General features: G+C 46.6%; 1 protein-coding gene across 3 annotated transcripts; it reads left to right on the forward strand.

Moving 5' to 3' along the window:
- The first annotated feature begins 16,652 nt into the window (after positions 1-16,652).
- On the forward strand, positions 16,653-55,310 carry LOC114589157 (gamma-aminobutyric acid receptor subunit gamma-4). 3 transcript variants are annotated; one of them, XM_028715297.2, is made up of 10 exons: positions 16,654-17,381; positions 30,532-30,683; positions 32,641-32,708; positions 34,351-34,422; positions 41,357-41,577; positions 42,012-42,094; positions 48,296-48,433; positions 50,006-50,158; positions 53,078-53,280; positions 54,063-55,310. In XM_028715297.2, the coding sequence occupies exons 1-10, from the start codon at positions 17,167-17,169 to the stop codon at positions 54,369-54,371; spliced, it is 1,614 nt and encodes a 537-aa protein (XP_028571130.2). In that variant the 5' UTR covers positions 16,654-17,166; the 3' UTR covers positions 54,372-55,310. The 3 variants fall into 3 exon arrangements, with proteins under 3 accessions (XP_028571132.2, XP_028571130.2, XP_028571131.2); XM_028715299.2 differs by lacking the exon at positions 50,006-50,158 and having other exon boundaries at positions 16,653-17,381; XM_028715298.2 differs by lacking the exon at positions 34,351-34,422 and having other exon boundaries at positions 16,657-17,381.
- The last annotated feature ends 16,136 nt before the right edge of the window (positions 55,311-71,446 follow it).

The following is a 71,446-nucleotide window of genomic DNA, read 5'->3' on the forward strand; positions in this document are numbered from 1 at the left end:
TGGTTTTTTCTCCAGCCACTGTGGCACTAAGAAGTGGAAACAGCATTTTTAAACGAGCATAGCTTACCTCTCCGGCTGCTTGGGGGAAGGGTGGTGGCCCATTTGCTTGGCAAGGATAAAGGGCCAGGCTCAATCCCCAATGGCAACTCTGGGTGGGGGGGTGGGGGAGGATGGGAACACCCCCTGCTCCTTATTGAGAACAGCTCAGTGGTGTCTCCTTCTGCATGAATGTGTTGATGTTCAGGTCTCTACTTGCATTCCTGCTTCTTATCTGCCCACAACATTCCTCGGTTGTTTGGCTTGAGGAATGAGCTCCATCAAGGCCAACCAGCGCCAGGGACAAGTCCCCTGTGAATCTCAGTCTCAAGGTGGAACAGAGGAAGCTGCCTCAGTCAGACCACAGGTCCATCTAGCTCAGTACTGTCTACACCAGTGTTTCCCAAACTTGGGTCTCCAGCTGTTTTTGGACTGTAACTCCCATTATCCCTAGCTAGCAGGACCAGTGGTCAGGGATGATGGGAACTGTAGTCCAAAAACACACACCTGGAGACCCAAATTTGGTAAACACTGGCCTACAATTTCCAGCTGTGGCTCTCCAGGGTTGCAGGCAGGGTTTCTCTCACCCCTGCCAGGAGATTCTAGGGGTTGACTTTCTGCATGTAAAGCAGGTGCGCTGCCACCTGAGCCATGGCACCATTCCTTTCCATGAAGATTACTGCAGACAAATTGAATTAGTCTCTGCTAGCTGCTGGAGGTGTCAGGTCACAGCTAAGATTCTGGGGCGCAGAAGTCATATCTGATCCCCATTTTTGAGAACATTAAGTGCAGCTTTTCCTAGAACAGTCTCCAATCTTAAGGGAAAAACACAGAGGTACCTCATTAGAAATCAGATCAGAAATAAAAAGAAATATATGGTTTAAGGGAGATATTTCCCCACCTTCAACTTCTTGCTTATAGATGCCATTGAAACTTTTAAAGAGATCTTATAATTAGGAAAGTTCCATAGCTCAGCAGTAGATCATATGACTTTGCAAGTAATGGGTCTTGGGTTCAGTCCCTGGCATCTCCAGGTGATAGCTGTCAACTTTTACCTTTTCTTGCGAGGAATCCTATTCAGAATAAGGGAACTTCCCTTAAAAAAAAGAAAAACATTGACAGCTATGTTCCAGGTAGAATTGAGGGAGATTCTTGTCCCTGGAGAGATGGTGCTGTTCAGTGTAAAATAGACAATACTTGATGAATCAATGGTCTGGCTGAATACAAGTCAGCTTCCTATATTTCCTAAGCAGTTAAACAAATATGTGGGGTTTGGGGGAATAGCACTTTGGAGAAGTGCTTGCTCCTTCTTTTGTATCCAGTTTAATAAAATTGGGAGTATGTACTACATACAGAAGGACAATTCTCTTATAAACCACACACACACACACACACACACACACACACACACACACACACACACTATTCTGTCTATGATAGCAGATCTGCATGGAGGATAAAGCCATCTGTGGCCACTAGTCATGATGGCTATGCTCTACTTCCGCAATTGGCAGTAGTCATGCTTCTGAATACCAGTTGCTGGAAACCAAAGGAGGAAAGAGTGTTGCTCTTGTGTTCAGGTCCTGGTTGCTGGTTTCCCATTGGGACATCTGGTTGGCCACTGTGAATACAGGGTGCTGGACTAGATGGGCACCCTTTGACCTGACCCAGGAAGCTCTTTTTATGGAGAATGGGCAGTATCTCTGTTTATTTAACCTGCAATTAGCCACCTGAACATGACTTTTGACACAACTAAATTGGCACATCAGCAAGTGGTTCAAACGGGTGGATCCATGCAGAAGATAGTGTTGTATCACCTTTTTACTCAGTGGGATTTCAATAGCTTTTATAGCAAGGTAGGAGCTATGGGCTGAATTGCTGAACAGATGGGAGGGAAATCATGGGTCTTCTTTACCAAATTACAAACCCAAGCTGCCTCCCCCCAGTCCTGATGTTGCTACTGTTGCTGCTGGTCTCCTGCTCTTGCGAACTGCCCCTTGGGTGATGGGCTCAATGCTGTCCCATTTATCCTGGCAGCTGGTTGGGTTGTGCACAACACCAAAATGCCTGGCATTTACTCTATTGTCATGTGTTGCTTTATATAACCAACCAAGTAGGTTAACACAAAACTTTTAACATCATTAAAAATGATATGAAAATCAAGGACTTTTCCTATAAGGCATCAGACATATTTTTATGTTGCAGATCACACACAGCTTCCTGTCCTTTACCTTATACTTTGGAACTCATCACCTTCAGATGTCATCCTTGCCAAGAGTATAAATGAATCAGTTCACAAAAGGCAAGAGTGGGCGCCTGAGGTTATTCATTAATGAGAGTGGCAGGTGCAATGCATGAAAACTAACCAGGCAGTCGTGCCTATGAAATGGAACACTTAAATTCACACACATGCAGTTTTAAATTTTCTGAAAATGCAAATTTTGGAAGACAAAGCCAGCTTATTCAGTCTCAGCAGTGAAATTCAGGTGAGTGAGACCCGGATTTGGGGTTCGAAGCCCAACAGAGTGCCTAGCGTTTTGCAAATGCAGTCATTGCGAGGCAGTTAAATCACCCACTCGCACCCCACTCCAGGAACTTCTTCCAGCTAGCAAGGAGGTCCCAGAAGCCATGAGCCCCAACTGGCCCCACCCAGAGCTCAGTTCATGCATGAAGTTACTAGAAATAGGGCAAGCGTTGGGCCACAACACACTGTGGTGTGGGTGTTGTGTAGATCATCTGTTAAGTGAGGTGTACATGTGATCCATTTTCATGTAAGCTTTAGGGGAAATGTTACTGACAGCCTTTCTGATATTGTGAGGTTAAGCGTATTTCTTTGTTTGCTTGATTTTTGCTTGCTCCATCTTCCTGACCTGCCCCTTTCATCTGCTCTATTCATGGCAGCTCTGTGGGGACAAAGCCTGTTCTTTGGTTAGGCTGAAGCCACTTGATGATGTCATTTAAACATTGTTTGATCTGACTTGGTTTGTTGCCATGGTAACTTCCTTGGCAGGAAGGTGAAGCAGGAAGAGCACAGGTCAATGTCTGAAAGGACGCCACCCTTTCACCCTTCCGCAATGAGTTGAATTTCAAGAGCCTCTTTGCTGTTTCTGGCGGAGGAAAATGCTTCCTTTTATAGGGAGGAACAGATTGGAAGTGGGATCTGATTTTTGTGCTCAAGGGATCCAGAAAGCACTTCACAGCGCTGCAAATGGAGTGAAGTGGGCACTTGCCGTGTGGACTCCTCAGCCCACATGAACAGCAGCCCCAAACAATAGTGTGCTTCAAATACCCTGACATCCGGAACAAAACAACTCCCTTGCTGGCAACTTAACTAAAGAGCTTTTTGTCGCTTTTCATTCCTGAATGTTAATTTAAAGATGGTACAGCATGTTCTCTTTGTCATTCATTTTGAATATTTACACCCCAACATTGAAGCCAAGTTCTTGAGGTGGTGTTTACAATGCGTAGTGTGATAAAATAGGCAAAAGAAATGAGGGGGTTTTTAAATCTGAAAACCAAAATGGGCAAATATTTGGTGCAACTCTAGTGATGACAATTCAACAAAAAGGGGAAATAACCGAAGAACCTTGTTGGTGGGGATTAAGTACAGCACACCTTAGCCCTCGAAGAGGAAGTCCCCCCCCCCCAAGATGGGTGAAATTGTCACTTCTACTTCTTTTAGGCGTTAGAGAGTTTCCTTTCAGGAATTCAGACTTCAGATTGCAAAGAGCTCATGCCCCAGGTGGTGGTTAAGACACCCACCCACCCACCCACCCACCCACACCACTTTGAGGAGTTGAAGGATGACTGATGGCATGACACCCTCCTGGAGTGTCAGCCCAGAAGCAGAGACAGTGTTATATTTAGAAGGGATGAGGGGATGGGCAAGGGGAGGAGGCCTCTTGGAAGGGGAAGTGTGTGTGTGGGGGGGCAAACAGTGCTGTAGCTGTTGTTTTGACTAGGAAGCTGCAGGGAAGATGAGAGGGAATTCTGGAAAATGTGGAAGTTCCTCCTCTCTGTGTTCCCCTGCCCTCCATCCCACAAGCCCGGTTGTTGGAGACAAACTTCTGAATGACAGCCAACTTTACGAGCTTGTTCCTATTCCAGGGGCAGGGCAGAACTGGAATTGCCTGCCAGGCCTTTCTCTCTCCTTAAATACCAGCACTCCAGAGGCCTGGCTCAACAGTGGAACAAATTGATCACCTCGGTGTGGCACCAGTACTTTGCTAATTGCAAGGCAGTGATGAGCCGCTCTGTGTATTGGCCAGGCCAAGTCAGGAGGTTCCAATAAATGTGCTGCTTGCATCCCACAACATCCTTTCCCCCTTGGAGCAGAGAGTGGCATCCTTCCAGATTCACAGGCACGTGGAGAGATGTGCAAGGTGGAGAGCAAGCCATTTGTTCAGAGAGGGAGGCCCAGAACATTTAAGAGCACAAGAAGAGACTGCTGGAGTAGGTCAATAGTTCCATCCTGTTCTCACAGTGGCCTACCAGATGCTTCTTCTAGGAAACCCTCAAGGAGGATTAAAGCATGAGAGCACTCTTCCCTCCAGTGGCTTCCAGCAACTGCTGCCTCCAACCATGGTTTCATGACCAGGTGAGGATTTTGTGGGATAACCAGCCTCATATAACCAACATGCTTAAGTCTAATTAATTTATGAAGGGGTCAATGCCATAGACTGTCCTGCCGGCTTAGCTAAGTCACTCCCCCACATCTTGGGAGGAATATAATCAAGCCTATTGTTCTCCTTCATTCAACCTGAGAAGCTCAGTGTGAAAAGAGGTATGAGCTGGCTGATCCAAGCTCCAAGCCATTCTGGTGTTCATATAACAATAATCTAGGAACGTTCACCACTGTACCTAAGGCAAGTTGTACTGCCTGTGTTTTCTGGCTGATGTATGGAAAAACACATGAAACTGATCTTTGAAGAGTTTGTAAGTAAACCATTTTTAACTTACCCAACATGGCCTTTTTCTATGCTAGGGGCAGATGGAAGTTTTTGGAACTCACAAGGGCATATTTTAAAAGTCTAACAACCTATATTTCAACGCTGCATATTTTGTGACTTTAAATATCTGCAGGAGCTCTGCCCAAAGAGTACTTGCTCCAAACCTAGATCTTGCCATCCAGGGAGTTCTCCTTTTCATACCTATCATATTTTTTCCTTGCCAGCCAATATATTTGAGCCTGGCATTTCTCACCCTATAAGCTGAGGGATCTTGCACAAAGAGGCTGAGTGTGAAAAGCCTGGAGGGGAGTGAAAAGCGGGGATGCCAGATTCAAGGAGTCTTGCAAAACAACATCAAACCTTGCATTACGTGAAATACATTCGACAAACACACAAGACGTAACCGGCTGTGCATTCACATAAACAATACTCTTCTATATATTCTTATCACAACATCAAATGTTTATCTTGCGCATAAACAACAAATAAAGTGCAATAATATAGACGGAAGTCTCAGTTCATTCATAAATAAATCAGTTCATTCATAAAGACCAAATGTCTGCTAGTGTCTGTTCCACATATGTTCATAAAGTCCAAATTGGAGCCTACTACAGTTCCACAGTGTTGACAAGGATTTCCAGAATAATGCCTTGTTTTGCTCTCATGTGCTTCATCAGTGGTACATGTTCATATGTAGTATATCAAAGTCATAGAACTCGCCATCCTGGTCTTCATGTGTTGTACATATTCTAAGTAATATAAATGAATATAATGTTGTAATTCAACATATTTTGACAAAATTATATAAACAATTGTGCTACAGAAGTACATACCATATACAAAGTATCAAGATAATAGAACCTACAACACAGTGGTTTCTGCAGTGAACAACAACTGTTACAATGTAAGATTATATAGACAAGGTGGCGCCCCATAGCTTTGATGTATTTACTAATCTCACTCATCTATACTTCTCCTCCTGTGCTGGAAATGGCAAGTTCTTTGAAACAGCCCCAGGGTCAGGACTTGGCCACTAACAGCCCTTCCCTTGGATAAATAGTCCTGCCCCCCTTGGCTGCCTTCTTTGGACTAGTGGGGACCTGATGGTCCAGTTGGCTTGCTCCAATCAGCTGGGCTGCCAGCACATCCCCTCCCTGACCTTCAGGGCTCCCATCCTTCAGTGACAGCAAACAACTCCTTCATGAATGAAGTTGCCCATTCCCCCTCCCCAGCCCCTTGGCAAGCAAAGGAGGGAAGGCAGGACACCACCAAGGAGCAGGAGCACCTCCGAAAGAGCTTTCTTTAGCACGTGTTGTTTTCAGTAAAAGCAGTTTTCTGCCCTCTTCCCCATTCTGCTTGTATCCAATCCCTTGTTTTTTCCATGGGGAGTAGTGGGTGGGGGCTCTCCCTGCTTCCCACAGGTTGGCAGTTCCATAGTAGGAGGGTGTGTGTGTTTGTGGGTGGGGGTATGGATTAGAAGTGAGTAACAACGTTGGGAAGCCAATGGAAATGCCACTTATATTTAGCATCTAGAGGAAGTTTCTGCATCAGATTATGACACCGTTAAGTAGGTCAGAGCAAAGACACACAGTCGCGGAGGCAGCACTAGAGTCCCCTTCAAAGACGCCCGTCCCTCACTTGCTATTCCAGTCACTTCCCTCCTCCTGAAAGCCCTGTTCCTTTTGTCGGCCTCACAGTCCCTCCAGCCCAGAGCTTCCCACGACACTCCTTGTCCCTCAAGGGCTTCATTAGAGACGCCCCAGTTTCTCTCCTTTCCCCAGGGCCTGGAAGCAGGCACCTCCACTATTATTACTATTACTATTAATTATTACTATTAATCATCATTACCATTCTCTTCTGAGGGAGAAGTGCAGTGGGGAAGACAAAGGGGAAGGGCCATAGCTTAGAGGTAGAGGATCTGTCTTGCAAGCAAAAGGTCCCAGGTTCAATCCCTGGCATCTCTAGGTAGGGCTTGACAAGATCCCCCTGCCAGAAATCCTCAACAGCTTCTGTCAGTCAATGTAGACAATACTGTGCTAGATAGAGCAATGGTCTGACTCAGTATAAGGCAGCTTCCTATGTTCCTATGACCCATTCATCTTCTGGTTTCAAGTAGAAACGCTGGATAGGGAGGGGACCTTCCCTGCCAAGGAGGAGGAGGTGGCAGCTGCTGGCAGGAGGACCACACCAGCCTCCTTTTCTGCAAAATGATTTGGCTGGTGCTGCTTCAGCCTGGGGAAGCATGACACAGAACCCTGGGGCTGGAAAGGGATGTGCTGCAGGCAAAACAGGGTGCCAGAAATCTGCTGGTTGCATGTCTGAGTGAGTAATGGATGAATTCCAGAGCTGAAGCAGACGACTGGTGAGCTGAAGGTGGCAGCATCAGCCTCTTGACAGCTGCAGGAGGGAGGGACACTGGTGGGTATCTCCTGTGAAGATGGCAGAAGAACAACTTACTGCACATTGGTTTATGCACTCCCCCTTCCCAAATCTGTGGGAGCCTTTCATGAGGTCAGATGGATTGAGGAAGGAGGGCTCCAGAGATTTATGGGCCATTGTCCAGAGATTCACATTAGAGTGACACCATTATGCAAGCAACCAAAATGTCAGAAAAAGACATGGCAAAGAAATCAAAAGTGAGTTTGCGCAGATTTGGCAGGTGCTGATTCAGCTTGCGGAAGCACAACAGTTGCATTGAGCTCTATGCCTGTTGATGAAGCTGTCTCTGTCTGAATCTAATATGGACCGAGGGAGTCTTGAGGACTTGAAAGCTGGCACACTGTCTTGTGACAGGTTGGTTGCTCACATTAAGGTATTGCCATAATGCAGATTTATTTATTTTTATTTGTAGGACAATGCACGTGCCTGTTGCTTTCTGTTCAAAGGCAGTTGCATGCCATGTGCTGTTAAGAGCATCTGACTATGAGAACGTAAGCAGAGCCTGCTGGAACAAGACGAAGGAGCCCATCTAATCTACCATCCTGTTCTCACAGTGGCAAACCAGATGCCCTCCAAGGAAGCCTGTTAAGGACATGAGTGTGAAAGCAAACTGGTATTCAAAGGTATACTGCTTCTGACAGTGGAAGCAGAGCATAGCCATCAAGGCTAGTAGCCATTGATAGCCCTCTCCTCCTCCATGTATTTGTGTAATTTATTTTAAAGCCAAGTTGGTGGCATCACTGCCTTCTAGAGGAGTGAGTTCTATACTTTCACTCTGCAGTGCATGAAGAAGTGATGTCTTTTCTCTGTCCTGAATCCTCCAACACTGAGCTTCACTGGATGCCCATGAGTTCTAGTGTTGGAGGAGGGGGTGGGGGAAACTGCTGTGGCTGCCTTGAGAAGAAGGCCACCGACTTGAAGCAGAGATATGTGCTGCACTGTGGGTGTGCCTGAAGTGGGGGCTATTTGCTTGCACAGCTCCCAGCCCAGCAAAAGAACCAGCAAGTGGAAGCTCGATTATCTCAGTTGCTGGATCTGGGGCAGCCTCGCTGGTTTTTGCACCAGCCCACATACAGATATGTCATTAATCAGGTTTGCAAAGGTGCAGTAACACACACACACTTCAGGCTACTTCTGCTAGCTGGCACCAGACTCAACACCTCTAAGGATGCATTCTTTAGATATTTGTTCTCTCCCCCCCCCCCTTCTTGTCCATTGCTGAAAATTTCAACAAACAAACTTTTTGTTAAAAGGAAAGATGCTGCTTCTTTTCTCATCTCTCTTTGGCAGTTCTGCTACCCAGGTTCCAACTGACTGGCGCCCTCCATGCTGCAATTCTGGGAGTTTGGAGCATCATTTGCCCAGCAGGTTACACCAAGGTCCAAAGGGCCGTCTGCCATTTCGCTTTGCATAACTGATAGAGCGTCATTGCCACAGCCGTCATGTCTGTGTAGAAAGTGCCCTAGGACTCCACCTTCCTGTATTCCAGCCTGCTGTCAATTGCAAAGAATTGTGGGGGGTGGGGGCTGTCAGTTTCCAGCCCATTTCCTTAGAAAGTCCACAAAGTGTGTGTCAGGTTGTGGAAGAATCAGAGGGTTCTTGACATGATGCCTGCCTCTACAAGTCTCTGGGCAGGCCAGGATCCATGTGTCTGGGGGAAGCAGGCAGGCTCAAGTGGCAGCTATCACCACTAGGCAGGTCAGGAATCAGAGTCCATTTGCAAACACAGAAGGCAGGCCCACTCAGCTGTGCTGCAAAGTCTTCCACTTGTCAGATACTGTTAATCTTCCCAGTGGTTCCCTTCTTGAGGCTGTCACTGCTATGAAAGAAGTGGGAGGAAGGAGAAGGGGCATGGGCGCCACCTGGCCAGGGCTGCATTTGTTAAAGGAATTGTGAGTCCAGAAAGCTTGGGGCAATATCACTAGAGAAGAAGCCACATGATAAAACCCAGCTCCTTCCCTGCTGCACAGGCAGGCTCAGCACTGCTTGCTTTGGACTCAGGACAGCCCTTCTACTCCATGGGAAAAGAGAAGAATTGTGGTGGAGGTGGCAGCAATCTCTTCCCCATGCCAAGCAATATTGCAGAGGATGCCACCCTGCAGCTAATGCTGAGGGGAATTGCTGTGGAACAGTCTCCCCATGAGTCATGTTCTGCAATGCCAAAGTTCTATACTAACTGTTCCAGGAAGGAAGAAAGAGTAATTCCCTTCAGTGAGCTAGAGCAGGAGCCTTTTTAGACTAACCTTCAGGTGTAGGAGCTGCGAGATGGGCTTTAGTAGGTTGGAGAGGATATATTATTTACAATTTATTCCTCCAGTCTCCCATGTTTGAGGGTTGATACAGTGTTTTAAAATCCCATCCGTGGCAGCAAAAATAGAAGCTTTGGAAAATTAGCTTGCAAAGCCTTCTGTTTTGAGCAATTGCAGCTTAGGAATTAAGCTGGCTTCGCCTTGGTTTCCCCACATAACAAAGAATCAGGCAATGACTTGTAAAATAAGCTTTAAAAATATTGTTTACTTACTTAACAGTCTTGCATTGGTTCACAGCAAAGGTAGCAATAAAACTATGCAGGTAAAATACTTATATTTATAGCATAACCACTATCAGGATTCTGCCTGAGCTAGATCAAGCATAGCCATGTGTGCATTCGTTGCTGCTTGAAGAAGAGAGAGAGACTGAGAGAGAGTGAGAGAGAGAGAGAACGACAGAAAGGAGAAGAGTTTATATCTCTTGTTTCTTCCTGCCATTGGAAACAGGGGGAATGACACCACACAGAGCTCTCTTCCCACCAATTACGTTCCTATGGTCTGAGTCTGCCCACCTAGAAATTTACAGCACCTAGACTTACTCAGGGATGCAGGTGGCGCTGTGGGTTAAACCACAGAGCCTAGGACTTACTGATCAGAAGGTCGGCGGTTTGAATCCCTGTGACGGGGTGAGCTCCCATTGCTCGGTCCCTGCTCTTGCCAACCTAGCAGTTCGAAAGCACGTCAAAGTGCAAGTAGATAAATAGGTACCACTCTGGCGGGAAGGTAAATGGCATTTCCGTGCGCTGCTCTGGTTCGCCAGAAGCGGCTTAGTCATGCTGGCCACATGACCCGGAAGCTGTACGCCGGCTCCCTCGGCCAATAAAGCGAGATGAGCGCCGCAACCCCAGAGTTGGTCATGACTGGACCTAATGGTCAGGGGTCCCTTTACCTTTAGACTTACTCATCAACAAGAATACACATTTGTTGAATTTGACTGCAGTCTCCCACAGCAGGTACACTCATGTCCTGCTTACAGGCTTCTCTTTGGGGTTTCTGGTTGACCAGTGTAAGAAGATGCTCAACAAAATGGGCCCCCTTTGTACTAATCCAGCTGCATGGCTCTTCTTATGTTTTTAACTTCTCTGTGCTATCAAAGAGCAACCCACTTACAAGGTTGCCAAGCTGGGCTAGGGGCTGCGGGGAATGTTGTCCAGAACTTAGACTGAACTTAGAGGAAGGGCTGTTTTGTCAGGGTTCATGAAAGGTGGTGCCTCAGCATCAGGGCTGAGCACTGGCCAGACTGATACCTCAACAAGTAGGGCCTTATCCTCCACACTCCACATAGAGCTCCACACTGAGAGCCTCCTGTCCTGACCAACCCTTTCCAGGCACTAGTGGACCTAGTAGCAGAAGAGATTCAGAGTAGAGTCAACTCGCATGACACTAGGGTGAGAACTGGACTTGAGACAATGATGCTTTTGACAGAAGTGTGTTTCAAGTGAAATAATTATCATTACATAATAATGCATTATTTATAGCTAGCCATCCTATTAAATGTAAAGTAGTGAACCACAGAGGCCCCGTTTGCCTGTTCTGAGGGGGACCCTGTTTGCCTGCTCCTGAGAGGGTTCTCTACAAGGTTCTCCTTTTCTTCCCTTTCATTCTCCTTGTTTCTGCTTTTCATGTTGCTGGGGCTTCCTGAGGCCTCCTTCCTTCCTCTCCTTGGAAGGGTGTTCCTCTTTGTGGTACATCTCCCCTTCATCTCTTCTAAGCATCTCAGGCTGTGGGATATCAACCCTCATATAACTAACATGCCTAAGTCTAATTAGTGCATGAAGGGGTTAACACTATAGAGAAAACTATTCTGCCAGGCTTAGCTAGGTCACTTCCCCTCACCTTGGGAGGAAGGTATTCAAGCCTATTGTTCCCCTTCAGTCTACAAGAGAAGATCAACATGTGATGAGGTTTTGAGCTGGTTGCTGCAGCTCAGACTGCATGGCTCTTACAAGCCGCTGTTTTGTTCCTATACCAATAATTTAGGAACTTTCACCACTGTTAACTAAGCCAAGCTTTACTGCCTGTGTAATGTTTCTGGAGAGTTTGTAAGTAAACCGTTTTTAACTTAGCATGCATGTGGTCCTTTTACTATGCTAGGGGAAGAGGGAAACTTCAGTAGGAACTCACAAGGGCATATTTTAAAGGTCTAACAGCATATATTTTCACACTTTACCTTGCTGGATATTTTGTGATTTTAAATATCTGCAGGAGCGCTGACCAAAGAGTACTTGCTCCAAATTTGTATTTTGCCATCCAGAGAGTTCTCTGTTATATGTTAAGTTTTTCTTTGCCACCAACAGATTTATCCTGGGTTTAAGAGTGACAAACAAGATTAGCAAACATTAGGAGAGAAGACACCCAAGTGACACAGCAATTTGCAGTTGTGTGTGCCATCAAAAAGAGAGTGAATTGCGTATGTGTAATCATTTGTGCAAAGAGGTGCACCACTATTTGCATTCTGAGCATTAGGGTATGTGGGATTTTGGTGTAAACCACAGTTTGCAGCACTAGCATTCCTATGTTTCAAAACCAAACTGAAATTCAGCAGAGAAGGAAGGACACACACACACACAGAGAGAGAAATTAGCAAATCTGCCCACAAATAATAGGGTGTGGGCCCTAGTAATAACTTCTAGGTATGCTGGGAAGAAACACTCAGACACCAATTTTTCAGCCACACCACAGGAAATTTCAAAGTCACCAGAGGATACTTTTGTTGACAACAGTGAAGGGAAGGAGTTTTTAGGCGGAGCTCCATGTATGCTTTTGTTTAATCTCACATGATGCCATCTGTTTCTTTATCTCTTTTCCACTTTGCCTGCTCTACTGGGAAATGGTTTTCTACACTGGGAGTTGGCCCTCTTGAAGAACAGAGGTGCTCAGATATATTGGGGAGGGGAGAGAGAGTAGGAGGGAAGCTACTTCTTTCCTCCCCTTTCCATCTCTTCTGAATTTCCATCCTGTCACAATTGCTCAACCTGCACTTCTAAAACACTTTCTGTTCCCTCTGTCAGCCCATGGAGCACAACCAGGCTCCTGGAAGCCAAATGAATCCTTCCTGCTTCATCCATGCAGCATCACTAGCTCTAATGATGCTGGGAGCAGAGACCAGCTGGAGGGCTGATCAATGATGTGCAAGACAGGACAGAGCATCTGCTCTGCGCTGGTTCTTCCCAGCTGGCTTGTCTGGTGTGGGACAACTGCCCTTGAAGAGGGACCATAGGACAGGAGAGATGCTTACATCATTGAGCATATTGCTCCACCCAGAGTCATCATCACCTCAGTGCGGCTGGGCTTCTCAAAGGCCCACAGGCCAGGTTACCCTTCAGTGAGTAGGGGCAGCAGTGCCACAACATGCCTTCCAATTATCATACAACAGAACAGGGCTGTAGGCTGGCACCCTTTGGAACAAATAGGGCAGAAAGCCGAGAGACCAAATGAAGCCAAATTCAGTGACCAGCAAAGCCAGTTAATCCTAGTTTTCCTCCTCCTCCTCCTCCTCCTCCTCCTCCTCCTCCTCCTCCTCTTCCCTGCCAAATTCTACAAAGGGCAACAGTGAGCTTAAGGAGAAGGAAGCTGACAAACAGACCATCTTCTGCACTGGTTGGAAGTAAGAAAGCAGGCAGGTGAGGGCTGGCTAATACCAGGTAGTTACTGCCGCCCAAATACACCTGCCTCCTCTGGGGTTACATTTGCCAAGAGACAAACAATGCAGAACCCTAATTTTGCCTCATCATTGCCCAATAAGAATGAGCACATTGAGGACAATCACTGAGGGCAAGTTTGAGGGAGGGCACAGAGAGCAGGGGGCAATGGATGAAAAAGTTCATTTTGTTTGGGGCTTAGAACCTTGAGCTCCTCAAATAGAAGACTGTGACCCAAACACAGAAAAGACACTCCTTAACAACAAACCACTTGGCCAGGAAGGGGTGGGAGATTCAGCCTTCCTGCACAAAGGACTGGAACCATCAGTGTGAATCTGAGCAGCATGACTGTCAACTGCCACTTGTACTGCAGAACTCAGCAGCGCAACAACTGTTCACATGAGGCCATTGCCAGGCCACCATGAGCTGCCTTCTCGAACTTCTTATCTCTGCTGTAGCCCCAGTCTACCTCTTGAGGAAAAGGCCTGAGTTTTCCTCCCTCTCTCATAACACTAGAACTCATGGGCATCCAATGCAGGTGAATTTTGGAAGACTGGGGATGGATGAAAGGAAGTACTACCATGCAGCACATAAGCTATGGAATTCTCTCCCATGAGAGGCAGTGATGGGCACCAAATCTGATGGATTTAAAACAGTATTGGAAAAATTTATGTAGTGGCTCTTCTCTGCCTCCATGATCCGTTGTTGGAAAGCACAAGTCTCTGCTTCTTTGAGGAAGACCTTCTTGTAAAAGATGAGTTGTACCTCACAGCAGTTGGCAAGAATGTGCTTGCTAAGAGTCTTGTGAACCTGATTAGGAGAGCTTTAAACTAAATCCCGAGGGCGAGGGAAGCAACACTACAGATGACAGGGGAACACCTGGTCCTGGGGATAATAGCTTCATTGATGCACAGGAAACTGAGGTGGTACTCCAGAAACCTGCTAAAGGGCAAGAAACTACAAGAAGGAAGCAGGTGGAGAGAATGACTCATGGTATCATTGGCTCTACACAAATGCAGAGTATGGGAAACAAGGAAGACAAATCAGAGCATTTAATGCAGGATGGCAAATATGACCTAGTAGGCATTACTGAAGCCTGGTGGGATGAAACTAAGGACTAGAATGTAGAAATACAGGTGTATTAGAGGGAATAGACTAAACAGGAAGGGAGAAGTAGTAGCATTCTGCTTGTAAAGTGACCCATGACCCAGAAGGCATATTGAGAGTATATGGGTAAAAATTGTAGGATAAGGAAACAACAGTGACCTTACAGTGGGTGTTTGCCATAGATCGCCAAGCCAGACTTGGATAACGCCTTCCTAAAGCTGATTACCAAAGGTTCAAAAAGGAGAGATATAGTTGCAATGGGAGACTAGACATTTGTTGGGACTCAAACTCTGCCATGAATGTAAGGTCCAACAAATTGCTCCATAGCCTCACTGACAGTTTCATTTCCCAGAAGGTGGAAGAAGCAACAAAGGAATCATCTGTCTTGGACCTGGTCCTCACCAAAAGAGAAGAACTGATCACCAAAATGGAAGTACTAAAAAAACTTGGGAGGAAGTAATTGTTTTCTCCTGAGTTTCACTATACAGAGGTGAAAGAAAGCTGAGTGTAGTCAGGCATGCACTCTGGGCTTTAAGAAGGCTGATTTCCAAAAGCTGAAGGAACTACCAGGTGAAATCCCATGTCAGAAATACTCAAAAGAGAAGGGAGTCCAAGATGGATGGGAATTTCTTAGAGGTGAAATACTGAAGGCACAAATGCAGACAATTCTAACAAGAAAGAGAAGTGGGAGGCATCTAAAGAAAATGGTGGGGCTGCATAAGGAGCTTAGAGATGAGCTAAGATTTAAGAAGGGCATGTATAATAAATTGAAGAAAGAGGAAATCACAAAAGGAGAGTATGCATGAATAGCCAACAGCTGCAGGGTGAATGTCACTCAGGCCAAAGCTCAGAATGAGCTCAGGCTTGCAAGACAGGTTAAAAAGAATAAAAAAGGTTTCTTCAGCTATGTTTGAAGCAAGAGGAAGAACAAGCAAGTAGTACATCCTCTGTGTGGAGAAGGTGGGAAAATGCTATTGGGTGGCATAGAGAAGGTAGAACTGCTGAACACCTACTTTGCCTCTGTCTACATCCAAAAGGAAAGCAGTGCCAAACCTGGTGATAACAGAATAAACAATGCCAGGAAGTAGCTGCAGCCGAAGATAGGAAAAGAGGTGGTAAAGGAACACCTAGTTACTTTAAATGAATTCAAATCTCCAGGGCCTGATGAGCTGAAGCCAAGGAGCTTGTGGATGTAATCTTGGAGCTTTTGTCTATAATCCTTGAGAATTCTTGGAGAACAGGTGACGTCCCTGCAAACTGGAGGAGAGTAAATGTTGTCTCCGTCTTCAAAGAGGGAGGGGAGAAGACCCAGGTAACTACTGTCCAGTGAGCTTTACAGTGATAACAGGAAAGGTCCTAATTAAACAATCAATCTGTGAGCACATACAAAAGGATGCTGTGATTGCTAAGACCCAGCATGAGTTGCTCAAAAGCAAGTCATGCCAGACAAATCTATTTCTTTTTGATAGAGTTACAAGCTTGGTAGATCAGGGGAACTCTGTGGATGTAGTGTATCTTGATATTCTTGCAGAAAATGTGGTAAAATGTTGGCTGGGCGAGGTAACTGTTATGTGGATTTGTAGCTGGTTGAGAAAACAAGCTTGCACCATCTTCCATTTGACAGTGCTTTATATATATTTGAAAATGGCTATCATATCTCCTCTCAGAAAAAGCCCACAAGCAGAACCCAATCACAAGAGCGCTCTCCTCTTACCCTGCAGTTCCCAACAACTAGTAGAAAAAAGCATTATTCCCTCTGACTGTGGAAACAGAGCATAACCATCATGGCTGGTAGCCACTTGTGTGTATGATATCCCCCAAAGTAGTTAGAAATTTGTGAGAGCCTCATGACTTGACAGGTCCACTGAATGGGAGAGGCCTTCTCAGTGGTAGCTGCTCACAAGCAAATTTGGAATTCCCTCTCTAGAGAAGTTATACTGGCTCCCTCCTTGCTCTCCTTCTAACAGCAAGTGAAGACCTTCCAGCATTTCCCGCGCAGCCCCTTCTAGCTTCCTTCGGCGTGTCCAGACCCTCCTTCCCCGGGAGTAGCCCTCTGACATATCGAGGGACACTGCCTTTGGGGGCCTGGGGTCGCTGCTCTTTGCCAATGTCGCCGGCTCCTTCCTCCACCCAAGACCAGCAGATGGGGCGTTAGGACCCAGTAGGATGGGAGCCGCTCTCCTGCACGCCCGCCAGCCCGGCCCGGTTGCGTCTCACGCACACACTTCGCTTGCTGGGCCAAAACAGCGGAGGGCGGCTAGGCGGCGCGATGCTAAACTTTTACCCTTCTCTCCCGAAGGATAAGGGGGAGCCAGGAGTCGGTAGCCCAAGCAAGAGAGCGAGGAGAGGGCTGGGCTGAGAGGCTGTGGACGTGTCGATCTCGCCCGACGGGCGGCAGCGCCTAGTCGCGCTTCGGCGGAGGTTTGGCGCGACTCCCCCACTCACGCGCCCTCCAGGCTTGGGGTTCGGATCGGATTGCGCTCGGCTGTGCTCGTTGCTGCCAGCACGTCGAGGCACCCTCCTGAGGGAATGCCGGTCCCTTCGCTGCCGCGGCCGCCACTTCTCCACCGATCCCTTCTTCCTTGCTCGCTAGTAGCGGCGGCGGCAGCCACAAGTGTTTGCGCTCCCGGAGCCCAGACCGTGTAGTCCCGCGTCCCGTCCCCGCAGAGGCCGTCCCCACGGCGGATGCGCTACTGTCCGGACCAGGAGGACGGGTTTCCTGCCGGCGCCGACGCCTTTCTCGTCCGGTGGTCCGGCTGCCGGCCTGCCTGCCTGCCTCCCCGAAGGTGGAGGAGTACCTCCGGGCGCCTGCGGCGGGGCTCGGGCAGCGCCCTCCTGAGGATGAGCGCTGGGAAAGTTCTCCTGATGTGCCTGGTCCTCGGTTCAGCCTCCCGAACGAGGTGAGCAAGCGCCCTGCCTACGGCTCCAGCATGCCCCATACTCTCTCTGGGACCTACGACAAGTCGGCCACGGACACGTCGCCACCGCCGCCGCGCTCTGGCATATCCCAGCCCCAACAACTTGTTTGAGAATGCCACACTTGTTCCCTGCATGCTGACTGAGGAGCGCGGGAGATCTCTGGGGACCTTTTAGTCTGAGCGCAGGCACTCCGAGTCGTGTCCCGCGGAGAAAGGTGGAAGGGGAACTGCCTGCTTGGCCTCACCCTTCGCGCCTGTAAAATGGGGATGTGCGTGTGGAGGGGGGATTCCAGGCTCTTTGCAAGCGCTTAGTGGAGCAGCATCAGGTCCCCTGGCTGGGAGGCTTCTCTGACCTTCTTTAAGACTCAAGTTAGGATGGTTCAGAACCAAGAGGGGGAGAGAGGCAGCTGCTGGGATAGATTTGGAAGGTGGGATAGGATATATTATTTATTAACTATCTTTCTTTTTATTCACTTGAGTGAGATTCACATCTAGTTATCAGAGTTAAAAATATACCATCCTTCACAGCCTTGACAAGGAAACTAGGAACTAAGCTGTGTAGCTTTCTATAGTTATCCAGGATGCCTTTGGCAGACTGGATCTTCTCCTTTATTTATTCCTCTAAATAAAATAACAACACAGGAGTATGTAATGTAAGGACATAAAAATATTGTTTTCTTACATAGTTGCAGACTCGAATCAAGTATAAAATAGCAGTGAAATAAGTCAGGCAAAGTACACTTCTAGATTACGAAATACATTATTTAGATCAGGACCACACAGACCCTGCATCCTATCACTACAGGTGCATGGTGAGAAAGAGGGTGTTTTCTGAGCAGGAAGGAGGTAATAAGAATTATATTCCTACTGTTACCTTTCCTGCCCCTCCAAGCAGAGGGTGTGACCTCACGGAGTGCCCTCTAGGAATTTACAGGGGATGCCTTGTGTCTTCAGCCTTTGTTCATCCAGCAAACATGAAATTTTACATTTTGACTGGAGCATCATTTATCCACAACCCCCTTCTCAGGCATATATAACAATTTCATGCACATTTTATTAACCACCCTGAGTCCCATCTTGACTCGAAGATTCTGGAAACTGTCTCTCAGTAGAGGTTTGGTGAGAAGATCAGCAGTTATTTATTTTGTCTGGCAATAAGCCAGTTCTACAAGTACATCTTGAATTGCCTCACGCGCAAGGTGATAAATTCCCCCAATATGCTTGGTTCTTGAGTGAAAATTCTCACTCCATGACAGCTTCAGACAACTCTGGTTGTCCTCTATCAATCAGTCAAAAGGTCCTCTCCTGCACTAACCCAAAGTCTTTGGTCAGTTGATCGAGCCAGGCTAACTCTCTGCACACCTCTGTAGCAGGCAGCTGCATGTCAGACTGTAGAAGATAAATGTACACCATTCTGTTTATAATTGCCCGAAGAAATGGGAGCCTTTGCAAACATAAGAAAAAATAAACACCTGTGGATTTAAACTCTTTAGAGTCCCCAGCCTAGTCAATGTCCATTTAACCTACGAGTTCAGGGTGACTGTCAGCTGGCAACTTAAGTTTACAGTTCAGTGGGTGATCCTACTTTTTTGCTCAGAATTCCAACTGTGTTGCCAATATTTGGCCTAGTGGTGGTGGTCAGGTACAAAAGTTTTCCTTTTGCTGACCTGTACTGATTGTTGTCAGGCAATAGTCTTGAGTGTTCTTGGCTCTTTAAAAAGCCAGTGTTCATAGGTGTTGTAACTGGGTGTGCTTCTTGCATCTCCAGATTGTCAAGCAGTTCAGTGACATTCTACTTTTGACTTAGAATAAATTATTAATCTTCTTCTCTATTTGAAAACCTAAATAGTAGTGAGCTTTTCCTAATCCCTTAACCTCCACATCCTTGCTTAGATGCTTTACCACTTGTGTGTAGTCCTGGTCATTTTCAGTTGCAATAAAAAGATTATCAGCAAATGCCAAAACATAATGTCCATAATGTCCAAAATAGTCCATTTTTGCATTTAGTGTACAAATACTTTTTTGTGTAGCCTTGTTTGTACTCTTGTTGTATGAGCATGCTATGTAACTTTTTATTCCATGCTCTAGCACATGGGTTGGCAAACTAAGGTCTGGGGGCCGGAGCCAGCCCAATAGCCTTCTAAATCCAGCCCATGGGTGGTCTGGGAATCAGCCTGTTTTTACATGAGTAGAATGTGTCCTTTTATTTAAAATATATCTCTGGGTTATTTGTGGGGCCTGCCTGGTGTTTTCACATGAGTAGAATGTGTGCTTTTGTTTAAAATGCATCTCTGGGTTATTTGTGGGGCACAGGAATTCGTTCGGTTTTTTGTCTCCCCCCCCAAAAAAAAATAGTCTGGCCCCCCACAAGGACTGAGGGACAGTAGACCCACCTGCTGCTGAAAAAGTTTGCTGAACCCTGCCTAGCAGCTTGCTTGAGGCCATAGAGTCACTTCTGAAGTTTACACACTAAATGTGCTTAATTTGGTTAGATAAAAACTTTGGGTTACTTCATGTAAATCTTGTCGTCTGAGATTTTGCTGGGCAAAAATGCTGCTTTAATGTCTATGTGTCTCACTTCCATTTGCTTAGAAGCTGCTATGCTTAAAAGCATTCTAATCAAATGGGATCAAATGTTCCATCATAGTCTTCTTCATATTTTTGAGAGGAGCCACAGGTTACCAACCTCACTTTATAGCACTGAATTATCTGCACCCTGCTTTACCTTGATCACCCACTTACTTCCAATCCCCTTCTTCTGAGGAAGCTTGGTGAGAGACCAGATTTTGTTCTGGTGCAGTGTATCTATTTTTTCCTGTGCAGGATTCATCCAGAGGCAAGCTTCAGTGTCTAGCATCCCTTCTATCTCTTCCCTGGTGAAAGGTTCTAGGGGTTGCACCAACCTCACAATGTAGGACAGTCTTAGTGGCGGAACACCTCTGTTTGATATGGCTGAGTGTCTGGCCTCTGGTTCTGGAATTGCCTCAGTTTCCTCATCACTTTCTTCAAATTCAGGCATCTCCCCATCAGACTGTTCCTCATCACTTCTGCTGCTACTGCTGGTAGTCTAGTCCTCTGTGCCTTCTTCCTGTTCATCCCCTGTACAAGGGTGCTGTTACAGTAGACTGCAGATCTGGACTGTTGTGGGAAGTACATGACGTCTTGTGTTTCTTCCTGTGGTTGCTCAGAGAAATTTACAACAGTTCCTCTTTTGTCAGCTTTGCTGTGCTCATCAAAATAAACTACATGTCTTGAGCTGACATTTCCTGTCTTTAAGCCCATAATTCTGTAGCATTCTCCTCCAGAAGAGTAACTAAGTAGAATTCGTTTTTTCTGTTCTGGAGTCCAGCTTGTGCCTATTCTCTTTGAATATGTAGCTATGGACAGTGCTGCCAAAAACATGTATGTGTAACAAGTTGGGTGTGAAAGTTCCAAAGGTGTGTATATAGTTCCCTTAGTTGGTAGTCTGTTTTGGAGGTATTCCACAGTGGCTACTGCGTCTCCCCACATACGTTTGGGAAGATTTGCATGCATCTTGCCACTTCCACACAATATCTTTCTCTCTGCAGCTGCACTCTTTTGTGGAGTGTAGGGAACACTCCTCTTCCAGAAGGCTTGTCATGTCATTTGAAAATACTCTCTGCCATTATCTGTGACTAGGGTTGAGGGTTTTCTGAAACAATACACTGAAATGTTTTCTACCCAAAGTGGACACATTCATCGTGTTGCAGTTCAGTTCTGGAACATACAGGGCTCACTGCAAGGGGTTCTTTTTCACTTCAATTGCCACTTAGTATACCTGAACCGGAATGCGGGTGGTGCTGTTGGTTAAACCACAGAGCCTAGGACTTGCCAATCAGAAGGTTGGCGGTTCGAATCCCCGTGATGGGGTGAGCTCCCGTTCCTCAGTCCCTGCTCCTGCCAACCTAGCAGTTTGAAAGCACGTCAAAGTGCAAGTAGATAAATAGGTATCACTCCAGTGGGAAGGTAAACGGTGTTTCTGTGCGCTGCTCTGGTTCACCAGAAGCGGCTTAGTCATGCTGGCCACATGACCAGCTGTACGCCGGCTCCCTCGGCCAATAAAGCGAGATGAGCGCCGCCACCCCAGAGTCGGCCACGACTGGACCTTATGGTCAGGGGTCCATTTACCTTTACTATACCTGAACCTACAGAATCATAGAATTGTAGAGTTGGAACAGATCCAGAGCATTATCTAGCCCAACCCCCTGCAATGCAGGAATCTCAACTAAAGCATCCAGGACAAATGTCCATCCAATCTGTGTGTAGAAACCTTCCAGGAAGGAGAGTGTGCCACTTTCCAAGGGAGTTTGTTGCACTATCTTAACAGCTCTTACTGTTAGAAATCTCTTCCTGGTGTTACAAGACCAAGTCTTGTAATTTGGTCATTGGTTTGGGTTGTACCCTCCAGAGCAAGGGAAAACAAGCTTGCTCTATCTTCCATGGATTAGCCCTTTGGATTTTTGAAGATGGCGATCATATCTCATACCAATTTCATATTTTCTAAGCTAAACATACCCAATTCCTGTTAACTGTTTAATATATATTGGAATGGAAAATAAATATATTATCTGCCTGCATTATACTGTGAAACATGACTGGAAATTTCCATTGAAGCGAAGAGAGCCTAACTGGTTAATCATTAAGTGGGGCTGTATCTTTGTGGCCCAGTCACAAGATGTTTAAATCTCATGAAAAAGGATTGTGTTACAGGTCTATGCATATGCTAATCTGTAGACATGCATCTTAGGTGGGGGTGCTCTTTTGTTTTTCAAGCTACTGAAGAGAAAGGATGTGTTGATTCTGTTTCCAGTAAACAGCCTCAGGATAATGGAGGCTGGAATGGAGAAGAGTCAGAGCTTTGATTTTTAACTCAGCATGCAAGTTATTTTTGATCTAAGACATTATGCCTTATGATGGGAACAGTGTAAGAAATCATGCATCTAACTGAATGTAACTTTTAGTGTTATGTTTGGAGTTAAAGTTCTGTAAGTAAAGCTTCTGAACCATATTTTTGCACCGGATAATTTTTATTTCAAAGAAGAGTCAGTTTTTATTCATCCAACTGCTTCCAAATGTACAGTATTAATAACCTCAAAAACTCCCTCAACTGTTTCATATAAGGCTTGATTTTCAAACCCTTGATCATCTTGGTTGCCCTCCTCTGTAAATGTTCCAGCTTGTCAATATCTTTCTCAAATGTGGCACCAAGAACTGGATTCAGTATTCTAGGTGTAGTCTGACCTAGGCAGAATAGAGCAGTACTTATTTATTTCCATTGATCTGGACACTATACTTCTATTGATGCAGCCTAGAAGAGCATTAGGGTGTGTGTTTTTGCTGCTGTATCACATTGTTGACTCATATTTAGCTTGTGGTCTACTAAAACCCTTAGGTCTTGCTTGTATATGCAGATGCAGCCTCTAGATTATCAAGCATCTGAGCAGCAGTTTCGTCTTTCGCTGCGTGAATCATTTCAGAAGCTGAAATATTGTCAAAGGGGAGTGATGCTGCTATATCACTCTCTTAATCCCATTTCCCCTTTGCTGTTACAGCTTCTTGGCTCCCTCCTCTGATCCATTCTAGCTCAATGCATGGCAAAATGCATTTCATTTTAAATCTGGTTTCTGTTTAGGGAAGTTTTTAATGTTTGATGTTTTATTATGTTTTTAATATTCTGTTGGGAGCCGCCTAGAGTGTCTGGGGAATTATTATTATTATTATTATTATTATTATTATCCAGCGGATATAGTTGTCCTCTGTAAGTTTAGACAGCTTAAAGTTTGCCTCAACAATAAAATTCTCACTAGCAATCTCAAATATTAAAAAATTGGGGGAGATCACAAAATAGAAAAATTGAGGAAAATGTGCCAAATTCAAAAATAAAACTTAAAATTCAAAATGTAAAACTTCACTGACAAAGAGACAGTCTGTTCATGAGCCAGAGGGGTCTTTGGTCCCATTGCAGTGCAGAACCTCTCACTTGTCTCTTCTCTGCCATGCATCACCCCAAGCGGTCACAGTGTCCTTTTGAGGGCAGTTGTGCAAAGGCTAGAGGCAGCGGCTGACAACAACACGAGAGGCAAGGAGGCAAGCTGAGCCCTGTCCAGGGCACCCTGAGGCCATGATGCTTTTCCTGGGGAGGGAGGGAAAGATGAGGAGGGTGGGATTCTCTCAAGAGAAAAGTCCTGGGGCTGGGATCCATAAACACAGACTAAGAAGCCTGGGCCCACAGTTTGAAAGGTTGGTCCCAGATGCAGTTATTCAGTGATGGGGGACAGACAGGTATAGGACAACTCTCCTCTGGATTTTGAAACTAAACCAAAAGCTCAGCTTTCAACTTGGACTGAGAGGTATCTTAAGCCTTTAGTTTACATCAGATGGTTAATTAATTAATTTCTTTTACAGATCACTTCCTATGAAACACCTTGAAGCAATTTAGCAATGAAAACACATATAAAACAATTTCATATATATAAAAAAGGATTTCAAATCCAACACAGATACGGTCTGGGATAATTAATTCGTTAGTTATGTCAGGTGATTAATTGACTAGTTTGAAGAAATCCTCTGCCAAATTTCAGTGCATACACTATTTAGAAAATAGCATGACCATGACGGATATTCTCCCGGGAGGAGGGGGAGACCCAGTCATTTGCAACTGGAGCTGAGGTGTATATTGTTGTGTTGGCAACAATGCTGTCAGCAGATCAACCATCATCTCACAGGACTTCATTGAAAATGTGATGGGAAATCCACAGCAGGCTTTAAGTGAGGAACCAGTTTATCCATGCAAATTACTACATGCTGTTAGAGGGCACTTTGAGAGAAGAGTGAAGATGGTAAACTGAGACCTTGATCACTTCCTTGCTGCCAAGCCTCCTTGTCACAAATAATGTCCTTCTCCTACATCCCTCTTTTGCCAGAATGCAGGCAGGGGGCCAGTGATTGATCCCTCTCACGAACAGATGGAGCTGCCTTCAGTCCATCCTAGGCGTGCCACGCGTAAGGAAAATTCCTGACATGTCCTGGTTTTGGGGTATAAAAATGGGCGTGGGGGGGGGATTTGCCAAAGCGGCAAAATGTCAGGGAAAACCCAGATGTCTGGCAACATGGAAAAAGCAGTGGAAACAGTTCCAAAACCTTAAAAATTACTGTTGGGGGAAAGAGCTAAACAATTTGGGTTTGTTCCCAAAAAATGCTCAACAATTTTGGGGTTTGTCAATTTTGCAGATGTCAGGAATTTACTTTTTGATATACGGCAGCTCTTGTCCATCCAGCCAAACAGGCTGCAGGCTGTGAGATCCATGGAACTGTGCCCTTCTTCATGCAAAGTATGTCAATCAACTATGGTCCTCTCCCTTTGCAAACATCCCAAGGAGCAACCAAACTATGGCAGGCTAGAGATGGCTATAGAATCAGCTGTCACATGGGGATGGTGGCTTGGGGAAACCCCATGTCAAAATCAAGCCAATTAAAGAGGATCCTATCCAGCTTTTATATTCTTCCCTTTCCTTGCCCTGCAAATATAAGCATAACCTTTCTGAGTCATCCAAGGTCCATGTAGCCCAGTATTCTGCCACAATTGGTGTTCAGCAGCAGGTTGTTCTGCTACATGGGGGGATTGGTGGCTGCCCTGATGATTGAAGTTAGGCTGTTCACCTCTGAGTTTTAAAATCATCTGTATGACAGGCCATCCCAATATCTCAGCAGTGGACCGTGTCTGTGAATTATGAAGATGTTCTCCTTCCATCTGCTCTCTGCTGACAGCCATTTCAAGGGTAGAGGCCAAGATTTGTTGCTCTAGTAGCAAGGAAGAGTCTTGTAACACCTTAAAACTAACAAATCTTATCCCACAAACTGGAGTCTAAACCTCAAACGCTTCTGTCACAATGGCTCTGCCTCCACAGTTGGAGGATATTTCAGATTACCAGTTGCTAGAAGCTACAGGAGGGGAAAGTCACTGTTGTGCCTGGGTCCTGCTGGTGGGTTTCCCATTATGGGCATCTTATTGGTTCTTCTTACTGGCAACAAGTTTCATCAGAGGTCCTCAAGTGATTACTGCTTTGAGAGAATCTCCTCCACTCCCCACAGTTTTATCAATCAACTATCAGGTCACCTTGTTCTCTGCCTCCATTTCCCCAAGCTAATCCTCCCTTTCCAACCCCAACTCCACTGTATGCCTTCCCTCATACAGGGGCGGAGGAAGGGGAGCAGTGGGGTTGGTCCACCTTGGGTGTTATCACTGAGGGGTGGTGACATTCGGCGTGCTGCCTGCCCGTGACTCCCAAGCCTACCCCGAGCCCTTCATCTTGACACCCTCTGCAAATGAGAGGTGACCCTGTTCTCTGTACCTACCAGGGGGGAAAGAGACTGGTGGCAACCACAAATTATGGGTGACTGAACAAATGTAAGCCTGTGGGATGTTGGATGGAATTGGATGGATTTGGAGTGTAGGGTAGGATATTCTTATTTATCCCTCCTCTTACTTGTATGAGCTTAATGCCTAGTAAGCAGAGTTTAAAATTGACATTTCTTTGCATTATAAAATGTGGAAACTCCTGAGACAAAGGGTTGCTTTACCTTAATATTATTATCCAGGATGGTTCAGCAGATTGTATCTTCCCCTTTTTATCCCTCTAAACAAAATAAACACAGAGAAGTCTATAATGCAAGAATATATTTTTTGTTTACTTACATAAAGCTTCAGATTTGATTGAGCAGTAAGCAGCAGTAAAAAACAAGACAGGCAGAATCTACTTGTGCATTACAAAATATATGGTTGAGATCAAAATGGAGTCTGTGCTCAGAAGAGCACAGACAAGCATCCTCTCTCTTTTGTTACATGGGGAAGAAGACTGAGCTCTGAGCAGGACATAAGTAGTAAGGATTCTTCTTCTTTTGGTTACCTTTCCCTGTGCAGATAAGCAGGGGATGTGACCTCACAAAGTGCTCTCTCTATGAATATACAGGGGAGACCCATGTGCCTTTGCTTATCTAGCAACACATGAAATTTTATTTCGGCTGAACTATTATTTCCCACATGGACTGCCAATCAGAGTTGATGAGCTTACACACCTCCTCAGAAGTGTCTGGACCAGAAAAACAGCACAATTCGGATCTGGAAACTAATCTCTGAATCTGCCAATCTGTGTGTTTTTGTTGCCCCCTTCTGAGCTGACTACAGTAGCTGAGGTCTGGGTGCTCTTTCTTTAGCCAAGTGTACTTGGCCTCTGCTGACATGGCTTGATTTTGGGATAATGTCAAGCATCACCCAAGGAGGGGATGTCAAAACCCATCTTTCTCTTCTGAATCTGTTAATTAATATGGCTGACACATCCCTGGCCAGGGAGCAAAGCTGTCCCTTAGCTTGCCTGCCCCCCACAGCCCATCATGCACACCCACCATAAAGTGTGTGTGTGTGTGTGCATGCGTGCGTGTGTGCACTCGCACACACACGCACACAGGATGATAGTGCTCCAGTAGGTCTCTCCCACCTGAGCTGCCTTTTCATGAATTGCCTGGTCAAGAGAGGTGCTTGTTTTGACAAGCAGGTTTTACAGTATGTCAGGCATGAATACCTTTTCCTCTTGATTCTGTCTGAGCAAGACAAGAGCTGGGCTGTACCTTTCACAAGTTGCCAGATTGAATTGCTGTGTCTTGACACAACATCTCCTCCAGCCTGCTCAGCTCTTGATTGCAAAATGTTTGCTGCGTGTGACATTTCCATTAACAGGCACAAGGCATGTCCCCTGCACCTCCCTAATTGCTTGGTGCCTGCAGGAGCCTTGCCATCACTTATTACACCTGGGAGATGGAAGAGCTTCCCCTGCTTATTACTGGGAAGTGGAAGCTGGGAGGGGAGATTGTAAACTTCTCACTAAAATTGAATCAATAAGCAGGCAGAGGAAGGGGCATCTCGAGGCACACGTCTTTAAATCCAGTGCCTTATTGTATTACAGTGTGTGTGCGTGCGTGCACGTGTGCTGGGGCACATCACAGCAGCCAAGTTACCCAATGGCACATATTGAAATGATCTCTCAGTTTTCCTGCCTGGGATTCAAAAGAGCATAAGAACATAAGATGAGCCCTGATGTATCAGGCCAAAGGGGGCCCATCTAGTCCAGCATCCTGTTCTTGCAGTGGCCAAGCAGATGCTCAAAATGGAAGCCCACAAGTAGGACCTGAGCAAAAGAGCACTCTCCCTTCCTCTGGTTTCCAGCAGCTGCCATTCCGAAGCATTACTGCCTGTAGAGGAAGAACATAGTTATTGTGGAAAGTAGCCATGGATAGCTTTCTCCATGAATTTGTCTAATCCTCTATTAAGAACATCCAAGTTGGTGGCCATGACTGCCTCCTGTGGAAGGGAGTTCCATAGTTTAACTCTGTGCTGCATAAAGGACTTCATGTTATCTTCCAACATTCAGCTTCATTTGATGCCTACAAATTCTAGTGTTTCAGAGGGGGGGGTTTAGTTTTCTCTGTCCACTTTCTCCATGCCATGCATAATTTTATAAACTATCTCGTTGCCTCTTACTTGCCCTTTCTCTAAATTAAAAAGCCCCAAATGCTGCACCCTTTCCACATAGGGGAGTTGCTCCATCTAATTGATCATTTTGGTTGCCCTTTTCTGAAACTTTTCCAGCTCTTCAATCTCCTTTTTGAGATGAGATAGCCAGAACTGTACAGATTTAGTGTAGCAGAGCGCCTGCCACTCAAGCCTCCAGTTCTTTACAGCCCTGGCTCTTTGCAGCCTTCACTTTTGTCAGGAGTTATCTCTGCATGAGCATGTCATGTGTGGGGAAAATTGCAGTCAAACATAACTATGCATGAGTGCTAGTTAGTGTGATAAGGGGTTAAAACCACAGAGTTGGATTCCTAGACTCAACTAGGTCACACACACACACGCTCTCCAATGAATAAGGAAGCGGAGCATTGTCTTCCACTTACTACCCTTTTCACCATGTATCCTGTCAGGTACATGTCTAATCTTCATTCCAAGCGTAGACCATGTGTTTGAAACTATCCTTTTGTATTTCGCCCCCACCCCCAAGTATTCTGCCTGTGTTCTTCTTGCTGCTGTTTGGATAAACGCATTAATCTGACCTTTTGAACAAGTTATTCTCTTTCTACCTCTCTTGCAATGAACAGACCACACACCTTTAAGCAAAGCATTTTAAATGTACTTAACAGTGTGTGGTCTGTTCATTGCAGGAGAGATAGAAAGAGGGGAGCTCTTTATGCTGCTAAACAGGATAAGGGGTCTAACAACCTATTTTCCCACGTTATACTGCTGCTAAACTTTTGTGAGTTTGAACTCTGCTACTGGGTGCTCTCTCCTACTCGAAAGTGAGTTTAGCCCCACATGTTGAATCCAGGCACCCAGCTGATTCTTTTGTTATTTACCCCCCACACATGGGTCACAGGGATTTGTATATTTATTTCCCCACAGTTTGGACTCTGCTTCAGTGACTTGAACAGCATTTATTCAAATGAGCACCACCTGGATCCCATGCCCTATGATTCCTTACCCTGGGAGTAAGCCTAAGCAGGGGGAACTGTCGCAGTTGCATACTGCTTCTTGCTTTACCCCCTGCTGGTCATTTTCACCCAGACTGCTCCTGCTTTTCCCTGTGCTGAATTTTGATTGTATGCTCCTTGGGAAATGGAGTTCTCCTCTTGTGCTATGTTAAGTACCAGGAACACAGATAGTCCTATATTGATTTGTACTGCAGGAGAAAAAGCTGCAGTGCTATAGCACATCAACTTGTATTGAGGTTCACGTATGCCTGTTGTGCTATATACCGTATTTTTCGCTACATAAGACGCACTTTTTCCCTCTTAAAATCTAAGGGGAAATGTCTGTGCATCTTATGGAGCGAATGTGTGGTCCATGGGGCTGGGGGGGGGGCAACCCGGGCTTCCCCTGCCAGCCCTGACCTGCTCTTTGAGGCTGGCGGTGGGGGAAAGCGCGCTTCCCCCACTGCCAGCCCCACAAGCTCGGGGAGCAGCGGGAAGGCTGCATGCAGCCGTTCCACTGGTCCCCGACCTGCTCTTTGAGGCTGGCAGTAGGGGAAAGCGCGCTGCCCCCTACCGCCAGCCCCACAAGCTGGGGAGCAGCGGGAAGGCTGTGCACAGCCTTTCCGCTGCTTCCCTGCCTGCCCCAGAGAGTATTTAGAAATACTGTAAAATTAATGAATGTTAGAAAAATGTTGGAATGAAGTTATATGGCTTTAGTAGAAATGTTATAAGGAATTAAGTATAAATAGATTATTAGAGAATTAAAGGGAAAAATAAGGTTAGAATGTGTTAAGACAATTATAGGATAGAAAATAGAGGAAGATGGAAAGGAATTGCTGAAACAATTAATAGAAGTGGAATACAAAAAGGGAGGTATGCGGAGGTCGTGGAAATTAGTGAAAGAAAGATAAAATATTGAAATTGGACTGTGTTTTAAATGGTTTTTGTTTTGTTTTGTTAGTTGTATGTTAGTGTTTTGCAGTGTGTGTTTTTTTGTATTGCATTGTATTATTGTATGTTTTTTCTTTTTTGTTTTTTTGTAGTGTTGTGTTCAATTTGTTGGAAAACTAATAAATATTATTATAAAAAGAAAGAAAGAAAGAAAGGAACAGGAAGAGCAGGTCGAAAGTTCCCGCTGTGCTCCGGAGGCTTCGGGTTGCCTTCACTGAAGGCGACTGAACACACCTTGAACACACTGAACACACCTTGTTTTAGAGGGGGAGAACAAGAAAAAAATAATCTCCCCCACTCTGCGCAGCACCCCTTCAGCGAAGCGGCAGGAGAAATGGAAGGGGCTCTGTTTCTCCTGCCGATTCGCTGAATGGGCGCTGCGCAGAGAGGGGGAAATATTTTTTTTCTTGTTCTCCCCCTCTAAAACAAGTTGCATCCTATGGTCAGGTGCGTCCTATAGAGCAAAAAACATGGTACGTCCTCTCCAAAATGTTGCGATGGTGTTGGTGGGCAGAAATGTCCCCTGCTGCACCCACCTGCCCCTGAGTAGCTCCTTTGACTGCCAGCAACTCTCCAGGGTCTGAGATTGAGGTATGCTTTTCCCATTGCCTGCTCCTCCATGGATTTCCTGTTTCCCTTGCAGGGCAGAGAGCACAGAGGAATATGACTACGATTACCTCAGCAACACCAACAAAACCTGGGTCCTAACCCCCAAAGCCCAGGAGACGGATGCCACACAGATCCTCAACTCCCTCCTCCAGAACTATGACAACAAGCTGCGCCCTGATATCAGCAGTAAGTTTTGCTCCTCCCAAGGGAGACCTCAGCTAGAAGGCACCCTTGACTGAGGGGTACAGGTTGCAAAGAAAGGGGAAGCACATGGGACATGATTGATTGCTGGCATCAATGTTTTGTATGCTGAGCACCAGGTTCCCAAGTCCAGCAGCACTGGGGTGTAGAGGCAGAGGGCAAAATTAGTAGAGAGTGGGCAATGAGAGCAAAAGGGGTGCAGCCCCAGTCTCAGTCTACCACTTGCTTACTTACAGTCAGTCTGGGTGGGCAGGTGGGTGTACACTGGGTGCCAGCTTAATCTGGCCACTTTTACTTTTGAGGAAAAGCAGCCATAGAGGGGCCCCAGGCCAGTTTTCTACTGGAAATTTTTCCCTACCCAACTGCTAGACAGGGGACAATTTTCAGCAGAAAAACTAGCACATGCTCCTGATCCAGATCAAAAACACTTTCTGGATCAGGGCTCCACACCTGCTGCTTCTGCTTCTTTTTTTATTGTGGCTACTTTTAAAAAAAATGTTAGCCACAAGTTGCATTAGTTTGCTCCTTAGGCTGCCCTTCCAAGTGAGCCCAGAAACTTTAGCTGACAGAGAGTTCTCTGGGAGCAGCAGAGCAGATTGTATTCTGCATTGGAGTCTAAAATGTTTCTGGGTTCAGTTTGTGGCACTTGCTTCAGCTGCTTCAGCTGCAAGGAACTGCCAACTTCCAAAGGAACCTTTTCAAGAACTTCTCTTAAGGGTGCTCTCCTCTGGGCCAGGGGTAGCCTGAGGTGTTTAGGCACCAGCAGCAAACTGTTCCACTGTTGGCAGCTGTTAGGCTCCGCAAGGGCTTCCCCTCAAGGAGCAGTCCTTGCAAAGCCATGTCACCCTAACCAGCGAGGTGGGGAGATTCAAGAAGAGCTTTTCCTTAAAGAGAAGTCTTTGCTTAATCTCCCCCTTTCCTGCTCAGCAGTGAGGTTTTGTAAGAGCTTCTTAAGGAGAAGCCCTTGCAAAGCCTCACCCAGGAGTGGCATGCACTCAGGGTGGGTGCGTGAGTGCTTGGGCATGCGGAGGGTGCACCAAGGGACAGGTCCATGGGCAGGGTGTGCTACTGGAGTGAGCCTTGCCCACTGCTGCAAAGCAGGGTGCACTCATGGTGCTCCACAGGCCCAGTGTCGCTTTGCAAGACTCACAAAAACATGCTGTGAGCAGGTGTGCACCCTGGGCCCTGAAAGCACAGCACTGCTTTTACGAGTGTTGCTTGGCTCACAAGGAGGGTGCCATGACCTGTTATATCCTTCTCATGGTGCCCTCAGGCTTCAGGGTGCTGAGTACACAACAGCTCATGATGGGGCAGGGCACATGATTCCCCCCCAACTGTGCCTGGGGTGACAGCCCCCTCAGACCCCCCCATGCTACATCACTATTGCACTGCCTGCCCTATTGCCTCCACTATGAGATCTTGGAGGAAATTGGCACCAGTGCTATTTCTCCAGTGGCAGCAGAAGCAGGTGGGGTAGGTGGGGGTGCCCATGAAAGTACCGCCTTGGGATCTTTTGCCATCTGAGGTGGCTGCTTCTCCATGTCTCATCATTGGGGCAACCTTGTTCTGGGCACAGGCATAGCAGGTGTGGACTTTTTGACTGTGGGTGGCATCCAAATTATGGATCAGCCTCCCAATGAGAGACGGCCCAGGCCCCTTCATGGCTCACTTTTAAGTAGACACAGAAAACTGATTTGTGTTCATGGGCATTTATTTTTAAAAAGTTTTAATTATTGTGTTTCTCTTACTGCTGTTAAGTTTTCTGTCTGCACATTTTCATTGAATTACATTGGATTGCATTGTTGTATTATTTTCAGAGCTACTTTTGGGTGCACTTTTGGGAACACATAAATCACTGAGCTCACCTATCCTCGTGGCTGCCCTTGGCATATACCCCTCTCCCATGGCTGACCTGTCCTCTCTTTTGCGATCTCTTTTACAGTCAAGCCCACTTTCATTGATGTGGACATCTACGTAAACAGCATTGGGCCTGTCTCTGTGATCCACATGGTGAGTGTTGAACCCTTTGGGAGAACAGTGGAAACTGGAAGAAATGCGGAGTGGCAGATATGTGTATAAGTGGGTTGGGGAGGGGAAAGGAGAGAAGGAAAGAAAGAAAGTGACTTGTGGGCATCCAGTGAAGCTCAATGTTAGAAGATTCAGGATAGATTAAAAAAACAAATTCCTACATACAGTACATTGTTCAGCTATGGAACTTGCTTCCACAGGAAGCAATGATAGCAGCCAACATGGATGGCTTTAACAGAGGATCCTCCAAATTAATGGAAGAGGTGAAGAATATCAGTGGCTACTATCCAAAATGGCTATGTTGTGCCTCCATGGTTGGAGGCTGTGATGCTTCCGAATCCTAGTTTCTGGAAACCACAGAAGGGAAGGGTGCTCTTGTGCTTGAATCCTCCTTGAGGGTTTCCCACTGAGGTATCTAGTGGGCCACTGTGATAACAGGATTCTAGGCTAGGTGGGACACTGGCCTGATCCAGCAGGGCTATTCTTATGTTGTTATCTTCTTATCTCATCTGTATACTCACCAGAGAATATACACACGGAGACAACCCCCCACCCACCCACTGCCAAGATGTTAGGGACTTAGTGCTGCCAGAATTACTAGTTCCAAAGTCCACCTGAAGTCAGCTTGGATTGAAGTTGCCCATGCCCTGTCCTCTTTCTTATATGGTCGGCTGAGACTACCAATCTTCCAGCCCCACAGAATCATTCCTCCCCCTCCACCCTTGGCCTCATCGTTGCTCAGCCTTCCACTGGAGCAGGCTGAGCTAATCCCTTTTTCATTGCCAATTGCTTATTCAAAGGGGTGAAGAGACCCTTTCCCTGTTAAACCACTGAACATGTGTTTTCAGTAAGCCATCAGCATTTCCTCGGCAAATAATAAGAACCTTTTTAAAGCTATAATGCCGAGCCTCTTTGCTGAAGCTGCTGCCATGCATACTAAGAAAGGAGAGGTAGGGCGCTGTGCTAGAGGAGCAGCAGCTTTCATTTGTGAAAAGCCTGCTCACAGGAAGGAACGAAGGCTGCAAAAACTCTTCCTTTGAACTAACAAATTTTAAGAGTCTCTTTTTATATTCTGTAAAGTGCTGTAAGGCTTCAGGACCAAGGACAGCACTCTATTCTTAAGACAGCAGAAAAATGTAAATATTAAATTCTTGCACGACAAATTTGATAACCAGGACGGGGAGGAAGAGTAGAAGCTCCGGCTGGCTGCCACTGATGAGGGTGATGCTATGCCTAGAAGACAAGACCAAGAGCCCTCCTGTGGTTTCCAGCAACTGGTTTGCAGAAGCTTTCCTTCCTCCGACTATGGAAGCAGAACATAGTCATTATGGCTAGTAGGCATAAATAGCCCTTTCCTCCACAAATTTGACCAGTTGTCTTTTAATGACATCCAGGCTGGTGGCCATCACTGCCTCTTGAGGGGACAAGCTCCAAAATTTAACTAAAATGTCCTTCCTTTTATCTGTCCTGAATCCCAATACTCAGCTTTGTAGGATGTCCATGAGCTCCAGGAGACAGGGAGAAAAACTTTTCTGTATACACTTTCTTTGTGCCATGCATAATTTTACAAACTATCATGCCACCTTTTCATTCCCTTTTCATTAAACCAAAAATTTCTTCACAGGGGAGTCATTCCAGCATCTTGCTGGACTATTTTGATTGCCCTTTTCTGAATGTCCACAGTATCCTTTTTGAGGTGAGGTGACCAGAACTTCACACACTATAATAAATGTGGTTGCACCATAAATTTCAATAATGGCATTATGATACTGGCACTTTTATTTTCAGATCCTTTTCTAATGACCCCTAGACCAGTGAAGGGGAAGGGACACTACAGCCCATCTTCTTCTTGAGGGATGGATTTAGTAGGTAGGAGAGGATATATTAATTACAATTATCCTTCCAGTCTCCCGTTATGTGTGAGAGACTTAAACATTTAGAATAATCAGTTTAGCATTTGCACTTAAAAGCTGAGTAGGGCGGAGCTTTAGATTACCACCCCTTGGCAGAAAACTAGAAGTTTAGGAAAGGTTGACACAGCTCATTATATTTAGCAAGCTGACTCCCCCCTCTATAATTACAATGATTGGTGTGTGTGTGTGTGTGTGTGTGTGTGTGTGTGTGTGTGTGTGAGAGAGAGAGAGAGAGAAAATCAAACCACACTGTAAAGTAAGTTAAAAATAGACTTTACTTACCTAAGTATTGCACACATTTTCAGCAAACAACAGCAGCAAAAGCAATGCAGGTAAAAATACTTCTAGGTTACAAAATACATAGCTGATTTCTAAAATGGAATCTGCACTCAGTGAGAGCATAGACATATATCTATCTCCCCTGAAGACATGGGGCAGAAGAACAAAGAGAGAGTGTGCAACAGGAAGGATAAGGGATTATATTTCTCATTTTTTTCCTGCTACTGGAAACAGGGGAAATGACATCACATAGCCCTCTCTCTCCACCAGTTGCATTCCTGTTGTCTGAGTCTGCCTGCCTAGAAATTTTCATTCTGTGGTCATTAGCCCCTAGACTTACTAACTACAAGAATATGTATTGTTAGATTTTGACTGCAAATCTCCTACACTTCTTGCCTGTTGGAGGGCAGAACCCCAGCTCAGCTGCAGCCCTCCCCAACTGTGAGTGGAAGTGTGCTAAAGTACTGTGAATAGGGGAAGGTCAGTGAGCAGGTGGCCCAGCGGTGGTGGTGACACTCCAATCCCATAATTATGCTGTACAGTCTCCAGCTTCTTCCTATCAAAAGCCTTGTCTTCTTAACTACAGACATGTTGTGTTATCCTGAGCAGAACTTGGCTGATGTCATGCTCAAGTTCTCTCTGGTCTCTTAGGTGAGGACTGCTAGGTCATGAGCTGAGCATATGCATCTAGGTCATTATGATCTGCTGCTAATAGTGTCAGGCTGCACCTGCTTGGGAGGTGGTGTTGCCACAGGAGGTGCTACAGGAGTATAACTGGCCTCACTGCATGTGGTCTGGGGGTGTGTGTTGTAAAAATGGTCCATGGGGAGAAGCAGACAAACATCTCATTGCTGTAGCCGGTAGAGGGTTCCCTGACCTTCCTGGAAAGGCGCTCTGTCCCCTTACAGGCCCAATGGGCAGTTGAGGAACAGAGGCCAAAAGAGGAAAGTTAATCAAAGCTAAGCCACATTTGACCCCAAGGCTAAGACTTGAGCCACAGTATGATGCCTGTTGACTCTTTGCACCAGGGTTACTTAAAGGCCGCCTTAACTGCAATGTGCATTAGAATTGATGGAAGAAGCCTGTTGATGAGCAATTCTGATTATGTATATAATCTGTTTGTGTGTTTAATTTATATGTAGCCCTTCTTCCCAAATTCTCCTAGTAGGTTGGGAACAGGGGCCCTAGGATAGTTTGATTGTTCAGCCTTTCTCAGAGAGCCTGTGGCAGATGTTGCTTCCAAGCCATATGGCAACCATTACTGGAGCAGGAGCAGGGTCTGATCAGGTAAAAGAAAGAGAACAGGAAGAGCAGCTGTCATGTTTGTCCTGCAATCTTTCTGAAGAAAAGGGAGACAAGTGAGAGCAGCAACTGAGCTATTTTGGGGGGAATCTCATCTGAGCCAGGCCAGGCTCTAAAATAATTCAGATTCTTCATCAGGAAATTGTTTTGCTTCCATGTCACCAATCAGTTGGTCTAGTGCAAGCACTATTTCTTGTTACAGGTAGGTAGCCTTATTGGTCTGCCGTAGTCAAAACAAAATTTAAAAATTATTTCCAGTAGCACCTTAAGTAAAGGTAAAGGGGACCCCTGACCATTAGGTCCAGTTGTTACCAACTCTGGGGTTGCAACGCTCATCTCGCTTTATTGGCCGAGGGAGCCAGCGTACAGCTTCCAGGTCATGTGGCCAGCATGACTAAGCCGCTTCTGGCGAACCAGAGCAGCACACGAAAACACCGTTTACCTTCCTGCCAGAGCGGTACCTATTTATCTACTTGCACTTTGACGTGCTTTCGAACTGCTAGGTTGGCAGGCGCTGGGACCGAGCAATGGGAGCTCATCCCATCACGGGGATTCGAACCGCCGACCTTCTGATCGGCAAGTCTTAGGCTCTGTGGTTTAATCCACAGCACCACCCGCATCCCTCTAGTAGCACCTTAGAGACCAACTAAGTTTGTTATTGGTATGAGCTTTCATGTGCATGCACACTTCTTCATATATCTTTAGGTACCTGAAGAAGTGTGCATGCACACAAAAGCTCATATCAATAACAAACTTAGTTGGTCTCTAAGGTGCTACTGGAAGGCACTATTTCTTGACACTGAACCCCAATGACATTGTTCTGAGGTTCTCTTCCTGTTGCCATTTTCTACACCTGTAGAGGCACTTTCCTCACTTAAGGAATGCAGTCATAATACCAGCGTAGCCAGTGTGCAGTTACGCTGAGGCTTGGCAGGGTTACTGTGCCTTTAAGTGAAAGTTTCCTTTTTGAGCAGCTGTTTAGTTGCTTCTGGTTCTCTCACCTTCTTGAGTGACAATAATTATGGTGTGTCCAGTCTGTCAGTATTTTGAGGGAGGGATTCAAGGGCACACTGTAACTTTTTTGATTGACATGTTTACAGTGGATTAAAGCACTCTTGTCACCACAGCACAATAAATCTACTTTTTTTAAAAAAAGACCTTTTACAGTTTGAAAAGTTATGGGGAAATTGTGGGATGAACAACTCATTGACAGAAATATGTGTAAACCTACCACAAGCAAAGGGACGCGGATGGCGCTGTGGGTAAAACCTCAGCGCCTAGGACTTGCCGATCGCATGGTTCGAATCCCCGCGGCGGGGTGAGCTCCCGTCGTTCGGTCCCAGCTCCTACCCTCCTAGCAGTTTGAAAGCACTCTTAAGTGCAAGTAGATAAATAGGTACCGCTTTATAGCGGGAAGGTAAACGGCGTTTCCGTGTGCTGCTCTGGTGCCGGTTCGCCAGAGCAGCTTCGTCTCGCTGGCCACGTGACCCAGAAGTGTCTACGGACAGCGCTGGCTCCCGGCCTCTAGAGTGAGATGAGCGCACAACCCTAGAGTCTGTCAAGACTGGCCCGTACGGGCAGGGGTACCTTTACCTTTACCTTACCACAAGCAAATCAGGATGAATTTAGGATGATTGTTCATCATTACATACCCAACCTGTAATGAAATCAGAATGCATAGCCAAAAAAACTGGATATAGTCTAACTACTACATAAGCTTTGTTCAAGCAAATCAGGATGAAGGCTGAATTGACAGGCCATCTGGTGGAATCCTTGGTCAGTTCCTGATCCTTAGGAGCAAGAAAGGAGAATTTAATTGCTGGTTTCTTCTTTGAAACAAAAGCAATTGCAAATAAAATAACAGGAAGTTGTTCTAGCTGGAGTGAGGAAACCAGTAATTAACTGAAAGCCAAAACTGACTAATTAACTTTCAGCCCAGGAATCACATGGCTAGAAAGGAACAGGAACTAACTAGGTGTTTTAAAGGAAAGGAGCAAGGAGGAAACTGCTTATCAAAGGGACATTTAGAAACAGGACCATAGCGGAATGGGACTTAAGCCCCACAGAAGCATATAAGATCTTATGCATAGAGACAGGCAGTGCTGAGTTTGATGGGGTAAACAGCACTATATCTATGTGTGAGTTTGCATTTTAATTCCACTTCCAGCTGAAAGTACTAGCGCAGTACCTCAGCAGCATTCAAGAGCTGTGTGGGCAGCCACATCAAAGTCAAACAAAGGCCACTCCAGTCACTATGTTTCCAGGGGGTTAATATCTGATTTATTGCACAGAGCAGGGCATGGGGGACAATTGTCCAGGGCCAAATTAATAGTTGCTCCAGGTTTTTTTCAACTGCCCCCTTCCATAAAAGTTAGAGTGGAACATACATGGAGGACAGTTTTGATTTTTTATGGGGAGGGGAGCAGAAAAGAAGCTGCCCCTGAACCAAAGCAGCAACATATCCTGCCTGTGTGTTTTGACTGGGCTGTATTTAGTAATGTGCTTCAGATTTCTTGAGTGCATCTGGGTGGGCTTGGGCATCTAGATGAATTAAATTATGAAACACATTAAATATTCACTAAACTATTGGGATGTTTCCTATGTCTTTAACTTGTGTCCCAGTGAAGCTTACAAGTTGCAAGGAGGTGGCCTTTGTTCCGGGCTGTGTTGCTTCATTGCTTCCATTCTCTCTGTGTGTGTCTACCTGCAGGAAATATTCCCAGCATGTCTTTGAACTGAACTCTCAAAGCTCATAGCAGGGGAAGGGAATCCTGAGCTATATGCTCTAGGTTGCATTTCCAGAAACCCCCTACCTTGCAAAATCTAAGGCGATTCTCTTGCTCTCCAACTGCCCTTGTGGGACAGTCCTGTGCATCAGCCTCCTAGTCCTCAGGTGACCAAGAAATTTGCTTTTTGGAAAAGTGCCTTGTGACTGAGCCAGAGACAGCAATGACACCTCATCTCTGATCCTGTATAGTCTGTGTCAGCCTCAAGGTTCTTAGCAGAAGCACCTGGGTTCTGGTTCCTCCATACAGATGTATTCTTCTGTCACAAGGTAGCATGTGACATTTAGCAACTATGGGGACCTTTTACCCATCCCAGCACGAGACTGAGAGGGTTAGTTTAGCAACTGCCCACCAGGGAGCACCTAGAAGGAACCCAATCCAACCAGGCAAGGTTTATCTTCATTATTTGCTCTAGAGGGCAGGGAATCTGCAGCACCACCATGGGTCAATCAAATACAGTGGTACCTCAAGTTACACATGCTTCAGGTTACATACGCTTCAGGTTACAGACTCTGCTAACCCAGAAAAATTACCTTGGGTTAAGAACTTTGCTTCAGGATGAGAACAGAAATCATGCTCTGGCGGCACAGCTGCAGCAGGAGGCCCCATTAGCTAAAGTGGTGCTTCAGTTTAAGAACAGTTTCAGGTTAAGAACGGACCTCCGGAACGAATTAAGTACTTAACCCGAGGTACCATTGTAAATGAATAAAAATAACTAACTGACCAATTGTGTTGCAAATAACTCAGTTCTGCCCCCACCAAGATAAAGCCTGCCCCCCCCTAAATAAATATTGGCTACACCCATGAGCACCACTTTGGGGCATGGGAGGTGAGGAGCAGTGGCATAGAATAGGACCTTCAGCCATTTTGTCTTTGGTTCTCCTTCACAGGAAGGTCGAAAGTTTGCACAAGAACAGGAGTGTCAGTAGTTCGTTAGAAAAGGTTTTACTTTTACAAAGGAGAGCAAAATGTTCAGCCCAGGAACCTGGCAATTAAGGAGGATGGTACTCTCCTTCTGGTTGATTGAAAGGTTGTCAGGGGAAGGGAGTGAAAATATTGTATGTCAAACTAGAAAATAAGGTGTTTAGAAAGACAGTCAACAGAATGGAACAAAGAAAGTAAAGCGATGTGGGAGAGCTGCATTGCTGTTGAAGAAAGAAGCCAGGAAAAGGTTGAAAAGAGACCCTGAACTTCTCAAACTGTAATATTAGGTTTCTCTTTTAAAAGCATTTTGTCCAGAACTGTTGCCCAGGCACACTGAGTTGCCCCCCAACATTGCAAGGGCCCATTGTGCGTATATGATGTTGCATATGTGCCTCTCCTCCCCCAACCCAGCCAGGCCGACTTGGCCTGCCACCTGCCACCTCCTGACCACCAGCCACCTTAGCTTCACTGCATCCCTGGAAGAAGGTGTGCCAGCACGAAGATGCTTTGAACTGGTGTGTCCTTTGGGGAGCTTGCCAGAGCACTTTTCTAGAAGGCACTCTGGTGATCTTCAAAGGGACACGCCAGGGTGAAGATGCTTCCCGCTGCCACATGCTTTGAGTATCACAGTGGAATTGGGGGGGGGAGACTAGGGCCCTCCTTGAAAATATTGGGGGGTCCTGCCCCCCATAGCTACCCATAGATGGCACCAATTTGTTGCCTTATTCAAACTTTCAAGCATTTCAGAAGGAGGGAGCTGGTTTGACTGGCTTCCTTCTTGCCTAACCCTAACCTGTCCCCTCTACAGCCCCCTTTTTTGATGTCACAGGGACAGACATGCCCTCCCTCTGCTGGCTTACACGGCTAGTGAGCTGCTGCTGCTCAGTGAGTGCTCCCACCTTTCAAGGCTGTCTTTGCACAGGTTTTTTTCTGTATTTCGGAACATCTCTCAGTCTGGATAATGCAGATTTGGGACCACCATGTCACCCTACCTGTACACTACAACTAACATGTGTTTCAGAGGATCTGCTACCAGTAAAATCAATAGTTTAATATGTATGAGAGATGGGGTCTTCTTGAGAGGAAGTTATGGAGCCCCCTTTTGAGTGACTTGCCCTTCAGTGCAAAGGACCTTGGAAACTCATCTCTTCATTGCTTCCTTTCCTTAAGGGGGTTCATTACTCGTGTGATTCTGAGCAAGTGATTGTACAGCCAATGGAACCTGTTATCATTCCTTTATGTGCATCACTTTGTGAGAGCCTGGTCCTGAAAAGCCACTTAAGGGACCCCCAAGAATCATCTAGTCCAACCCCCTGCAATACAAATGCTAATAATGATCTCCACCAAATGTCACCCATCAGGATGAAGAGCTGCAGGTCTCAGTTTCAAGCAGGCTGTGGATAATGTTCTTTTGTGCCTCTCACAGGAATACACCATTGACATATTCTTCGCCCAAACGTGGTATGACCGGCGCCTTCGCTTCAACAGCACCCTCAAAGCTCTCACCCTCAACACCAATATGGTGAGCCGGATTTGGATCCCAGACACCTTTTTCAGGAACTCTAAGAGGGCTGACTCCCACTGGATCACCACTCCCAACCAGCTGCTCCGGATCTGGAATGATGGGAAAGTCCTCTATACGCTCAGGTAAACCTCTGGCTCCCAGGCAGTCATTCAACATGGATGAAAGAGTCAGGGGAGAGAAAGGCAGCAAAAAATAAGCAAATTCAGGAAGGATGGGGGGGGTGTCACACCACAAATGGTTTTGTGGTTGTCTCTCCCTGGCTTTCACCTACAAAGAGACCATCCAACTAGCCTCTTCGTGCAGAATGGATCCAGTTCCATTTGCTCTCAGACTGGATCACAGAGAGAAGGAGACATCCAGCCTTAGAATTAAATAAATGGATCATGAAATGGGCCTAGATGTGGGTTTGGTGGCCTCAGGTGGCTTCTGACACACCCTTTGAGGGGATGCTAAAATGCTCCAAAGAGGCTCCAGAAGTATTGATGTTCATACAAGGTTAGTTGTGCTTCCGCAGCAGCTGTCAAACTAGTATTCCCCATCTCCATCTCTTCCCCAGGTTGACCATTGAAGCTGAGTGCCTCCTCCAGCTGCAGAACTTCCCAATGGATACCCATTCCTGCCCTCTGGTCTTCTCCAGTTGTGAGTACTGGTTGCATAGATGTCATGACAGGGCCATGGGACTGAAGGGTAGGGCAAAAAGATGCTAAACTTGCCCCACAAAGAGGCTGTGCATGGAACTAGAACACTCCACCTCAATCACCAAGCAAATAATATTAATGCAGAGGTTGCATGCCACCTCCAAGCTCTGCTGAGCAGTGTACGAGAATCCAGGGCGTTCCATGTGCTCATCCAGGGTTGGGTTTTTGTTGAAAATCAAGATACAGTGGAGGCTGTTGTGTCTAAGAAATGGGGGTCCCAGAAGACCACAAGCTTAACATGAGTCAACAGTGTGATGCAGCAGCAAAAAAGCCAATGTTATGCTAGGCAACATCAACAGAAGTCTAGTGTCCAGGTCAAGGGACATAATAGTACCGCTCTATTCTGCCTAGGTTAGACCACACCTGGAATACTGTGTCCACTTCTGGGTGCCACAATTTAAGAAGGATGTTGACAAGCTAGAATGTATGCAGAGGAGGGTGACCAAGATGATCAAGGGTCTGGAAACCAAGCCTTATGAGGAGTGGTTGAGGGAGCTGAGTATGTTTAGCTTGGATAAGAGGAGACAGAGAGAAGATATGATAGCCATCTTCAAATATCTAAAGAGCTGCCACATGGAAGATGGTTGTTTTCTCCTACTCAGGAGGGCAGGACCCAGACCAATGCATTCAAGGAGATTCTAATCAACTATCAGGAAGAACTTTCTGACAGCAAGAGCTGTTCGACTGGGGAACGGACTCCCTCAGGAGGTGGTGAACTCTCCTTCCTTGGAGTTTTTATGCAGAGGTTAGATGACCATCTGTCATGGATGCTTTAGTTGAGATTCCTGCCTTGCAGGGGGTTGGACTAGATGACCCTCGAGGTCCCTTCCAGCTCTACCATTCTATGATTAGGTTGCCCCTTTTGGCCTGACTCAGCAGGCTCGTCTTATGTTCTTCCTTCTTCCCCAGATCTCTATAAATTCTGTGTGGGCGCAGTCCTCACAGCAGCCTCCCTCCCTCGCAGTGGCCCATGGAGTCCTTTTCTTTGTAGATTGTGGCAATGACAGCTCTCTCTGTCTGTCTGTCTCTTTCTCTCTCACAGTGGCCATCATGTGCTTCCAAACACACAAAGCCCCTTTCAGCCCATAGACTCAGATTCTGATTTAGTGGCTCTGAGTATGGATGGGAGCCAAAGAGGACGCCATCATGATGCTCCTTCCTTCCCTCCCTCCCTGCCTTTTTAATGGGACAGTCGCCTTCCAAACCCCCTCCCGCTCCCCGCCTTCAGCCTGTTCATTTGTTTGCTTTCTGGCTGGTGCTGCTGCTGTTTCCTGGACTGCACCAGCCCTTCAGCCTGCCACCGCCTGTCATGTCACTGCTACAGATCCTGTGCACAGCCTCCTCCCTCTCCCTGTTGCCCACCCACGTGGCTCTGAGCAGTCCCTCCCAGCCTGTCCCCATCTCCTCTGCATCTTAGCTAATTAACAGTACACGCCATGCATGCCTGGCAATTAATTATAAACATAGTTTAGCTATGCTACGAGGTATCTCCCACCGCCCCGGGAGGATTTATCATATATAGGCATCAAGATCGCTGCTTTGAAACAGTTTTGACGTTTCAATTTGCAGAGGAAAACCAGGATGCTAGAGACAGCTGCAGCTGGCAGCTCGCTGGAGTCCCCATTTCTGCTTTGCCTGCCTCCTCTGCCACATCCTCACTTCCTAAACACAGGGAGAAGCAGGGAGTACCGGGAAGGGGGGGGGGGGAGGAATTGCACATGCAGAAACTCTACAGATGGGGCCCAGTGGTGGCCCTATGCTAATCCCACCTCATAGCTTATCATGTAGCCCTGATGCGTGACTGGAACCTTATAGAAACTCATTTCCACTCTGATGGTGAGACTGCTGGGGGAGGGGATGTTATTTATGCCTATGGAGGGACTCAGAAATTGAGACTCTTCCCTGAACACATCTGTGCTCCTGCTGTGCGGAAGCTCCATTCCCCCTCAGATTCAGACCCTTGATTGGTGTGTGTGTGTGTGTGTGTGTGCGCGCACGCGCGCATGGGGCAGGAAGTCACCTGCAAAAGACGAGCAGTAAGAAAACTGTCTGAATCAATCCCCAAATCAGCCTGCACCCAACAATTACAAGTGGAACAATGATGGATGCTGTCTATAAGAACCTGTGCTGTCAGCCCCCTGAGACCATCCAGAATACGACTAGTGGCCTGTTGAGGTTAGAGGGCACACATGGGTCAGACACACTTCCAAAAATGTGCTAGAATTAGCACAGAAATGGATTGGCTTGCAAAGTCTTTGCTCTGTCACTGCCAGCAGGGTGTCAGCTTGGACTAGCAATGGAAAGTTTTGCATGCCCATTGTTGATCAAACAGGGTCCAAAGTCCCAGATGCTGTCGTGTCCTTTCATTCCAAGCCAGAAGGTCAGCTAAACACCTGTCTGTGGCCAGTGATGTTCCAGAAAAAGCAAACATGGCTTCAAAGCCATCTCTCTCTCCCCTTCTCCTTCCCTCCCTCCCTCCCTCCTTCTCTTCCTTGAGAGAAAGACCATATCACGCCAACATTCCTCTTTCTGAGCAGCCCTTGCATCTGTGTCAGATTTTTGGTAGTAAACAAGTATAAATCCCAGCAGCATAAGACCTGTTTGGATCTTACCAGGTGCTGAGAGAATGGTGGGGAAGGCCTCCTGGTCAGAGGATATAGGGGCTTTTTGCATCTCTTGCTTGCCTGACAAGGGTGAACAGGTCACGAGTCCTTTCAAGCTAAGGGGGGTAGGGTGTCATGGCTGAGGGGCAGGTTGCATGTCTTGCCCACAGTCTGTGTCCCAGTTGAAGGGCCTTGGGTAGCAGCATGGCTGGCAGTTATTATTCTCCAGCAGTCGGAGACAAAGCTGAGCAAGGCGCCCAAAGCATTTGCAACCTGAGGGGAGGGGCTTGTGCCCCAGTCCCTGGGCAGAGGGAGGGCTGTAGTTCCATTAAAAATACAGTGGTACCTCGGGTTAAGAGCTTAATTCGTTCTGGAGGTCCATTCTTAACCTGAAATTGTTCGTAACCTGAGGTACCACTTTAGCTAATGGGGCCTCCCACCGCCGCCGCACGATTTCTGTTCTCATCCTGAAGCAAAGTTCTTTACCTGAGGTACTATTTCTGGGTTAGCGGAGTCTGTAACCTGAAGCGTCTGTAACCCAAGGTACCACTGCAAATGAAAAAGACAACACTGATTGAGGAAAGAACTCAAAGTGCTCTGCAGAATGCTGCCCATTTCAAATGTGGGGAGCTAACAGCCACTGTGTCCTCCTTCTGCTTTATCTCCAAGCCCTTTTGGGATTGGCAGCTTCCATCCTCCTCTACCACCACCATTGTTGTTCCTGGGGGGCTTCTAGAGGCTGCTAGTGGCTGGATAGGAAGCTAAGGAGACATGAAAAGATGTTCCCACACTCACACATGACAGTGCCACATGCTTAGCTTGAACCCTGGTCTTCCAGGTCCTAGTCCAATACCATAACCAGTACGCCACCACTTATGCTGCCTCCTCAGAAGCAAATAAGGTGCCTGGGCCAGTTAAGGGCATGGGCACCTCCCCATACCACTTTCCAAATGCCCCAGTGGGGGCACCCTAAGAAGGAGTCACTGGGACATTTTTCAAGGGTGTCTGCCCAGGGAGGAATGGTAAAGAGGAAACCACACCCAAAGCAGCAGTGGGAGAGGTGTGTGCATGTGTGCATGCTTGGATCTGTGGTTCAGCACCTGCTTAGCATGCAGAAGGTCCGGGATTCAATCCCTGGCAGCATCACCACCAAGAAGCACCTGGGATGCCATGAGCTGCTGTGAGGAGCCTCTCTCTGTGCTTGGTGGACCAACAGCCAGATTCAGAACGTAAGGCACTCCTTACATTTGTATACTGCATTTCCCTCATCATGGGTGGGGGCTCCCAGGTGGTCTCCCATACAAAACATTGACCAGGCCACTTGCAGGCTGCATAAGGCAGAATCTTAGGATCCCCATGTTCCAAATTTCCTCAGTCAATGTCCGCAAATTTTATTTATCATAAGTTCAACAGGGAACTTTCTTTATTATTTTTAAAAAGGCTCACTTAACCATCCTAAGAGAAATACAAGATAAAACATTACCCAGCAAAGTGATTTATTTTTGTTATCTTATCAATATTTATCTTATTTATTTACCTATCTCATAAAACTTATACACCATGTGAATTGAAAGAAAATGCTCAAAGTAGTTTACAAAAAGAATAAAACAATTATCTGTTAAAGAACAGTTGAAAACTGCTGTTTAAATGTTCATATAATAATTAAAAGATGTAACAAGCTAAAAATAGATTAGAACGTATGTAAACATATGTAGGCTTGTCTAAAAAAACATTTCCAGCAGGTGCTTAAAAGAGTACAGGGAAGGCACCTGCTTGGTGTCAATAGGCAGGGAGTTCCAAAGTGTGTGTCCTGCCACACTAAAAGATTGATTCCTCCCAAATGCAGAATGAGCATTGTGTGGCACCTGTAACATGGCCAGTTCTGCAGATCGAAGTGGGTTGAGTTGTATAAACATTTATATAAATATTAAATTAAAGCAGCAATAATTTAAGATGTGGGGTGAACAGTTCGCTAAGTTACTATTTAGCAAATGGATGCACCCAGTCAAAATCATTAAAAAATTGTAACATGGGTATAATGAAATATAACAATATAAAATATTCTGAAATCATTAGCAGTCAAAAAGCACGGGGATCCCAATGAAAGGACTTCTGAGGGTAACAGCCATACTTTTGAGAGAGGCAGTCTGATCACATTCAGGACCACAAACAGCTTCTGACAAAGGCTGAGTCTTTGAGCTATTTTTAATTTGGCAAAATCTACACTTCCAACATGGGCTGCCACACGTTCAGATTTCCCCAGACATTTCAGCAATTTTCACCTGGTGACTGTTTACGAGGGCTGAATACCGACTGTGTTCGGGAAATTCCAGACATATGGCAACCTTAGATCTATAACAATAACAATAACAACAACAATAACAATAATTTATTATTTATACCCTGCCCATCTGGCTGGGCCTCCCCAGCCACTCTGGGTGGCTTCCAACAAAATATTAAAATACAGTAATCCATCAAACATTAAAAGCTTCCCTAAACAGGGCTGCCTTCAGATGTGTTCTAAAAGTCTGGTAGTTGTTGTTTGACATCTGGTGGGAGGGTGTTCCACAGGGCGGGTGCCACTACTGAGAAAGCCCTCTGCCTGGTTCCCTGTAACTTGGCTTCTCGCAGTGAGGGAACCGCCAGAAGGCCCTCGGTGCTGGACCTCAGTGTCTGGGTAGAACGATGGGGGTGGAGACGCTCCTTCAGGTATACTGGACCGAGGCCATTTAGGGCTTTAAAGGTCAACACCAACACTAGGAATTGTGCTCAGAAATGTACTGGGAGCCAATGTAGGTCTTTCAAGACTGGTGTTATGTAGTCTCAGTGGCCGCTCCCAGTCACCATTCTAGCTGCCACATTCTGGATTAGTTGTAGTTTCCGGGTCACCTTCAAAGGTAGCCCCACATTGCAGTAGTCCAAGTGGGAGATAACCAAAGCATGCACCACTCTGGTGAGACAGTCTGTGGGCAGGTAGGGTCTCAGCCTGTGTACCAGATGGAGCTGGTAGACAGCTGCCCTGTCTTGCCCCTTGTTAGGAAGGGAGGTTGCCAGCTACCACCAGGCAGCTCATGGCCTCCTGACCCCCTCTGTTGCCCTGAAAATAATGTGAAGCAAAAAAGGAAACAATCTATCTTAGTATTGTCTACACTGACTGGTAGCAATGGTACCCCAGGGTTTCAAGAAGGAAGTCCTTTGCAACCCTACCTGGAGATGCTGCTGTGGATTGAACCTGGGACCTTCTGCATAAAAGGCAGATGCTCTATCACTGAGCTACCTAGACGCTTCCCTGGTGAGGAGATGCAATCAGGAACCTTCCACAGATGGGCAGGGTGGTTAAAGAGAGTCCTTGCACATCTTCCTTGGCTAGCAGTTCTTCTGAGCCAGCCCAGTGGGCACATCACATATCTCCTGGGGGACAGAGTGTAAAGCCCCTTTCGTCAAATTAACAGGAGGGAGGAGCTGTGAGGTGGCTTGCAAGAGAATCCACCTTACATGGGCCTTGACCTTCCTGCCTGTGTCTGCTCTGCTCCTTCCAGATGGCTACCCACGAGAGGAGATCATCTACCGCTGGAGAAGGTACTCTATTGAAGTCTCTGACCAGCGAACTTGGAGGCTCTACCAGTTTGACTTCACAGGTCTGAGGAACACATCTGAGGTGCTCAGGACAGGTGCTGGTAAGACATTTGTCCCACAGGAGTTGGGCACATTGTAGGTGGTGGCTTTTTCACACGAAAAACAAGTGAATACTTTGGAGACTGGAGGGTTGGGAGGGCAGGAGGAGGCAGGAGTGGAGGGTGCAGAGGCAGCCTCTCTCTGGCCCCCCCCCCCCCCAGTTCTTGCTGAGAGCCCACAGAAGCTGTAGCTGCTTCCTTTTCCTTCCCCCGCTCCCAAAAGCAGATACCAGGCTGTCCTTAGGGCACCACCACCACATCCTTCAGGGCTTCCCCTCCACTCTGGCACAGGACCTCTTTGGGCTCTCTGGAGTTCATTTTAATACGTCCAGTTCCCTGGAAGTCCCCTTGCAGTTCCTGAGCCCCACTTACTGAGCACATTCAAAACTCCTACAAGCTATATTGGAAAAGGAAATATTTATGCTAAAATCATGCATTGATTAATCCATACTCTTAATCCATTTATGATTGGCAGACTGCAAATGAGGATTTTTTATTGCTTGGAAAAAGAAGGTTTTAATTGGAGCCATTCTCTCTGATAGGCCTAAAAGGCAAGTGTTCCTTCTTCCAGGAAGGTGGCTGCCTTAATCATGCATTTTCCCGGCTAGTTGAATTTGGTTGCTGGAGGCTGACCTCTGTGACTGAAAATGTTCAGAATGTCTCCTGCATTGTCCAATATGTTGTAATATTTGGCTAAAAGAAAGCAAGGTTATTCAGTTAATAAACTGGGGGGGAAATTCTCCAAGAGGCCTTCCTTTCACAAAGCAATCAAGTATTCCTCCTCATATACGCACATATATGGCACATTGTAAGCACGCATAGATCATCACACAGACCAGACTGTAGGGGGGCAGGACTGAACTCTGGTCTTCCTCCTGGTCTCTTATTCTGGACCCTCGTGTCGGCCACACCCAGAGTTCTCACAGACATGTTTCCTACAAAGTGGTGAGCAAAAGGATTTAGGAGCCAAGGAGGAAAATGGAGCAGGTGCAGCTCCAGTGGTGAAGGTAGTTCCAGACATTGTTGAGCATTGCTGCAGAAGCACAGCCTCCCCCTTGGGAAGGGCCTATGTCTGGCAGAACACCTGCTTGGCATGCAGAAGATCCCAGTTTCAGTCTCATGCTGGGCATCTCCAGGTAGTGTTAAGAAACATTCGCTGCCTAAACCCTGAGGAGCCATTGCTGCCAGTCAGCATAGACCGGTCATGGGCAAACTTGGCCCTCCAGATGGTTTGGGACTACAATTCCCATCATCCCTAACTAACAGGACCAGTGGTCAGGGATGATGGGAACTGTAGTCCCAAAACATCTCGAGGGCCGAGTTTGCCCTTGCCTGGGCAATACTAAACTAGATGGACGAATGGTCAGATTACGTAGGTATTGGGTCATTTCCTGTGTTACCTCAACTGAAAATACAAGTATCAGACCATGTGTGGTGCCGTTAGATGGCCTTTCAAGCTGGAAGCCATGACTTCTGCAGCAGCCCAGCATAAAATCAAGGCATGCAGAGGTGGCAATGTGATTTGCGGAGTGGCCTGTTCTTCTGACCTGCCCGCCTCTCTGTGGCCTTCTCTAGGGGAGTACATAGTCATGACCGTCTCCTTTGACCTGAGCAGGCGGATGGGGTACTTTGCCATCCAGACCTACATCCCCTGCATCCTGACGGTGGTCCTTTCCTGGGTCTCCTTCTGGATCAAGAGAGACTCTACACCAGCCAGAACATCTCTGGGTAAGGAAGGCATTGCCCTCAGCTCTGGTTAACCCCTGCAGCACCCAAGAGGTGGAGCCAAGTACAGTGATTATTCCATCTCAGTGGGATGACTACACCAGGCAGCATGGCGTGATGGAGCAAGAAGGCTAGTTCACTCAAAACTGAGAGGGAAGAGATGAAGCAAGTTGGAGGGAAGCTGAGGGAATTAGAATGACTCTTGTGAGGAGGGGAAGACCCTTGCAGGGGAGGGCTGTGGCTCAAAGGCAAAGAGGTCTAACACCACTGGTGTTGTTGGCAGCCGTCAGTCTCAAGACACAATGGAATATATCGTTAGGGGTGAAACTGCTGTGTTAGCAGCACCTCTCCAGTGGTCCAAAGGAAAGCAGAGCTATATGTTTGGCACCAACTCAGCTGCAGGAGCTGCCTAAAGGAAGCGTACAAGGCACTATCCAACTGCCTTAGGGACTCCACTCCTGATTTGTGTAGGTTTTCCTCCTCAGCCTTTTCTTCTCCCAAATATGACCCACAAGGCAGAGGGTATGGACTGTTCATCAGGGTTTACTCTCGAAGCCATTCTGATGAATGAGTATAGCTGCAAGGCAGTGGAGGTATAGAATCAAAGTTTACTTTTTCTTAGATGGGCTACCTTCCCAGGTTGATGAGCCCCATCTGCTCCTCCCTTCCCTCTACAGCATGTGCAGAAACTGCCTTCTTGACCACTGGACTGACTATTGGTCTCATCCGCTCAATCCAACATAGACTGCATGCAGTGAGAAGTCCCTAACTCACTGAGGGTTTGAGACCCATTGGCTACCTGGTTTAGCTGGTCAGTGGAAACGATTTCCCATGGTGTGCCCATTGTCACATTCTGACAGCTTCTAGGAGCCACAGTTGAGAGATGAGTGCAGGGTGGGAACCAAAGGTAGACAAACGTCCCCAGAAGGAGCATAACCAGAAGTACTACCCTCCCCTAAAACCTAACATATTCCATAAACTCAGGTGTAAATATGTGTAATTAAACCATATTTTTAAAAGACACTTCAACCTCCACTGTGTCTTGATTCTCAACAGAAACACATCTCTGGGTGAGCATCTGGAACCCCCTGGGATCTTATGCACTACTTGGCAGAATTGGGGTTGTGTGCAACCTTTGCAACAATAATAATCTACTTGGTGATTGTGGGTGATGTTCCAGTTCCATGCACACCCTCATTTGTGGGGCAGGTTTAGGGTACATGTGGATCTTCTTGGCCCAGCCCCAGGTCCTGTCATGGCATCTGTACAACTGGTACTCACAGCTGGAGAAGACCAGAGGACAAGTTCTGGAGCTGGAGGTGTGGGCTCTTTGAACAAACACAGAGTTCATGGCTCCAGGCAGGCTATTTTTCCTACCAGAGAGTTGGTTCTTCCCCTGCCTCTGCACCCCTGTCTCTCTGCACTTCCTCCTGCCCTGCAACATGCCAAATTATTGTCCTGTGTGTGATAGGACCACCCCCCTTTGCCCACCAGGGGAAAAGATGCCAAGTTTCTTGGGAGGAACAAACCCATCTCCATCAGCAATTTCAACCACGGCCTAAAGCAGCTCCTTGTCTCAATCTCATTAGAATTCTCTGCATCCTGAGTCTTGTTTGGCTTTTAAGACAATTAAGGATGCTTTTCAAACATGGCATTTTAATGGCAAATATTTTGGGTGGGTGGGTGGGTGGGGGTGGGGGTCTAAATTAAAGATCATCAAAAATGGGTGTGGATTGTGGGGGGGGAGGAGAATTAGGAAGAATATATATTTGATTTTATTAGTAGCAGCATTGAAAAACCAATCCACGTGGATTTCATACACCTCCACAGCAACTGTGCTGACCCCTTCCAGCCCCTTCCCCAAAGCCTGTGAAGCCAAGCCCCATGTCCATGGTTTCCCATGGCTCACTCACTCCACTTGGCATGTTAGATATGGTGCCAGAGGAAGATCTGATCTGACCCTTGTGTAGAAATAAATTTTCTTCAGCTCAAGAAATAAATTTTTACTTGCAGAGCATGGTTTTAAATATTACAAAGTAACAAAAAGATACATTGCAGGAAAACAAGCACTGAGTTTCATTCTTACAAACCTTGCTTACACTAATCCTAGGGTGAGGTTTTAAATGTCTTTAATAAAATGTAGCTTTCTGCTAAAGTCAACATACTGTGTTTTTGTCCTTCTCCTGCTTGCTGGCAACAGCCTACCTGCATCTTTGTGTTGCAAACAGTCTCATTTACATATATACAGGTGGCAACCATTTTTGGGGGGGAGGGTGTTCTGTTTCTGGCCCCCACGCACATTGGTGGAGTGCTTATAACCATTACACCCTGTTCCTCCTCCATTCTGCCCTCTTCCAGGTCCAAAAGGACCTGCACATTGGCAATTGCGCGTCAGTTGGATGTGCCTAAAATGGCCACCACTTGTACACATACATGGAAGCACTCATATTACAGCTTGTCTGTTGAGTAGCAATCCTAATACAGTGGAACCTTGTGTTACGTACCATCCTTCTTACAAATGCTTCGGGTACCGAGCTCCGCTAACCAGGCAGTAGATGCCCCTTGTTGCACACTTTGCCCTGGGATGGAGCGGAAGTTGTGCGCCAGTGGTGCGGCAGCAGCGGGAGGCCCCATTAGTGAAAGCGGACCTCAGGTTAAGAACAGTTTCGGGTTAAGAATGGACATCCGGAACAAATTAAGTTTGTAACTGGATGTACCACTGTATTCCTGATCTAGTAACAAGGCTTAGTCACTAGGTAGCCTAGCACACCAAGTGGAAAAATTACTAGCTATATGCCTAGAGCTTCTTTTACAACAACTTGAATACAATGCAATTAAATACAACATTTTATATACAATTAAACTTGTACCTTCAACAAGGCGTCCAGCAGTTTCACCCAGGTGTTCTCGTCCTGTTCCCAGGAATCACCACCGTGCTCACCATGACTACCCTGAGCACCATCTCCCGCAAGCACCTGCCCCGGGTCTCGTACATCACTGCCATGGACCTCTTTGTCTCAGTGTGCTTCATCTTCGTCTTTGCAGCCCTCATGGAGTATGCCACCCTCAACTACCTGGCAGGAAACAAGAAGCCAACACAGCATAGCAGCAGGAAACCCAGACTGGTGAGCGGGATGGCGGGGCGGGGGGGGGGGGGACACTGCCTGGCAGAGCTTGGTGCCTCACCCAGGGTCCCTCTAAAGGATCCAGGTAAGGGAAGGAGCCAGCAGAGGGAGGAAAGTGATGAGGGACCCCTCCAGGCTGGCATTTTGCTGTAGCCGGTATGTTTTCTGCAACATGCTCTTGATGCAATAAATAGCACATTAGTGGTAGATTTATTCTGCCTTATCAGTAGCTCTGTGGTATTACCCTGATGCTACCACGTTATTGCTGTCCAGAGGGAAAAGCCAGAGAAAAATAAACCAGAGCGTTTTGCAGTATAACAAAGTTATGAGGTTTCAAGCAGCAAATTACGGGAGATGTGATGACTGGAAGTGAAGCACTGTGACTGCCCTGAAGCTTTTTGCAGCTGCAAATAGTATTCTTTTGTGCTCTTGATGCTTTTGGAGTGTGCAACCACCCCAAAAGCGCCAACAGCGCAAAGTTCATCAGGAATTTGCATTAAAAAGGATGTGGGGTGAGGTGGGGGGCTCCTCACTCCAGATGATCCTTGGGGGGCCCCAAACCTTGTCCCAGAAGGCAGTTGGGCTAATTGGTTAGGGAGGGGGTCAAGCTGGTCTATTCCCCCTCTGAAAGTTGTGCCAGAGGGATGGAGAAAAGGACACCCCTGAGCTGTGCCTGCTACCACCTTCCAAGCCAGCACTTGATTGCCAGTTCCACAAGGTATGGGGGGGGAGCCCCTGTGCCCCTGTTCTGCTTCTCTCATTTGCTCCTTGTCCTTCTCCAGGCAGCCAGCCATGCCCACCTGATGATGCCCTCCTACACTGCCATCAACATCAACAGCCTGGTGCACTGGCCCCCTGAAGTCGAGGGCAACAGTGAAGAGGTGGAGAGCGAAGACTTGGAGCCCTCCTGCTTGGAAGGGAAGGAGTGTCAGCGGTTCTTCTGCTGCATTGAGGACTGTCAGACGGGCACCTGGCGAGAGGGCAGAATCCGCATCCACATTTCCCGCCTGGACTCCTACTCCCGGGTTTTCTTCCCCACAGCCTTCCTGCTGTTCAACATTGTGTACTGGATTGCTTATCTCTATCTCTGAGTTTCCTCCAGTAAATGTCTGCACAAAAGGAGGACTTTGAAGTTCGCCTCTCCTTTCCTCCTCACTTGCCAAAGCTGGGATTGTAGGGTGCAGCTGCCAGCCCCCTCCGGTCTAAAGAGTTGCTGCCCCGGGAGACTGTGAGGCTTCCCTCTTGACCCATGTTGGCTACGACATATAGGGGTTTGGTGGTGCTGCAGTGGCCAGGGAGGCTTTCTATGTAGACTTGACACATTTCAAATGCTTTTGTCTGTAATGTTCAGTTGAGAAAAAGCCATTGCTGTCCCCTCACTCACCCTACTGCATATCCTCCAAATTCCACCACCACTCCCACCCCCTGTAGTTTATTACAATGTCTGTTCTCTGTCTCCATGACCAGAGACCGAACAGCTCTAAATTCCAGTTGCTGAAAATCACAAAGGAGAGAGGGCTCTTGTGCTCAGGTCCTGCTGGCAAGCTCCTTCCCTTTTGGGGCATCTGGCTGGCTACTGTGAGAACAGGATACTATACTAAGATGGGCCATTGGCCTGATCCCGCAGGGCTCATCTTATGTGTGGGATGTTTAAAAGGCTGTCAAATCAACAATTCATGTTTTGCTAGATAGGCACATAATAGGAGCTGAAGGAGTTTTCCTGTAAACTTGCTAGAGAACTTTGCAAGAGATGCTCCCACTGTGCCCTGACAGGGGGGAGGGTGTAGCTGTATATATTCTCCTGCCTGCCTTGGCAGACTCTCCTTATTCTTTTTCATCTCTTTCTGCTGTGCCAGCAATGTGAGAACATCTGCCAAGTCTGAGCTCCAGCTCAGACACCATTTTAAGCTAGACTTAAGTATGTCTTTGTAACTGAATTACCATTTTAAGCCTGCCTGAACAAAGCTGCTGTGTCTGTTACTCTTCAAAAAGTATTCTGAGTGAGTAAATGTTATTTTTACCTTTTACAAGACTGTTTGTGTGGTTATTGTTTTAAGGGGGAGTAAAGGGGGAAACTCCAGGAAAATCCAGTCTGCCTTAAAACGTCCCAGATTAGTTGAATGAAAAGGCTAAAATTAGCCTAAGATACCCTTTTAAGCTGCAATGAGATAGCACTGCTGACTCACAAACATGAGGGAGGAGGGATAATAACTAATAAATATATCCTCTCCTAGGACTTGCCGATCAGAAGGTCGGTGGTTTGAATCCCCGAGACGGGTGAGCTCCTGTTGATCGGTCCCTGCTCCTGCCCACCTAGCAGTTCGAAAGCACATCAAAATGCAAGTAGATAAATAGGTACCGCTCTGGCGGGAAGGTAAACGGCGTTTCCATGCACTGCTCTGGTTTGCCAGAAGCGGCTTAGTCATGCTGGCCACATGACCCAGAAGCTGTACGCCGGCTCCCTTGGCCAATAAAGAGAGATGAGCGCTGCAACCCCAGAGTCATCCACGACTGGACCTAATGGTCAGGGGTCCCTTTACCTTTAACTTTATATCCTCTCCTAGCATCTATTCACATCCCAATATTATGTTCTTATAGGTAGCTGGAAATGTAACGTGCTGGATGCAAGCAGCCAGCTTTCTCATCAAGTTTGGTGCTTTCAGCAATGGCCATTTCACACAAATCTGCTAAACAGAATGAGGGGAGGTGGTGGGAGGGGACCTTTTCTACTTCACCCCCCCCCTTGCAGGTCAAATAAATGGACATGGGGCAGTCAATGCAGCCCTCACCAGAGCAGGAAAATGCACAGCTCAGTGAAAAGCACAGAGCATCTCCCTGAAGAACAGGATCCTGAACTGGTGTAAGCCACAGGGAAGGCAGTTGCCCCTGCTGTCAGCCTCACAATCTGTTTCCATTTGCTCAAAGCCTCATCCCATTAATATTTACTCATGATGTAAATTGCAAATAAATGTTTTAAAGAGAACATACTTTACGAGTGAGTGCTACATTAAAGGGCTGTCTCTGGGAGCGATCATGTGGGATGTGGAAAAGACGCTGACAGGGATAGCCAGGCCCTCTTCTCAGAGAGAAAATCCAGGCAGACTGGGAGATGGGCTCTGACACTGTGGAATATGATCCGAATAATGATGTGTCATGTTCAATTCAGTCACAAAACGAGCCTCACAGGGACTCTGGGGAAGCGGGAGGGTGAACCTCACTACCTTGCAGCAGGCCCAACATTTGGAGAAGGAGCTCCTGGTGAGACCAAGCCAGGATTCAGCTGCGAGGCAGGAGCTACTTGGCCTGAGTGGCTGCATCAAGGACTAGCAAGATGGGGATGAGGATGGGGAGAGACATCTGTCCTTGGCCTCTGGCTTTGGGAAGGGAGGATGAGTCAATGGCCCTGCATGGGGGTTTCCCCTCCCCTGCCACATACATGGTGCTGCCCCCTGGACAGGTACTGCTGGCTCTGAGGTTACTTACAGGTACCTGCTGCCCATGTAGGCCAAGCCAGGATCTCCTGGCCTGGGGAGGGTGGGTTTCAGGTGCAAACTGCCTCCCTCTCAATCTCTCTTTGCAAAGAAACCAAGGCTTCACGTGCAAAGGATTGAGGATTGATTCACAGGCCTGTTGCCATGTAGATGATTGACATAAAGAGCACGGTGGCGGATAGGTGTTGCCATAGGAGGTATTAGGGAAGGGGGAGGTGGACCTTCCCCCTGGCTTTCATAACATATGACGGAAAGCTACCTCCATGCAGGTCAGAACAGTTTTTTCACTGAGCCCAGTATTGCCTGTTGTGGTCACAGGGGAGGCTCAGAAGGCTTTCCTAAACCCATCAGTGGTTGTGCTTGAGCCATGAAGTTGTTGCTAGGGAATGTTTCTGTGTCACAGGTGGGCTGAAGGTGGGCAGCACTGCGTTGATACTGCTTTTCACAGCACTGCTGAGTTGGAAGGATTCTCAGAGGTCATTTAGTTCAGCTCCCACAGTGTGCAGCTCAGCAGGGCTCTGCTTGAAGATGGATTAAGGAAGGCCCTCCCTCCAGCAAAGGTAAAAGGTAAAGGACCCCTGGACGGCTAAGTCCAGTCAAAGGTGACTATGGGGTGTGGCGCTCATCTCACTTTTCAGTCCTCTTTCTGGTGGGAGCGCATTCTCTCTCACACACCTGCCTGTGAACATTTGCCCATGCTCAGTAGTCATGGGGAAATGGCCATGGTTAGCGTTGGAGGACAGCAGCAAGTTGTTTTTTTGTAACTTGTCTTCCTACATGCACAAACATGCACCCAACTACAGTATTTCAATAAGGGCTCATCCATACTTCCTCTCGCCCCACTGCTTTCCCCCGAGGAAAATGTCTCTTTAGCACTCAATTAGAACAAACGGGTTGTCTCTGTATTGACCTTTGCTCTGATTTAGCACTAAAGAGTGGGGTTCCCCTGGCAAAGGAGTGGGGCAAGGGGGAAACCACTCAGACTCGTGCCAGAAAGAAACTGCTCAGACCTGTGGTTACTAGGCATAGGGCAAGGGGAATGAGCCTAAAGATGGTTCCATCAGCTTTTTAATCTTTTAGCAGGTTGAACACAAAATCCCTGCTAAAGTGCAGAGCAGCAGGTCTTGCAAGCCTTGGAAAGGACCTACAAGAACTCCCTGGCATGGGCCTGAGACTGTCTGTGCTTTGAGGTGTGTGTATGTGAGAGAGAGCTGTTTAAGCACAGAATGAAAAGGCCAACTTGAATCCAAAATGGGGGAGGGTAATGCAGTTTACCAAAGTAAACTGAATAACTAAAGGGAAATGTGATGCAAACATGAAGTGATGTGAGCAGAATAAGCATTTGTGTTTTATTTCAAGGTGGGGCTGCTAGGAGGATCCTCAATGTTCCCAGTAGAATAAAATGTAGCTCAATGTGTAGAGTGGGAGGGTGGGGGCAGAGACGTTGAGGCAGAATGTAAGGGAGAGGAAATCATGTCAAATTGTGTCTGTCTTTTTTATCCTCTGATAATTAAATTTAGGAATATTCTGAACTAGCTGTGGTTGATACACAAGGTGACCTAAATTAGGGGTTGGTTCAGTTGCTGCCAGCACCTTTGTGAGAACTCAGCCGGAGATGTTCTTTGCAATGTCTTTGTTGCATTTAAGAAAAAGAGAACATCATTAGCATGAGGTGTGAATGTTGGGGACTCGCAGACCAGGCAGCTCTGCAATGTTGGGAAACCTGGGGTGGGGGTATGTCCCATTCCTGCTATTCTGAGATTGGATCCTCCTGGTGCTCCACAAGAGAGGATGCATGGATTTGATCTGATAGGAAATCAACTGGGGAAGGAGGTAAGCCAATGTAAATTAATGATTGGCCATAAGAACAAATACAGAGCCTGCTCGATCAGGCCAATGGTTCAACTGGTCCTGCTCTCACAGTGACCATCCAGTTGCCCATTAAAGGAAACCAGCAAGCGGGACCTGGGCACAAGAGCCCTCTCCCCTCCTGCAGTTCCCAGCAACTGATATTAAGTAGCATTGCTGCCTCTGAATGTGGAGGCAAAGCACTGCCTACATGGCTAGTGTTGTTGTTTAGTTGTTTAGTCGTGTCTGACTCCTCGTGACCCCATGGACCAGAGCACGCCAGGCACTCCTGTCTTCCACTGCCTCCCACAGTTTGGTCAGACTCATGTTTGTAGCTTCAAGAACACTGTCCAACCATCTCGTCCTCTCTCGTCCCCTTCTCCTTGTGCCCTCCATCTTTCCCAGCATCAGGGTCTTTTCCAGGGAGTCTTCTCTTCTCATGAGGTGGCCAAAGTATTGGAATCTCAGCTTCAGGATCTGTCCTTCGAGTGAGCACTCAGGGCTGATTTCCTTCAGAATGGATAGGTTTGATCTTCTTGCAGTCCATGGGACTCTCAAGAGTCTCCTCCAGCACCATAATTCAAAAGCATCAATTCTTTGGCCTTCTTTATGGTCCAGCTCTCACTTCCATGCATCACTACTGGGAAAACCATAGCTTTAACTATACGGACCTTTGTTGGCAAGGTCTCCTGATAGATCAAATCCTCTTTTGAAGCCATCATTACCTCCTGTGTTAGTGAGCTCCATAGGCATGCATGAAGAATGACTGTCTTTTGTCTGTCCTGAACCTTCCATCCTTCAGCTTCATGTGGAGCCACTTGCTTTGTGTGTGTGACTCAGGGCTCATCCACATTTCCACTAGCCCTGCAACTTGCCCCTGGGAAGAATCAAAGCAAACGTTAATTGGGTTTTCTCCAGATTGACTTTTGCTCCAATTTAGCACTAAAGTGTGGGTTTTCAAAGGCAGGGAAGAGGCAAAACCACTCAAGCCCATGCTTTCTAGGCAGGAAAAAGCAGAAGTGTGTACAAGCTCTCAGTATGGCTCTAGGGCTGCTCCAAGTAATTTGTGACATTGAAATATCTGTGTAAAACGGTAAAGGTAAAGGACCCCAGGATGGTTAAGTCCAGTCAAAGGAGACTATGGGGTGTGGCGTTCATTTCGCTTCAGGCCAAGGGAGCTGGTGTTTGTCCACAGAGAGCTTTCTGGGTCATGTGGCCAGCATGACTAAACTGCTTCTGGCACAATGGGACACCGTGACAAAAATGCCATTTACCTTACCTACCTATTTATCTACTTGCGCAGGTACGCTTTCGAACCTGCTGAAATGGAAATGACTCCCAGACGAGGATTTGGAGGGAAAAGAGATTATAAAGTCACAAATGGTGAGATGGAATATTAATTTGATGTGGTACTGATGGAATTGAGAGGGAAGAATGCTTGGAGGAAACTTCAGTCTTGGCTTTTCTTCAGCTGTAGCAAAGAGGAAGTATTCTGCATATGATCTGGGACAAATTCAGAGAATGATACTATTAAGATTATGGTACTTTGTCTGGAAAAAAACTGGGGGGAAAGAAGATGGAAGGTCCTAGAGAAGGAGGTCAGGATACTATCGTAAACACAACAAGAGATGGAAATTCAACAGGAAATGGAATTGAACATTGAACTGGACATGAACTAGTGGATATATAATGATGAAAAAATATTGAATATTAGTTCAATGTGTGATCAAAGTGGTGAGACTTTAAGACGGATATGGATGGAAGTATTTATTATCATTCAATATGGAGTAATGGTGGTGGGAATTAATGGAGGGAAAGTTACAAGGGGGAAAAGTTAACATTTATCAATAATAATAACAGGGAACCTTTCTTGGAGTTTTCATGTGAAAAAGAAATAAATGATTCTGAGACACCTTGACTTAAAAGAAATATTGTTTAACAGAAAGTGGAGAAGATGGATGTTAGCATGGACTGAAGTTTTAAATATTTTCTTTTTTATGTAATTGGTAGTTGGAAAACTGGAAGTTTTCTTTTTCTAATGCTTTCCCCCCTTTTATCTTTTTTATTTTATTATTCTCTCTCTCTCCCCCCTCCCTTCCTTCCTTCCTTCCTTCCTTCCTTCCTTCCTTCCTTCCTTCCTTCCTTCCTTCCTTTCTTTCTTTCTTTCTTTCTTTCTTTCTTTCTTTCTTTCTTTCTTTCTTTCTTTCTTTCTTGTCCAATGTTAAGGGCCTTTAGTAAGTCCAGAGATTGTATGCTCATGGGGGTGGTTGATGGTTGATGCAGTACCCTGGATGAGAGACAGGAAAAGGTTGGTCTCCCAGGGCCAGAGGCTGGGAGAAGAAAGGAAAAGTTCTAGGTGACAGCTGGGAGGAGCTACTGTCCTCTTTGGTGATGAGAGCCAAGAATTAATTTTAAGAGAGGACTCTGCATTTTACTTATTCAATTTGTATTTTTTCTAGTTGTAATTTTACTGTATTATGGGGAAATCTTTTTTAAAAATTAAAAACAGAGAAACAAAACAAAAAACGAGGAGATTCCAACTAAACATCAGGAAGAACTTTCTGACAGCGAGAGCTGTGTGACAGTGGAAAAAACTCCCTTGGCGGACTCTCCATCCTTGGAGGTTTCTAAGCAGAGGTTGGATGGCCATCTGTCATGCATGCTTTAGTGGAGATTCCTGCATTGCAGGGGGTTGGACTAGATGACCCTCAGGATGCGTTCCAACTCTACAGTTCTATGATTCTATAATATATGAAAAAGAGAATGAAGATTATTCAGGCATAAATGATGAATAAAAGATGAAGTTGTGAGTGCCTTGTCCCAGCTCTGAACTTTGGCAATTGCTTGTGCCAGATCCAGACCTTCTTTTCTGCACACGAAGACACATGTGGCAGTTGCTGCTCTGTCCCTTCCTCCTCCCCAATTTGTCTGGGGGGTACTTGCGTGTTTAATTCACAAAAGCCAAATCAAAGCTCTGTTGGAGGCTTTGAAGTTGTTGTGAAACGGATGCAGCCCAGTCTGAACTGGCTCTGTTGGTGCCAGATCAGAGCCCTTCACATTGATTTATTCATAAGTCTGTTTGATGGCACTGTCAACATTGTGGTGCCAAAGAATATCAGAGGCCCAGATTAGTTTTACTCTCACAGCAGCTCTGGGAAATTAGCCGCAGTTGTACCACACAGTAGTGTAGTGAGGGCTGGACCTTGGGGCCAACACTTGGAGTCCACAGCCCCAGATGGTCCCCATACCACCCCCACCCCCACAGAGCATTGGAGGATGGTGGGAAACAGGACATGTATCAGGACCTGTATCAGCACCCACCCAATGTGGGCATTCTTGGGCCCGCTGGGGCTTCCTTATTATAGATGCTGGTCAGTCATTGCTACAGAGGACGAATGGACCAATGGATTAGATAGAATTCTGTGCTTTGCAGCTGGAATAATAATATAGGAGATAATTCAAAGGAGAGAGGGCTGTGAGTCCATTGAGTCGAGGGTCTACAATTTCCTGGGTACACTGCTGTCCTCACCCAAGAAAACTAGAAATGATGCGGAAGGGGGGGGGGCAAGCTTGTTGGTCAAGGCCACTGTGGATACCCAACTTCTTCTGAGTGCCACTGAGTGTATTATCTAAATCTGGATGTGATCTGGGGACACCAGGCACCTGATGAGTGCCAAGTGGGGCAGAATAATTGCACCCCTTCTGTCTTCTTCCATAGGCTAGATCTGCTGATGCATCTTCCAAATGCAATTACCTTCTCCTCTTTGTGCAGCATCACCTTTCCTGAACACGAAGTGTGATGCTGATGCTTCAAAAAAGCAAGATGGTTCTGATCAGCTAAGTGGATTTCAGGACCTCTGCTTTTGTTAAAAGCACTTTCCAGAACCCCCACCCTGTCACTCATCAGTCTGAAGCCTCTGGGACAGATTCCCTGCTCAAAAAGAATGAGCTCTGAGACTTGGGGGCTCATCCACACTTAGCTTTTGTCCTCCCCCCCCCACTCACTTTCCCCTGGAAAACCTGCTCTTTAATGCTGAATTGTAACAAATAGCAATTCAGGTTTTCCTTGGAGTGCCATTTCTTCTGATTCAGTGGTAAATAGTGGGTTTTTGCAGGGAAAGCTACTGAGCAAGAAGGAGGAGGAGGAGGAGAAGGAGAAGAAGGAGAAGAATTGCTCGGACACAAATTGTACAAACATGACACAAAAGGAAGTCTGAATGAACTCTTTGAAACAGGTGGCCAAGTTTCAACCCTTCCAGGCATCCTTGGCCATCTTGACATCTAACTCTACCTCTGGAGCAGCCTTGACAAGAACAACTGGGCAGCAGAAGTGATCAACTCCAGACAGATCTATCACTCTATTCTAACTAGGCTACCTTCTGAGTAATAAGGTCTTGGTAGAGAGGAATCACTTGCAAGACTTTGTGAAAACTGGTGAACCAGTTACATCCCTACTGAAAGACTGCCACCGCCACCAACCATCTGTGCATTAACACCCATGGCTACTAGCTGTGATAATGACTATGCTCTGCCTCCATGGTTGCAAGCATTAATGCTTATGTACACAAGCTTCTGGAAACCGCAAGAGGGGAGAGTATTGTTGTTGTGCTCTGGTCTTGTTTGTGGGCTTCCATATGGGCATCTGGATGGCCACCACAAGAACATGATGCTGGACCAGATGAGCTCTGTTGGGCCTGATCCAGCAGGACTCTTCCTATATTCTTATCTGCTTAGGGTTAGACATTACACCACTGGGGCTGGATCAGGCCTAGAATTACATTTTTTAAAGTCCTTTGTCTTACACAAAAACATGCACACTGCCCCCCACAAAAAATATGTGGCTGATGGATCAAGGCCCAGGAGCTATGGTCTGGTGCAGGCTGGCTGGTGTCTCTCTGGCACAGTTGGCAGCCACCTCCTCACTGTTTTTCCAAAGGCGAAGAAAGATCTCAGCAGCAGACCAGGATGTGGTGAAAGAGGTTGGAGGGGGGAGGAAAAGGAAAGGGGAGTGAGATGAGGCTAACGTTTGTGGACAGCTGGCCTAGAAATTGCTGAAGGCTCATGGGGAGGAAGGGAGAGAGGAAGCAAATGCCAGAAAGCAAGAGGAGCAGAGCCCAAGAGGAGGTTTTTCCTTGCTGCAGCTGGCAGCCCCCTTTCCTCATGCCGCCTTTATCAGACCTGGTACCAGGTGGTTGCAAAGGGGCACATGACTTGTCCCTTGTCCTTGCTGAGTGTTGGGCAGGTTTGGGCACTAGCAGAATCCTCATCCTGCAGAAGGAAAATGCAGCCTAGCATGTAGAGGGACGCCCCAGAGTCTGTGTCACTCTGAGCACTCCAGCTCAATGATTTGGCCTCTAGGGACCGTTCAATGAATATTTTATCTGAACCACTTAGAGGTCTTTCTCAATAAAATAGGATATAAATCTTGCCAAATAAATATCATAAAATAAATAAATCTGCAGGGCACTAACCTTAGTGGGTCACAGAGAGCAGAGGATTCACGAATAGGGAGCGGAGAAAGTTGAGGAGGCACCTCATGAAATTAGAATACAGTAATAGAATTGCAGAGTTAGAAGGAATTCCAAGGATCATCTAGTCCAACCCCTTTACTGCAGGATTTATAGTTAAAGAATCCTTGACAGGAAGCCATCCAAGCTCTGTTTGAAAACCTCCTGTAGAGGATAATTCACCACCTTCCAAAGGAGTCCATTCCACTGCTGAACAGCTCTTTAGGAAGAAAGTTCTTCTTAGAGTTTAGGCGGAATCTCCTTGTCATTTGAATCTGTTGATTTGGGTGCTCTCTGTGGGAGGATCTGCAACCAAATCACAGATTTCATAATAGTCAGGGGACTCTATGATATATTATCCTCTAAACTTTTGTGGTGGGAAAGGGAACCATAGAAACTAAATCTACTTCTTTCTGTCCACTCCACACTCTTTTTCCTACCTGCAGTGGGGGAGGGTGTTTATTTGCTCTCCTTCAGAGAGCAATCTCCATTTTGAACTGGACAGTGGATATCTATAATGTTCATAGCTTCTAGAGATAAGTTGCACATGGCTTCTTTTCACTCTGCTAAAATAGATATTTGTAAGAAAGAGGAAGCATGAATACTAAATAAAATATCCTCTCCTGCTCATCAAAATCCATCCAGCATTCCCTTCTGGAGCAGCAGCCTTCTCCATCTTTCATGTGACAGCCCTTCAGGTAGTTGAAGGTGGCTCTCATCTAACCTCTCTGTCTTCTCTTCTCCAGGCAAACATTGCCAACTCCTTCCACCGTTCTTCATAAGGCTTGGTTTCCAGACCATCGTCTTGGCTGCCCTCCTCTGCTCTTCACACCTTCTGGATTCCCAATCTCCTCCTCAACTGGGATGCCCAGAACTGGACACAGGACCCCATGTGGGGTCTGACCAAAGCAGAATGGAGCAGTACTATTGTTTTCTATTCAACATGGCTTAAGAAGCAACTTCCTAGCAATTAGTTCCCATAAAACGAGACATGGAAACCAGCCATCCATATCAAAAGAGATTGAGTTAGCAATGGTTGTTCTGGAGACCACTTACACTTAGCATTGGGAAAGAAAGGCACTGGTTGTTCCTAGAGGTGGGGTGGGCAAATGGATCTCCCCTTTCCCCCACTCCACAATAGCTGGTGACAACCTGGCCAAGGCCCTAAAGGGACTTTGTTGGGGGGGGGGAGTGATCCAGGGGAGGGCTGGGGAGGAACAGGGAGCAGCTTGGATCTGGAGCTCTAAAAAGCAGCCACCTGATATGCTCCCAGACTGGGTAGGTATTTGGATCAAGCTTCCTCTTCTGACTTCTATTTCTAACAAATGGGTGACGAGTCTTTGCCCCAATCTCCATCCCATTGGTGAAAGTACAGGAGGGCTTTGGATTTTAGATCATTCAGCTGCCCTTTGTCATCCCTCCTTCACTTATGGTTACAGTCTAAGTGGGGGCAGTAGTTATTTCAGGAGAGAGGACCCTCTCTGTGCCCTTCACCATCTAATTTTAATTGCTGAAATAAAGCTGTTAGATTAACTTTAAGTGGTCTAAGCCCGCTGTGTAAGAAATAAAACTGAAGCACCAGCCCCCAGGTCCTAGTGAGAAAACAGAAGATGTTGGGGAGAATACATGAGAGAGGAGGTGTGTGTGTGTGTGTTTCATTTGCATCTGAATAGACAAAATCTCATTGCTACCAAGTAGTGATTTATTACATCAGCAATATGTTCTACACATGAATAATTAATTGCCGTCTGTGATGATGGTTTTATTGTCCAGACAGAGCTTTTCCTGGCTTGCTTCTGGGTATGGAACAGAGACTCTGCGCTGCATCCTGCTCTTACACTGGAACTGATTATTGCACAACCACCACCACTCCAAGGGAGTAAGGCCTCCTTTCACTGCTTACCACCCCCTTCTTCCTAGGCTCATTGAACATGCCACTGCCTTATGTGGGGGGAGGAGACGCATTTTGCAAGCCATTTTGCAAACCACCTCTATGATGTCCACATGCTGGAAGCAAAGTCACGTCTGCTGTTCAGCTCCTGCCTGTGCATCTTGCTTCCAATCCACACCATCCCATGGCCCATCACTAAACCCCTTGCAGCACCTGCATAAGAGGAGACTGAGAGAAAACACAACAGCTGTTTACAAATATTGGAAGGACTGTCACATGGAAGATAGAGCAAGCTTTTCTCCCTCAAACCAACAGAATCAAGTTACAAGTGGAACAGAATCCCTCAGAAGGTAATGAACTCTCCTTCCTTGGAGGGTGTTAAGCAAAAGTTGTATAGCCATCTGCCATGGCTGCTTTAGCTGAGATTCCAGCATTGTAGGGGTTTGGACTAGATGACCCTCGGTGTTCCTTCCAGCTCTACAATTCTATTCTATAATTCCACCTCAACATGAGTTGGGTGGTGGTGATGATTGGGATGGTAGAAGGGGCATCCTTTGCCCAACAGGAAAGCATCACTGGGCTTGGTCCTAAATTGCAACAGGTGCCCACAAGGGTTGCAGCAGACAAATCACAGTGTGGTGGTGACATTTGCTAACCATTCTGTGGCCTTCCTCCTGTGGTTCTGGACATGGAGAAAATAAAGGAGGGAGAGCAAACTGCGTCCCAGTGGAAGCAGACATGGAAGACCAAAGGCAGCTCTGGTATATGGTACAAGGAAAGCAAAAGACGCCTCCTCAGGACAATCCCATGGCTGAACTGCTACTTGATGCAAGACTTGGCCAGTCTGTGGTGTGCCAGAAGCAGTTCTCACACATACCCTCTCAATAGTGATGGCTGAATCTTCTGCTGTTTTGCCTTCCCTCTTAAAATGGCCCCATGCCAGTGTGACTGCCAGAACCTTCCAGGATCAGCGTAGAGGTTGCTAATGCTGGACTTGTTGTTTTAAATTCTTATCACAATTGCAGTGACTGTAAGGAGGAACAATCTCATTATTTAAATATATACTTGTGGGATTTTGGGGTTCAGACTCTGAATTCTAAGTTTGCTCAGCCTGGAGCCCTCCCTTGAATCCAAAAGTTTGTTTAGTCCAAGGGACCCTCCAAGCTGGTGTTTTGTTGCAGTGGGTGTGCCTCTGCCATATGCTCTTTACACAATAATAGTGCATTAGTTGTGGATTTATTCTGCCTTATCAGTTGCTCTGCAATGCTTCCCTAATGCTGCCACATTATTGCTCTCCAGAGGGGCTATTTTTATTTTATTTTTTAAACAGCTGAACCTTAATTTTATCCAAAACCAAAAATGAAAGCATTGCTGTGTTTGATGAGTGGGGAGGGGCTTGGAAGGAGGTGTGGTCTTGTTTAGAGAGGGGCAGAGTAGAAGGGGGACCTGGATTAGAGGGGTGGGGCAGTGCCATGTCTCTCTCCACAGTGGAGGGTTGAGGAAGGGAGTGGGTGGTGGGAAAGGGGCACCACGGATTTTGCAGCTCGCTCCATTGCCCTCTAGCTCTCACAGCACCACTTGCTTGTTGGAGCTGCTGCCAGAGTCCTGGGGCTTCATCACTTCTGGGAGCTCCAGGGGTCTGGAGAAGGGATCAGTGTGGAGGGGCTCAAAGGCATCTTCACTGGCTCTGAAGGCCAAGCCAACTGTTGCTGGGGTCTGAGGTCATGCTGTCTGGCTGGTGAAGAATATTTGAGGTATAAAACCATTACAGAATTTAACAAGAAGGCACAAACAATATTGAACATGGGATAGGGTGAAACCACCCTGATAGTGCAAATCAGTGTAACAAAAGGGGGTGTCTGAAGGGTTTAAAAAACAACAACTTTATTGCCATTATTAACAACCTGTGCAGTAGCAGGGTACTACATAATACCGTATACAAAGCAAACAAACAATAAACAATGAGAGAAAGGAATAGTGACACGCCAATATAAATTCAGACATCCACATTTCCCATGTGGCATGGATTGTGAATGTTGAGCATCCAAACCATAGAAAATAGAATTCCAGCAGGTGACATAAAAGCGTTCTGGATCCTTCATCCGTCTGGAAATGGGCAGGGCTTTCTTTGAGCATTAGTAGTGGAATCATGTAGATAACATAATACAGAAGAGTGAGAAGCAGGAAAAGATGCTGCTCGCTGTTGGATAGAGCAGTGGTTTTCAGCCAGTGTGCCGTGGTACCATGGGGTGCCTTGAATGATAGTTGGGGTACCACAGGAAACACTGGCCTCTGTCCCTCTTTCTTTCCTTCATTCCTTCCCTCCTCCTGTTGCCCTCTTAAGTCTCTGCTTCCCAAAGGCTTGCACAGCTGTTTGTTGCAGTAGCCCTGGCTACAAACTCTGAAGGTGAATGGTACCTCTGGCAGTGGCATAGCTAGCTGCTTGGGTGCCCGGTGCAGCGCATGCGTCCTGCAGCCAGGGGTATGGCGAGCCACCCATGGGGGTGGGGTGTGCTGCGTGGAGCCTCTCCGCCACCTCCCCCTCAGCTGTAGGGTGGCTGAGGGAGAGGCGGTGGGCAGACGCAAGCCCCCTGCTGCTGTTTCAGGCAGAGCAGAGCCTGCAGGCACCCAAGCTACCACGTCACTCTCAGGAGAGATGCATGGCTTGGGCACATTGCAGGTTCTGCAGTAAGTGCCAGCCTCCATGGCGTAGTGCCCAGTGTGCCAGCCACATTTCGTTACGTTTGTTGACTGAACTAAAAAGTTTCATGAGCCTAATTTTATTATTATTATTATTTTATAAAACTAATATTTTTGTCATTTTGTCACACCCCTCAGTGATGACACCTGGGGTAGCCCGCACCCCCTGCACCCTTCTTCTGCCACTGGCCTCCGGGACGCACCTCTCACTGGGGCAGGGAGGGGGCAGTTCAGAGACCAGGGCAATGGCAGCAGCTGCCCAGAGGACTCCCAAGTAGAGGGGAGAGGAGAGGAGGCTGAGGGAACACTCCATAAGGTAGGGTGTTGGGAAAAGGGTGAGAGGCTGCCAGTTCTGCAGGCAAGGGGTGACATAACTGGGGTCCTGAGCCCCACAGGGGTGCCGCAGAAAGAACGTAGCTGGTCAAGGGAGCCATGGACTCAAAAAGGTTGAAAACCTCTGTATTAGAGGGTTGTTGCTTTTTTTTTTTTTTACTGTTTGCAAGAAAGAAGTGCTGCTGTAATCTATAGGAGTTTCCATCCCACCATCAGTGAACCCCTCCATGTATGGCCTGGAAAAAGTGGAGAGGGAAAAGTTTTTCTCCCTCTCTCATAACACTAGAACTCAAGGACATCCAATGAACTTGAGTATTGGAAGATTCAGGACAGATTTTAAAAAGTCCTTCTTCATGCAGTGCAGAATCAAACTGTGAAACTCACTCCTGCAGGAGGTAGTGATGGCAACCAACTTGGATGACTTTAAAAAAGAATTGGACAAATTCATGGTGGAGGAGGCTATCAGTGGCTACTGGCCATAATGATAATGTCCTGCCTCTACAGGCAGTAAATAATGCTTCCAAATGCCAGCTGCTGGAAACCTTGGGGGGGGGGGGAGTGCTGCTCTTGTGATCCTACTTGTGGATTTCCTATGGAGGCATCTGGCTGGTCACTGTAAGAACAGGAAGGTGGGCTAAATGGGCCATTGGTCTGATCCAGTAGGCTCTTCTTAAGTTCTGACTTGGAGAGGGGTTGGAGGGCCTGCATCTGCTGTTAGGCCAAAGAGATAAGGCTAGGGATGGTTCTGTTCATATTGTTACACCCCACCCCAATCTCTGAGCAGTGCAATGTTCCACAGGTTCCAGACACTCCATCAGGCTTCGTGTTTCCATTTGGAAATGAGGCACAGCAGAGACTGTGGTGTCCTTATGCCATATGGTTGTTCCTCGGCCATCTGACACGTGCTATGGGGTTCCACAGGACACTATTCTCTCCTTAGTGCTTATTTAATATCTATATATTGCACTCATTTCACACGCTAGCAAGGTTATGCTTAAAATTCTACAAGGAAGGCTCAAGCAGTATGTGGATCGAGAACTCCCAGAAGTGCAAGCTGGATTTAGAAGAGGCAGAGGAACCAGAGACCAAATTGCAAACATGCGCTGGATTATGGAGAAAGCTAGAGAGTTCCAGAAAGACATATACTTCTGCTTCATTGACTATGCAAAAGCCTTTGACTGTGTCGACCACAGCAAACTATGGCAAGTTCTTAAAGAAATGTGAGTGCCTGATCACCTCATCTGTCTCCTGAGAAATCTCTATGTGGGACAAGAAGCTACAGTTAGAACTGGATATGGAACAACTGATTGGTTCAAAATTGGGAAAGGAGTACGACAAGGCTGTATTTTGTCTCCCTGCTTATTTAATTTATATGCAGAATACATCATGCGAAAGGCTGGGCTGGATGAATCCCAAGCTGGAATTAAGATTGCCGGAAGAAATATCAACAACCTCAGATATGCAGATGACACAACCTTGATGGCAGAAAGTGAGGAGGAATTAAAGAACCTTTTAATGAGGGTGAAAGAGGAGAGCGCAAAATATGGTCTGAAGCTCAACATCAAAAAAACGAAGATCATGGCCACTGGTCCCATCACCTCCTGGCAAATAGAAGGGGAAGAAATGGAGGCAGTGAGAGATTTTACTTACTTGGGCGCCATGATCACTGCAGATGGTGACAGCAGCCACGAAATTAAAAGACGCCTGCTTCTTGGGAGAAGGGCAATGACAGGCCTAGACAGCATCTTGAGAAGTAGAGATGTCACCTTGCCAACAAAGGTCCGTATAGTTAAAGCAATGGTTTTCCCAGTAGTGATGTATGGAAGTGAGAGCTGGACCATAAAGAAGGCTGATCGCCGAAGAATTGATGCTTTTGAATTATGGTGCTGGAGAAGACTCTTGAGAGTCCCATGGACGGCAAGAAGATCAAATGCATCCATTCTTAAGGAAATCAGCCCTGAGTGCTCACTGGAAGGACAGATCGTGAAGCTGAGGCTCCAGTACTTTGGCCACCTCATGAGAAGAGAAGACTCCCTGGAGAAGACACTGATGCTGGGAAAGATGGAGGGCACAAGGAGAAGGGGGCGACAGAGGACGAGATGGTTGGATAGCGTTTTTGAGGTTACCAGCATGAGTTTGACCAAACTGCGGGAGGTAGTGGAGGACAGAGGTGCCTGGCGTGCTCTGGTCCATGGGGTCACGAAGAGTCGGACACGACTAAACGACTAAACAACAACAACAACAACAACAACAACAATATCTATATGAAGCCATTTATATAGTGGACAGCAGGAGTTTTGGTGCAAGGTGTTGCCAGTATGCTGCTGACACTTGGCTCTACTTCTTCATAATATCAAAATCAGGAGAGGCTGTGAAAGTTTTGGATCAGTGTCTGG

This window comes from Podarcis muralis, chromosome Z, assembly GCF_964188315.1.
Source record: "Podarcis muralis chromosome Z, rPodMur119.hap1.1, whole genome shotgun sequence".
NCBI classification, from domain to species: Eukaryota; Metazoa; Chordata; class Lepidosauria; order Squamata; family Lacertidae; genus Podarcis; species Podarcis muralis.

Bases quoted from the DNA above. Each gene is read 5' to 3' on its own strand.
- LOC114589157 (XM_028715297.2), top strand. From the start codon at position 17,167: ATGCGCTACTGTCCGGACCAGGAGGACGGGTTTCCTGCCGGCGCCGAC. The intron at 32,709-34,350 runs GTGAGTGTTGAA...ATTTCTTCACAG, and splicing joins CTGTCTCTGTGATCCACATG to GGGAGTCATTCCAGCATCTT. The intron at 48,434-50,005 runs GTAAGACATTTG...GGCCTTCTCTAG, and splicing joins GGTGCTCAGGACAGGTGCTG to GGGAGTACATAGTCATGACC.